At 31.8% G+C, this 60,948-nt stretch overlaps 2 protein-coding genes across 3 annotated transcripts; one reads left to right on the top strand and one right to left on the bottom strand.

Moving 5' to 3' along the window:
• Positions 1–316: 316 nt before the first annotated feature.
• Positions 317–34,603, bottom strand: LOC144837018 (patatin-like phospholipase domain-containing protein 7). Its single transcript, XM_078691990.1, has 29 exons — positions 34,525–34,603; positions 32,808–32,889; positions 32,532–32,617; positions 31,352–31,452; positions 30,504–30,656; positions 29,397–29,556; positions 28,843–28,923; positions 28,002–28,211; positions 27,306–27,480; positions 26,531–26,593; positions 25,965–26,101; positions 24,236–24,403; positions 23,794–23,871; positions 23,153–23,358; positions 22,665–22,796; positions 21,925–22,098; positions 21,150–21,295; positions 20,373–20,510; positions 19,275–19,338; positions 18,638–18,752; positions 17,793–18,160; positions 17,059–17,279; positions 16,535–16,657; positions 10,249–10,365; positions 8,626–8,774; positions 8,218–8,330; positions 6,541–6,694; positions 5,814–5,931; positions 317–2,990 (listed from the first exon to the last, which is right to left on the bottom strand). Exons 2-29 carry the CDS (start codon positions 32,845–32,847, stop codon positions 2,818–2,820), a joined length of 3,963 nt encoding a protein of 1,320 aa, XP_078548116.1. The 5' UTR covers positions 32,848–32,889; positions 34,525–34,603; the 3' UTR covers positions 317–2,817.
• A 7,457-nt stretch (positions 34,604–42,060) lies between these two features.
• On the top strand, positions 42,061–49,211 carry LOC144837036 (uncharacterized). 2 transcript variants are annotated; one of them, XM_078692019.1, is made up of 2 exons: positions 42,061–42,275; positions 48,435–49,211. In XM_078692019.1, exon 2 carries the CDS (start codon positions 48,435–48,437, stop codon positions 48,822–48,824), a length of 390 nt encoding a protein of 129 aa, XP_078548145.1. In that variant the 5' UTR covers positions 42,061–42,275; the 3' UTR covers positions 48,825–49,211. The 2 variants fall into 2 exon arrangements, with proteins under 2 accessions (XP_078548145.1, XP_078548144.1); XM_078692018.1 differs by lacking the exon at positions 42,061–42,275 and adding an exon at positions 45,912–45,999.
• Positions 49,212–60,948: the final 11,737 nt, after the last annotated feature.

Below are 60,948 nucleotides of genomic sequence, written 5' to 3'. Positions count from 1 at the left end.
GGTCTAGTATAGGCCAAGATAAATCATCCGTGATAGATGATAATAGCGTCGTTCAGTTTTAACAAACATTGTTTTTAAAATCAGTAATATTTCACCATCGTCGTTGGTGTAGACATTTGCAAATTTAAACTCGAAATGAAGCCCACCCAAGAGTTATAATATAAAAGAAGCCCATGGTTATGTTGTTTTTTCTCAGATGAACACATTCAATCAGGAACAGGTTGAATTCAATTAAATTCAATTCGTCAAAGTTCAACAATAATGCTACTTTTATTTTTTACCACAGGGAATAATAAACAAGAACAACATGGGAAACTTGCTCGATCGTTTATTTACGGATATGACGTCAATTATTATTTAAGAATAAGATAAAGTAAACATCTTATTAGTTACGTAAAATGACAAAAATAAAAGAAACACCCCAACATTGTATAGCCTACTTATTTGACACACTTTAAAAGAATAGTACGCAATAAACTATACTGAAACAATTTGCATTGATTTGCATAAAATAAAAACAATTTAGTAAAATTATACATTAATTTGATCAAATGGTGTTAATTTGTAAGTGTAAATCGGTAAAATAATAGGAACAATGTTTTGCATATTATAATGAATCATCACACGGTATTTTGATGGTTAAAACATGCAAGTACCATGTGCTTAGTGATAAAACTAATTATAATTCCTGAGAAATATGAACATGAATAATGAAGGATTTCTTAACTAAAATATATAACTACACAGTAGAAAACGCTTTGAAACACCCCTATTAAGGGGACATTTTCCAGTGAAATATATGTTTTAACACTACAGCCAACCCTTATTCAGGGGACACCCCTAGTAAGAAGACGCTTGGTTGGGGCCCAAAAGTTTTCCATTAATGGTTGTACTGTATAATATTAACAACATTGCATTCCAGTTAATGGTTGTACTGTATAATGTTAACAACATTGCATTCCAGTTACTACGGACCCACCACGGCAACCACAGTACAAAACACAAACTAACCCTTTCCGAATAGTGTTACATGCACATATATGTACACAGGGCCAGCGGCTAAACGTCCTTCCTGAAGGACAAGACAAAAGAGTAAAGCATATTCAGGAAGCAAAAATGCACATACTTGTTCAATTCATTATCATTGCTTCATATTTCCTAACTAGATATATTTATTATTTACACAATACACATAATTATACATGTCCAGTGAAATCTCTATGAGATAACTTTACCCTAAATTTACCTCCCTCAAGTTCCTTGTTATAACAAATATACATCCTATTTTTATTGAAGAAGAAGACAAGATAATTAAAACTATAACTGCAGCATCAAACTTATTATGGAAACATCACTAAAGTTAATTTATTTGTACATTATAAACAACACAGCGGAGTAAAAACAAAAACAATCCGATATTATTATTATGCCATGACAGTCAAAAATAATACAGATTAATGACTAAAATAACATTCGTATAAATTATAGTTTTTATAATATATATTTTTACATTACGTTATGATGTTCCCTGTATGAGATATTTAGGAAAACATTTCAAATGTATCAAGCTCCACTTTATCTTATTTTATATTATTATATTTTCTAAATGTGTACATATATAAAGCAGGCAGGCAGGTGAGCGAGTGCGATCACTCACCTAACGCATTCCTAAACTGCCCTTGAGGAGTGTGATTTACAACACACTTAAATTTGGTAAACTTCTACACACCAAAATACAAACGGCACACCTACAGCACCCCTGAATGTATTGAGAAGTGCAATTTGTAACACACTTACACTATTTAAAAAAAAGGCCTGCATATAGGGAGAGATCTATTACTTCTTTTGAGTCAGCGTGTAAAATTAAAAAAAAATAAATCTAGCTATGGTTTAGGCAGTTCCAGAATTGTTGAAAAATACTAAGATTTATTGCTTGCTTCTCAATATCACAGTATTTTATTAAAAAAAAAACTATCTTAAATAGTTTAAATGTTTTACTTATATCTTCATAACTACACCAATGTGTATAATAATAATAGAAATAGTAATTTGGCATAAAATATATTATTCTAACATAATAAATAATAAAAACAAATATAAGTACAAATAATCTAAAATTTGGCATCCAATTTATATCAGAATAGATAAAAAAAAAAATAAAGATTCATGTACAGTATCTGTTTCTTACTCATTCAGTCAATAACACAGGAATATGAATAATTACGAATTATTAATTATGAATTATTGAAATTAATCAATTAAGCTTGGGATAGAGTTTTGTCTTTTAATTCAACAGAAAAAGAACATTTCATCCTTGGAAATGAAAATTATATTATGAAAATGTAGTTGACAAATTCTGTAAATCGCTATGTAAAACATAACATAAGTCATTTTTTTTGTTGCGTTTGTTTAATCTGTACATAATTAGTTCTTTTAATTATTTTTAATTACTTTTGATTTACTTTCATTTAATGTTGTTTTGTTCATTCTTCTCCACCACCGATATATAAAGGTGTTATTGTCAAAGATTATTTATTGAGAGTAATTAGGCATTAATGCAAAGAGTACTCTAGCATTCCATATATGATTAGTTATGTGACATGGGAATACGACTATATATTGCATTAGTAGGACATTTTGCATTACCTAGCTATTTAACATGTGGATGTATATGATAAATAAGGTTTAGTAATGTTAAATGGGAATGGAAGAAAATCATGTGACGTAAGGACACCAATGCGGCTTGGATAGGTCATAGGTCATGTTGCCAAACACTCACTTGCATAGTTGTTCTTCATATCATATTAACATCAATGATCAATCGCTGGAAGTTGGCGTGGAGTTTAGTTTGTTGCGTGGCGCAAAGTTGCGCGTATTTGTGTCGGATTCCGAGTCCTCTACATCCACATCACTTTCATCATCGTAACTGACTTCATCTACGGTAGGCATTGAAACTGTTACTGGAAAATCTTGTCCCTCCATTTCAGCCTCTGTGAAGTAAACCATTGGTAAAATTAAATTTTGATTTGATTTCCATTTTTTTTTTTTTTTTTGTAATTCATTTGTTAATTTCTAATTGATAAAATCTTTATGGCATTATATAATAAATAATGTAATCTCTTTAGTTGATGAGCAATTCACTTATTTAAAAAATTATTTTAGATTAGTTTTTCAAGGACTATCTTTGGCATTTGTTTTGCTGATTAAGGCCATAACATCATCTGATGCCAATTCAAAATGTAAATGATATTTGATTGTTTGTAGCATTTAATCAACTGACTTTTTGTTCCAGAGTCATGCCTTTTTGTGATATTGTAAAATAAAATAATTGTAAACCATTATGCCTATAAAAATTAGAAATACAAGAACATAATTGGTCGATATATTGTGAAGGTTTAAGCGCATCACAAGTTGTAAATCTCTCAAATACAAATTAAAACAGAATTGTAACTCTCGGTGTATACAATTGAGAATTCTTATGTTAACATACTCAGTGAATATTGTAAGGTCAAATAATGCAATCATCAATTAGGGTTGTTCAGATCAATGAAGTTATGCTTCGTATCGCAAGAAATGTCATATTAAAATTAGTGTTGTAACAGCAAAGTGTTCAGATTTGCTTAACTTTCGATTTTCGTTTGAAAATGAAGTGTCACCGATTTGAGCGAACATCAGGGGCGGATTGCAATATAAAGACTTTGTCTTAGATCTAAGCCCTAAGCCCCTCGCGAAAGTCTTAGTTAAGCCTCTCAGCAAAGTCGATTGCAATATAGTGGTCTTAACTGAGACTTTATTAGTAAAGAATTTCAAACAATCAAACCAGCCTATAGTTACCGACAAATGAGGGCGCTATACCAACAAGTGCAAATAGAGTAATCTAACAATAAGGAGTAGCGACAACCTCCTCAGTAGGACATATTGAGGCCATTTTAATGCATGAATGGACACACTGCCTATTCAATAGCGTTAAGATTATGTAAATACTAGGAGATTTTAGCAAATAATTAAAAATATTGGCAACAAAATTGTATGTAATTTGATAGCAAATATTTAAAAAAAAAACTTTTAAATATGCTACTATATGTAGTCTTTTCTTGGTCAAAATAGTGTAGCGCTAGGCCGCGTATGGAGAATATGCGTACAGCTTGTTGGTGCAGTTGTGGACCGCTAATAGTAATTGATCGTCAGGTAGGTGTGGGCCTATATAGATTTTATGTCTTATAGTTCAATACCCCTTTTCTACACTAGTATCATAAAATCAATTCACAGCAGTATTTAAAGAAGTTAATTTCGCCATGATATTACTAGCTAGCCTAGGAGCGTTCGCTTAGAATCTAAGACCACGGCGCTGAAATTCTAAGGCTAAGACTTCTTATTGCAATGGTCTTAAATCTAAGACCATCGTTGCTAAGGGTTTCATCTTGGACTTGAGTCTAAGACGGCGGTTAAGACCTTTATTGCAATTCGCCCCTGGTATGCAGGAGCAAATTTGTTAACTTATGTGTTTCATGTGAAACTGTCCCTTAATAGGAGTGTCTACTGAATACATGTGTCCCAAAGGAGGGTTTTTACTATAAGGACAAATTAATAAATATATTGTCCCTCAAAAACATGAAAAATTACGATTAATAAAATCAGAATTTGTGTAAGCCGTTTTGCAGTTGTAATACAAACCTACAAAAATAATAATAATAATGAACTTTACTTCACCATAATGCCCAAAGTGGTGTATTTTTTAAGCTGATTTATTACAAATAGGTAGTTCTAATGTTTAATAAGTGATTTCTAAAATAAAATACTGGTTTAATTTAAAAATCTACAAGCAGTGTTGCCAGAAACATAGGCATTTTTATAAAAAAAAAAACATGGTATATTAGTAAAAACATTTTATTTTCTTTGATTATCTGATTATAAACCCATTACTCAAAACAATTCTTAAAGTTTTATATAATGCGAGTTGTGTTGTGAGAAAAAAAAACAATATTTTTAATGTCATTTTCTAGGTTATATCCTCTTGAAATTTGAATAAATTATCAGATCGTTGTGAACAGATTACTCCTCTCTTATTTTGAAGCTCCTCTTTTTTTTTTACTTCTTCTATTTGCCAACCTAAGCAGATCCCACATGCCCATCCATCACCACTTACCTCCCCAAAACCAAAAGTCAATGGTATACTCATGTAATTCTACATAACAAATATTAAAGCCCTGATGTGAAATGCATTTTTACCATTTTTAAATTTAAAAGTTTTTGATACCATTTCATTTAAAGTCAGCATGTAAAATATCACATTTTATATTAAATATTGGTTTTAATTGTTTTTACTGTGATTGTTGGATTCAGTAGTAATTATTAATTGATTATTATAGGATAATTATTTAATTTCCCTTAGTTATGCATAAAAACAGTTACTATGGTAACTAAAATTGAGATATTCTGTAGATTTTTCATACTATCTTATAAAAATTTTAATTTGTAGATTATTAACAGGCATGCCTTATTTGCATTTTCAAATTACCATTTCACAAAGTCATATTCGTAAGGACTTTCTTCTGTGATTATTTTTATTCATGAAAACCCCATATTTTATTTACAGTTGAATCTCCGTGAGCGACCACCTCCCATAAGCGGCCACCTCCCTTAACGGCCGCACTTTCAAAAGCCTGTTTGTTCTTCCTATCTAATTAGTGCATTTGGTACCTCCCGTAAGAAACATTTGAATAACTATTATGTGAAATTAAATTGGCATATTCAACAAAAAATTTAAAAAAAAAGAATTTTTAGGGGGACAATATATCTTTAAGAAGTCTCACCTGGTTCTGGTGTTGGGACTTCAAAGATTACTCGTCTGGCTGGTACTGGTTCAAGACGTGAAATCATGGCAGCAAGATCTGTGAATTGAGTAGGTATTTGTTTCTGCTTTGTCTGCATCTAATTAAAAAAAACAAAATAGGTTAGTTTTAATTTGAATACAAATGATAAATAACAAATCCAGTATAATGGTTTTGTTTCCTTTTGTCTGTGTCCCTGACACAAGCATTTGCTTTCTTGGTGACGCCACCATTATTTTGAAATAACTATTATTATGATGATGATGATGATTCTATCAGTATCATTATAATCTTCTCTGCAGAACTTAATTTTGAGTAGTCACACATGTGACTCCATACTTTCGGTACTCATTCATTTGTCCACAACCAGGGCCGAGATGGAACAGTACTCTGGGGTAAACCCTACTTGTCCAAAAGATGCACAGGCCAGACATGAGAAATAATCAAACCATGCCCTTAACAATTAAACAAATGTATTAATTTAGCAATTGAAAGAAGTAATATCAAGAAATTTGATCATTTTTAAAATCTTTTTTGTAGGTTTTTAGCTTAATAATTTTTAAATTAAAAAAAATAATATTTTCACTTTTTAACAACAATTGCAAAACAGAGATCAAATAAAAAAACATTTATATACACTACCTAACCTAAATGCATAAAAAATAAATGCGGTAAAAAATAAATAAATCAAATCAAAATAACAGGACACCTTATTGGAAACCACTTCTCGTTTCTCTACAGAATCTTCGCCAGTAAGTTCAGCTAAGAGTCCACTCTTACCCCAGCCAGACAACACAGTCTGTGCATGCTGATACCCTACATCTTTGATCTCCTCAAAACGATTGAAGTGAAGGGTCTTGAATCTGAAACAAAATAAAAATATTTGAAGCAAAAAAAAAACAAAAAATTGCAAAACAGTAGGACCTCTATTAAGGGACCCAACAAAGTTTTCCTGAATATAAGTTTGCTTAGTTTAGACACATTTTTAAAATCTCAACCAACTTTTTCATCCTTTAAATTTAATATTAAAAAGCATCTGGTCTCGGTTTATGTCAGGTAAGCATTCTGTTCTGATTTATTTTTTCTCTCTACTTCCTTTTGCTTCTATTGGAACCCATTTCCCCCCATCTGAATTATGACATGTTTAGCCACAGATAAAGGTATATGTAAACCACTTTATTGTTATTTTTTTTTCTATTTATTGAATTATTTTACAGTAATTTCATTGTAATGTTTTTTGTCTATTTTGTTAATGGTGGTCTCTGCTTAAAGTCTACTTCTAGAATTATTTTGACCACCATCCACATTTATAAAATACTTAATAATTTATAAAGATATGTATTACTTGTGGAAAATCAATAACAACAATAGTTGTAATATAAATAAATTGTATAATTAGGGTTCTAAAATGAAAAAAAATAAATGAAAAACTCATAAAGGGGAAATTGTTCTTTCTGTGTAAAATATTTTAAAATGAGATGGATAATAATGATCATGTATAATGAAAGTAAATATGTTATAACGAGGTTTCGAAACAAAAAGGTTATTTAGACCAAACGTATTTGTTTTAACTTTTTAAACTTCTTTTGTAAGTGTATTATAGAAAAATATAAGAAAATTAATGAAAAAAGGAGGTACTGTAATACGGAATTCAAAAATGTTACTGATGAAGGATGTTATGATTGTATGTAATGACATGAAAGATAATATGAATGTGAATAAAAGTGGTCTTTACGCCACAAAAGAGAAAAAAAACAACAATAGAAGTGGGCTGTAGTGTTAAATAAAACATTTTCACTTGTTTGATTCATATGAAACTGCCTTCTTAATTGTACCCTGGTCATGAGACAAACTATAGTGATTTCAATGCCTGGTTTTTGCATCACTGAGGGACACTTAAATCTCTATGTCCGATATTAAAAATGACTTTACATACAAAAAATAATAAACTATAACGCTATAATAATAGAAAAGAAAATCTTTCTTATTTTCATTATTGAATTTGTATTTTGATAGGACTGTGACTGTTTGCACAACACAAAAAAAATAATGATAATGGTTGTAGCTATAATAAGCACTGACAAGAAAATAATTTTATAGATCAGTGAAACACAAATGGAGTATATAATGATTTCGGAAGCAAAAAAGTACTATACAAGGTTGGGTGTTTGACCCTACACTATAAAACTAGTTGTGATGTGCCCAAATATGGTAGTGATATACCCAAATATGGTAGTGATATGACATCATCACATTTTTTTGTCATATAAAATTTGAGAGTGTAGACAGAGCTTAAGACATTGTGCCACACAACCGTACATAAAAGTATGTTAGAAATGAGCACAATGAGGTGTACATCTATTTAACTAGTACATTATATTTTTACCTATCTATTGGAGGTCTTATATATTCACACATATCATTCTTCATAAGTTCTTCTTTCTGTTTCATACATGATACATAAGCTAGTCTGCTTTGGATGTCACTCATGTCAGGGACCTAAAACGAGAAAATGAAATAAATAAAAAGCATTTATTGGTAGCTTCAACTCAGGGCACTAAATTATATTTATAAGTTTTTTTGTTCATTGCTTTTTATTATTGTCAATATTCATTATTTTGTTATTTTATATTAGCTTAAAATATGCATCCTCCATGTACATGGATATGTGGGTGGTTTATGTGAGCCAATGGAAGTCAAATCTACAGCAAATGTTACCACAATATGTTCACGAAAACCCTGCTCAAAATGATATTATTAACCAAAACCTTGGTGGTATTTTAGAGTGTCTTACTTTAATTGCCTCTGACCAAGGATTCCAACGTTTCCAGAGGAGCCACCAACCAGATAGTTCATCTCCGTAATTGGTGAGATTGGTCTCATCTACACTGCCGACATCTACGGCAATCACAGTCTGTGCACCCATCGCCTTCATAATGTCAGCTGAGACAAAAAAAAAGAAAGTTTTAATAAATGCAAAGACAGATACTGCAGTATTAACTAGTTTTTTTAAATGTTTAAATATTTTAGTCAATGTAAAAAAACATTTACCAGAGCCAATAGTGTCCAAGCAAAAAAATTACCGTGGTAATAAATACAATAAATTTAAAAAAAAAGAAGATAAATAAACTAAATAAAACAAATTAAAAAAATTGTTATTCTTATTATTTTAGTCGATGTAAAAAACATTTAACAGAGCCAATAGTGTCAAAGCAAAAAAATTACTGTAGTAATAAATAAAAAAAAAATTTTAAAAAATAGATAAACTAAATAAAACAAATAAAATAAATTGTTATTCTTATTATTTTAGTCGATGTAAAAAACATTTAACAGAGCCAATAGCGTCCAAATAAAAAATAGATAAATAAACTAAATAAAAGAAATAAATAAAAACCCTTTAAATACAATTATTATCAAATATAAGCACATTTTCCCCACAAGAGCATGACTGTATTTAAATACTGTGTATGCAGGGAAATTAGTGTAACATGTACAAATAAATTGTCCAATTGGAATATTAACCAAGTAGGCAATTGAATAGCACCTAGAATGTAAATAAAACAGCATAATTGCCTGTGAATTGCTACAGCATGGTTTTTATTAACCATTGACTTTATATATATGTTTAGCTTTTGTAGTCTCATGGAAATATGCTATAATGAACATTGAAAAGTCGTAAACTATAGTATTTCTACATATGGAAATGATCATCTGATGGTCATCATGCAGATTGTAAATGAAACAAATTAATTATTCATTTCAAATCATGTAGCAGTATTTTAATGGAATAAAAGCATGCTTAACAAGAATAGTCTGGTAGTTGAAAGGTTGAACCGGGAAAAAAATGGTACAAAGTAAATTTTTACATCATTGGAATTTTATGGAGAATAACATATCCAAAATCGACAAAAATCCAGCTTGGGGAAAATTTTTTAGACATATTTTTTATTTAGTCAATTTACTTAAACAGAATATAAATTTGAATTGTAGACAAATGTTTTTGTTACTGTCATGAAGTTTCTATTGGAACACAAACTATGGGATGGGGTAGAAACTAAATTCCAAATTTGAACTTTTGTATGACAGTCTGATCTCTAAGATAGAAACCAGTTTAGGTGACATGATGGATTAGAAATACATTATGATTGTCCACACACAACAGTGCAAAAAGGTAGAGTAGTGAATTTAAAAGCAAACATAAAAAGTAAATAGAGAGATAGGATTGAGGATATGCAGGAATAGCAAAGAATGTAAGCTTGGCTACAATAGAGAGGAGAAATCAACAATACAATACCCACATTTATATTATAACAAAGAGACTAAAATTAGTGCTGCAAAACATGCTTATACAATTGCACCAATGAAATTGAGGCGAAGATGTACGACCTGGTGACAGGAAGCGATCAATTGACCTCACCTGGTAGATTATTCACATAACCTCCGTCCAAAAGCAGATGACCGTCTTTTGGGTCACATAACGGTGGCAAGTAGCCAGATAGCGACATACTGGCCCGGACATACCTCCAGAGGGAGCCTGCAAACATAACGGTTGATTAGCATAAATAAAACACTTGGTATCTTATGCAAATTAGTCCTCACCTGGCAGATTATTACAATATGCACCGTCGACCAAAAGGTGGCCGTCACGGGGGTCACACAGTGGCGGCAGGTACACTGCCACCGACATGCTGGCTCGGACATAACGCCAAAGCGAGCCTGAAACAGAACAGGTGATAGGGTGTGAATGTTGTAATGCATGTTAGTGCATTGTGATAAAGAAGATAACAAAATTGACTTAAGTTCGAACACTTTGAAAAAAGGGATTTGGAATAATTTACAATAATATGTCTTGATTTTAACTTTCTGTGAGGTAAAGGTAACATTCGTAAGATAATGTATTATGTTTATTCTTTAATCATGGTATGATCAGATTATGTTGTTTATTACATATATAAATCGAAAGGCAAATTACTAAAAAAATGACAATTCTGTTCTCAATGGAGATACAAAAAAAAATCGAAAAAGCTAAATCAAAACGATAAAGTAAAAGAGCCAGAAAAGTTAGCAGAGCTTTCGGGCAACACTAGCCCTTCATTAGTGCAAGTGTACATATTATTATTACATATATATATATATATATCAGTCTCCACCCACTATTCAACACGCTGTTTCTATTGTTATATTTCTTTTATTCCTGTCCACCCAGGCAGCACTTGCCAACTCATATGCTATGACTTTATCCAAATTCCCTCACTTGCACTGATGAAGGGCTAGTGTTGCCCGAAAGCTCTGCTAACTTTTCTGGCTGTTTACTTAATCGTTTTGATTTAGCTTTTCGCTTTTTTATTTGTATCTCCATTGAGATCCAGCCACTGATACCCACAGCATTGTCATTTTTTTCAGTAATTTGCCTTTGGATTTATATATATATATATATATATAAACACAAGAGGCAAAGAACATTAATTCTAAACCGCCCGGTGATATACTGAAATTTAATTAATTAATTTGAAACGATAAAGATGAGGAAATCTGTGAGAATGAGAAAAAGTCGCCCCAACCGAGACTCGAATATATATTTTTTTTTTTCTTGATGATTGATGTCCTCTGTTTCATAACATTCAAACAAATGTTAGAATAATACAATAAAAATAGAATGAAAACAATTTAACAGATCTGCTTTATAAAATGTGTAATAATGCCAACATAAGCAAAGCAACAATGGAAGCTTGACATTGGCAAATTAACAAAATTGTAATTGTTTAACAAACATCATTACTAAACAGTGTTTTCTAAATAAAGTATTACGCTTCCGAAAAATGTCGTCACACTCAAGCAAAATTCTTAATTTTGGATTAAATTGACGTGTTAGTTGCTATGGTGACACAATAAATTCAAATACAAACAATAAAGATTAAACAAATATTGTTTCTGTAAGTATCTAGTATGTACTATCAGTATTAATGTATAATTTGAACTTAAAAGTTAAAAAAAACCCTGAAAACTGTCAACAAAGTGGATTATCAGAAAAGGACTTAAAGATGTATTGTCCCCCCACCAAAAAAAACATGAAAAATGAAGATTAATTAAATCAGACTTTTAATAGGTTATTTTGTAGTTTTAATAAAGTTAATCCCTTCTGTAAAAAAAAATGTTTTATCATAAATGACAAAATAAATGGTCAAATTCAACCAAAAACCCATTGGCTGGCAGCCAATTTGACAATTTTTTTGCTTATTCAAATTTGATTATTTTTTATTATTATTATTTTGTTCAAACTATATTATGTGTCATTAAAATGGCATATTAAAACAAAAAATAAATAAAAAATAATTTTATTTGATACACATAATACTATTTCATTCAATAGACGATATTATAATGTTTAGTTACAAGTATATCATGATGTTATCAGGTACTTGGAATACAAGTTAGCCGCATTTACCTGATTGAATATAGACCTAATATTCTACTGAGGAAATCACCTAACTAACAATTTAGATTTTAGACAAATTAAGCAAACATTTTTGCTTATACAATTATTGTATTGTATTTGTAAATTAAGAAAATTTAACATTTTTTATGCAAAAGTTAAGACGACTTTTTTTTTGCAGAAATCAAGTTTCAGATATTTCGCATATAGGTATGAGGGGCGATGTGTTCTAAATTTTCTTTTCCCTTTTCATTATCAACATACGAAGGGAATGGCGTACGAATAGTGACAATATTGTAATGTTTTAGTTCAAAATATGAGGACGTCATCAGTGGTACTTGAAATACAAGTAAGCCGTAGTTACCCGATTGAACCTCTTTGGGGCTCGTTTTATTGGTATTCAGTTTTATGTTATTTAATCTTACATCCAACTTGTGTACAAGTAAAATGAATACACTGAAATAGAAGCACTTCAATTTACTGCGTGATAGGCCTAATATCAGTCGAAAGTTGTGGATTTGGTTGTTCAAAAGGGTGCATTTATTTAACTCATCCAGAGAGAAGCATAGCTAAATACAAACTTAAATAAATCTTGTTCAAAAATGGAGTACAAATTTCGTTTCTAAACCAAATGTAAATGCAACATACGGTTCCAGTTCACCTTTACTTTGGACTTTATTACCTGTATTTAGTAAAGATTCCGCTTGTTCTTTAAATAGGCCGAAGCCTACTTTTATCTTCAAATTCACTTAAAATCATACTTTTTATTATATCATCACTTTTTTTTGCTAAAGCTTTCATATATAGTTTCGTTTTATCCATGTTTTGTGTTCGTAAAATAAATAACTGATATGAAATTTATCTTGTTCTTTATTGTGCAAAATTCTAATATAATTCTAGTTGTGTGTTAATGGTATGACTGAGTCACTAATCTTAAATACTAAGAACACAACATAAAAATGTATTTTACAATAAAATACGTGTACTGGTTTTGTGTATGTTGTACGGTATTGTATTATACTGTTTGACAATTTCTGAATTTACATCGTTTTAGAATGTATTTTTTTAGAAAATAATTATGTATTTAAAGATTGTAAAATGAGTCACACTATGAGCTACTTGCCGATTTGAAAGTTTGACAAACCATTTGACTCGACTCTGACATTAATGGTCCGTACGAAGGATGACTTTAACCCCAGTTTGATCTGAGCCTACATTACTGCGGATTATCGAACAGCATTTGAAATGACACTGTGTTTAATAGTACATGTCAATATTCAAATGTAATGATAAACTGTACAGGTACCGTACAGTTATAACAATTATGTAACATAACATGTACGCTATTTGAAAACAATAAACAACCCATTGAGGAAATTTGATTTGATTTAATCACTTTATTTCAGAATAAATATTCCATATATACTGTACAACAAAAAATAATAATAAAATCAAACTAAAATAGGATTTTTTCCCACTTAGTGTAGAAATAAATTAACAACTATAGATTTAAGACAAATTATGAATAAAGTATTTTGCTTTATATTTTACCTTATATCTCGATTTAGCCAAGATGTACTGTAGTACTTTTTCTGATTTATGGACATTATTTGTAAATGCAAATGATGAAAACAAATTAAGTTTTATATTAGGAGGAGAGTCTGTTCCTTTTTCTAATTAAATCATATAACTCATTTGATAAATTTTGTAAAAAATATTTAAGTTCTGCATGGAAGAAACGATCCTCTTTAAAGTACTCCCAATGATTAATTTATTGTATTGTTGCTTGTAAATACTGTAGTTTCTGGTTAATTTTGTTTTTGTTTGCTTAGTTTAGTTTAGTTATTCATGTCTTTTTATTTTTCTATAATGTTCTGCTTTGTTTGCTGGACCGCACCGCATATTGTGAGTGCCACTGATACAAAGGTGTATATGGTCAACAAATAAATAAATACAACCGATTCTCGATTCTATTTTTCTGTGCAGTGTGTAAATAAGACTTTTTAGTCGCGTAGACGCGACTCTATAGTTCACTATGTCGGTCGGTCTGTCTGTCGGTCTGTCGGTCTGTCTGTCGGTCTGTCTGTCGGTCCGGTATCACTATGCATTGTAGCACGCGACTTAATGGCTGTTGGCCTTGTTTGAAAAGGTTTTAATAGAAATTTCTATTAAAAAATCATGTTTATTGTATCTAAATTGCATCCAATGAAAAAATCGACTTTATTTGACATTACGTTAAAATATGTCTGAGAATAGAATAATGTCTCACTGCTAAGTTTTAACTTTAATCAAGTTGATACTTAGCCTCACTATCTTTAAAAACCTCCAAAACATCTAAATAAATAGCTTCGCTGAAAGGGCAACCTTGATTTTTATTATGAATTTCTAAAAAAAACCTTTTAACAAATAATATTTATTACTGGATCATTGTATCTAAATATCGATTTTATTACATTAAGGTTAAATATTTAATAATATGTCTTACTAATAGGTCTGGATTCATATTAAAGCTCCTTACGTGAGAACCGATCCAATTTATTTATTACTTGAAATTTATAATAATCAATAAGTCTGTCTGTATCTTTTATCATTGTTTCCTTGAAAATCATGTATCTTCACATTATAGCCTTACTGTATATGTCCAGTATAATAGGCAAATTCGGTAAGTACCATGATACTTATCACATGTGGCGCTTTTATTATGATGTTTAGTTAATACTGGCGTCACATGTGATGCATATGCTATACTAATATACAATAAATCATGGATGATTATACTACACTAATTCCACAATAAGTTATAACCTTTGAGTTGTTGTGATTTAACAAATTGAATTGAAAAGGACTTAAAGATGTATTGTCCCCCCACCAAAAAAAACATGAAAAATGAAGATTAATTAAATCAGACTTTTAATAGGTTATTTTGTAGTTTTAATAAAGTTAATCCCTTCTGTAAAAAAAAATGTTTTATCATAAATGACAAAATAAATGGTCAAATTCAACCAAAAACCCATTGGCTGGCAGCCAATTTGACAATTTTTTTGCTTATTCAAATTTGATTATTTTTTATTATTATTATTTTGTTCAAACTATATTATGTGTCATTAAAATGGCATATTAAAACAAAAAATAAATAAAAAATAATTTTTCATGGACACCCTTATTAAGGGGACACATGAAATGAGCAATATGTTTTAATACTAAGGCCTACCACGGCTACACTTTTTGTGGTCCCTTTTATAAGGGGACACATAATTGTTGTGGTCCATTTAATAAGGATTATACTGTATTTATGTCTAGTTATGCATGGTAATAGTAGTTCCTGTATAGGCCTACACTCAGAATCCCATTAATATTAACTATATTGAGGAACACCGTTAAAATGTGATCTGTCCCTCAATAGGGTGTCCCATAAATAGAGTTTAATACATATTTACAATAGCTCATTTTATGTGTCCCAATGCAAGGGTTGTATACTGTAATCACTTGACTTTGTCACATTGTAATTGTGTTTAATGTCACATGCCACCAGCCAAACAACAAAGCTACTGATTCTCCCTTATTGCAATCTGAATTATCATGAACGAAATTTTAAGCAAGTAAATCTGTCGATGGCTTTATAAAATATAGTTCTATTTTTAGTTTTTGTAGCACATTTTCTACATACAGACTCATAAAGTTAATAATGTTATTGTGCATTTCATAGATAAAACCAATTAGTTAGCTACAAATTTTCATTAATTTGTTGAAAAGATTTCACATGACCATTTAGTTACCATGGTGACAACATACATTAAACTGCAATGAAGATTGATCAAATATTGTTTCTAGAAGTATTTAGTAAGTCCCAATACAGCATAATTCAACCTTAAAAGTATTAATAATAATAGTAATAGCGAAAATTTATAAAGTACAACATGAAAAAAAAAACTTTTGAAATAGGTGAGATAGGAGAGATTTGAATTGAAAAGTTGGGATCAAATGTAATGGATGGAACAAGGAAGTTGGTTCCAGATCTCTAGAGGTGCTTGAGTAGAACCTCACTCCCCCTTAAGACACCTCTATTCAGCAGGTAACCTAATTAAGGATGCAATTTAACATGAAAAAAACAAGTGAAATATATGTTTCAACAATCACTGTTCAGGGGATATCCCAATTCAGAGGACAATTCATTGGGTCCTGAAGTAAACATTTTACTGTAAAGTGTAAGTTTAATGGTGAAGTTTTTCTATAAAAAAAGAGAATGAATAAAAAATGACTGACAACCCACCTGATGTATGTATTCTCATTTGTGAGACACTGATATCTGTTGTGATCGTAAAGTATGGAATCCACAAGTCTTCTATTTGTTTTTCTGCAAACACATCTTTGATAGTTCTATTAAATCCCCGTCCTAATAGAGAAAAAAACCACATTGATAATTATATATTTTGAGTAACAGATTCATTTTCCATTCATTCACTCAATTCAGCCAGTAAATACAATACAAAAAATACAATACAAAGATGAATTTCATCGTAGGCCAAGGACGCCAAAATTAAACTAACCAGCCTTTTCACATCTGCATAGATTGTTAAAACTTGTAACAACTTGAAACCAGGTTTGATCTCCTAGTTTACTACACATTTCCATACACGTAATCCTGAACCCTGAGAAATCTCGGGAGAAGAATGATCATCAAATGCTCATTTTGATGAAGCAGTTTAAAACCTGTCTCTTCTGCATTTTAAAATGTCATAATTTTAATAATCTTTCAATCCAGTTTTTCATGTCTGGAGCACAGATAAAACATACCTGAAAACATGGCTGTGAATGGATATGTAAGATCAGCCAATTGCTTCCAGAATGAGGTCATGACCTTTGACCAGTTCTTTGCTCTGACCTCCATCTTTTGCCAGCTGAGGTCCTCGCAGTACAATGCACCATTAAAAGCACCGATACTGACTCCTCCTACCATGTCAATTGGGATTCCATATTCTTGCAGACCTCGAATGATGCCAATTTGCGAGGCACCTCTGTAACAACGAAGCGACTTTGTTTTATAACATTGCAAAATATTATAACTAAATCATGCGCTAAAAGAATACCTTGAAAATCGTGTAATAAAACATAAAAATCAAGTAGAACCCCTGTTGTGACAGATTCTGAACCCCAAAAAAGTGTTCCCTGAGTAGGGATTGGCCATAGTGTTAAAACATATATTTCTCCTTGTCCATTTCACAGTGTCCCCTTAATAGGGGTGCTCCTTGAATAGGGGTGTCCTAAAAGAGTGGTTCTACTGTACTTTCAGTCCAAGAGCATTAGTTCATAAGCATAGGCACATTTTTTGTTACATGCTAATTTTTTCAGGAAAGATTCAGAGCTCCAACTTCATCTTGGATTTCTCGGAGAGCACAAGGAGGATTTTTTAAGAATTTTAGTATGATGTTTCAACGATAGTTCTGGACCTCTCATCTTGTTACGAAAAATTTGGGGTCAAACCCTAAATGGTCTTGCTCTCTATTTGCCAAATAATAAAACATACTTACTTAGCCCCACCCCCACCAAGCACCAATCCTATTGAGGTACCAGTTAGAAACCGTGCCACTCTTGAGAAATCTGAATGACGATCTGGTGGTTTTTGAAAAAGCTTGTCATAAGTTTCTCGCTGCTTTGCTGGGGACTTTTTTGAGAACATCCGCCTTGGACATCGGATGTGATGATGAGTAACGCACCAGCCGCGAGCATTAAGCCATTCAGCCGTTCTGGTTGGTGGCTTGTATCTTGAATCTTTTTCTCGGTGGAGCAACATCAGTTCTTTTTGAGCACGAACTGCAAGGTTTTCTAATTGTTCTTCCATCTCACTGATATCATTTGGATCTTTATCTGCTAATGCCACTATTAAAATGCAATCAGCCTAAACAATTTTTAAAAAAGACAGAAAGAATATAACACATTACCAATAGTACATATTTCACATTTTTAAAATATAATAAAGAAAAAAAAACAATGGAACATTAGAACATCAGCATATTAATATTATATTTTATATATTTCAAATAAAGAAAATTTAAATCATAACAAAAAAATACCATATACTAAATACACAATTCTAAAACATTCGTATTAAAACTTAACAAACAAAACAATGAGATGACTAATAAATAATTGGACAATATAAAAATTAGCAAATAAATTATTATTATATAAACAATTAAATAAATGCAAATCGTTCATTTATATTTGTTGCTATTTCCTTTCCCTTGTCTATAATGACATACAGCTATAATCAAACCACATAGGCTTATTTGTATTCTACAGACACAATAATATTATTTTAATTCTATTATAATAAAATATATAGGTCTAAGGAAGAATTTATATATTCTCTTACCTGACGAATGCACCTTTGTGTCCATGGAGTCATCTTATAATCAGCCTGATAGAGGACAATACGATGAAAGTCTTCCTGTAAACCTAACCAACTTGTTAACCGGAACTCATGTATACTGCAAATGTTGTGAAATAAAGTCTTAATTAAATATTAACACAATTATTTAAGGCTTAATAATACAGAAATCAGATGGGTAGAGTCTTTGAAAAAAATTAATTTAACCTCAATGTGTACATCTCAAAGGACACCTTTCATATGGAAGAAACTCTGGAGTAGAAACCCTACTTTGTGACACCCTAATAAAGGGACACTTTTCTGTAAAACGAATGACACAAGGGGAAATATATGATTGAACAATACCCCTACTCTGTGGTCATCCAAAAGGGGATAATTTTTTGGGTTCCAAAGTGTCCCTTAATTGGCGTTCTACTGTAATTAATGCTTTTAGCATCTCTTGTAAACAGTCATCCAAAAAGTTGTTGACAATGAATTCAATTACAGTATCAAAATTGAGAGGCATTTTTTTCATTGGAAAAATGATGAAATATCGGTTAAAGCTCAATAAACTCAAAGGCACTTAGTGTCAACTGTATACTCTTTCTTTGTTGTAATTAAGCGTTTATCAAAAAGATTTTACCTATCAAGAGCAGCACTGCCAAGTGTCTTTAATATATAGTCACTGGTTAATCGAAGACATGGACCTGCAAGTAATGATAATCGATCAATTTATTATATTATTCCAGATATTATCAAAATAATGAATGTCTATGAGTTGAAATGGAAGCATAATGTATAATATAATGCATAATGTATTTGAGGTGTTGTGTAGCGGTAGACGTTTACCAGTCCATCATCTCTCATAAAAATAGGTTTTCGTAACATCTTTTAGCACTGAATGCTTGTCAGTATACTGTACGAGAGTGATGTGACACTTTGTAATTGTTTTTTTAAGTTTTCGTTTATCTGTTTTTGTATATCTCAGAGCAAACATAATGTCTATGTATATTTTATATGCAAATGACAATAAATGAAAGTAATTTTCCACTGATAAATGAATGAATATTTGTATGCTTTCGGAAAATTGTTCTATTCAACAAAGCGAAAATAGAACATTCATGCTTTCAATGAATGAAAATATTCTCACCATTCAATGATTTCAAACCATTCATTATTTGTTTTAACACACCTATTTCTATAGTAAAACTATTCAATTAGGTCATTTTCATCTTGAAACTGATGTCAAATGCTAGGCCAAATCATCAAATGATCATCAGGCTGTTAGTCTACAATTACCATTAAACTTTTCGTTTTTATACATTTAGGCAAATTGCCAATGATAACCATAAGTGAATTCATTCACTATCCTTCTTAAAGATGGCAATCCCGTTCACAAGACAAACATATACACAAGATGCTCTACATAAACGAAGTCTTATTACAAGTCCTTGGAAGTGGAGTTCATCATCATTGAGTCACTTTAAGTCACTACTCAAAACTCACCTTTTCTGATTTTTTCTACAGCGCCATGAGCAATGAATGTTGGAATGGCGCTATATAAATCGAACGATTGATTGATTGATTGATTGAGTTGTAGTTTTGTCATTAGAAAAAATCCTGACATATGACAGGACTTAAACCCAGGACCCTTGGAGTGGTAGCCAAGCATCATAACCACCAGAACACAACTTCACTCCACTCCATAAATAATCGTCCATCAGTAACTGTATGTACTTACCTATTGCACAAAGAGAATGGCAGAGTTCTTGAGAAAAGTTTGACAATGGTACTTGGTCTGAGGCAGCTATTATTGCACACGTTGACAAGTTATCAACATTTGGGGGACTACCACGGACACCGACATTCTGGGAAATTGCTGAAGGAATATAATAAATAACATTGTGTATGTTAATCGGAATTGTAACACCAAATGACTGAAAAGTAAAAATAGATTTTAATAATATAATATTTATATTATTACATAATTACATTTCTGCAGTTTGACTCTGAAAATCTGTGGGTCATCCACAAAAATGTTAACATAACACAAAATGTGCTCATTTACAACATGACCAGTCAATTCTGGCTTATGTGTGTGTAGAAATATATAATATAGCAATAGACACAGATAAAAACATCAAACAAAATAACATGTTTTAATGTTAATAGTTGACTCAAGGTAAACAGTGGTCAATCAAATAACTATGCGTTGCAGCTAAAAGTTGCACAGTGATAACCAATTAAATGGTGTTCTAACACAATCTATTTTTACAACAATTTTTACTGTTTGAATGTTATTTTTTATTTTCCAGAAAAAACAGGCCTCTAAAAATGTTGATATTACTCAGAAATACAATTGAATATGAAAGCTATAACAGTCAGGGGGAAAACGGCAAAAGGTTTCCTACTTTCTAGGATTTTTATCAGATAATCTATATTGTTTTGACAACTCTTGTAACATGACCACAGTGCTGATTTTGCCATTTTCCCCCTAGCAATAAAATATATTGTTTACCTCTGAGTGGATTTGATACATTTTTTTCTTTGACCTGTCCAACAAGTTTCTGACCAAGTATCTCAATGAGTCTGGTGACAACCTGAGGGAACTTCCTCTTTATAAGAGTCAGCATACCAGATGGTAACATTGCCAGCTCAGTATCCCTAAAAAGACAATGCCAATAAACCTGTATTTCTTCACTTCGTGGTTCTCAACAGAATCCTGTCCCTTATATCAATCCTTTCCGTTTCTTGTTTCTTAAGCTCTTTCTACACTATCAAAAAAAGTGTGATGTGCCCAAATATGACATCATCATGTCCATAATAGGCACATCACATTTTTTATCATATAGAGTTTAATAGTGTAGATAGAGCTTTACTCAGTCAGGGTCGCCATTTAAATAAACCAGCACTTTTTTTTTATAATAGTAAAGATGTATTGTCCCGTTTAAAAAATAATTCTTACAAATTTTTTTTTTGAATATGCCATTTTAATAGTTATCCACTTTGATAAAAAATTTGAAAAAAAATGTTTTTACCTAAAAAAACTGTAATTTAAAGCAAAAAATAGTCAAATTGGCTGCCAGCCGATGGGGTTTTGGTTGAATTTAACCATTTATTTTGTCATTTTATAAGTAAAAACATTAATTTTTTTTCTACGGAAGTGATTAAATTATTAAAACAACAAAATAATCTATTCAAAGTCTGATTTTATTAATCTTTATTTTTCATGTTTTTGGGAGACAATACATCTTTAAATTGATTCTGACTGATTGAGATAATGTATACGTTACCTAATAGCATGTACTGTAGTGATTCTTTCTTTCTGTGTAAGAACTTCAATCATGCCAACCATCTCGCCACGACCAAATTCTCCTAGCAATTCTTTCTTACCATTTGGTAGTGTGATAACAGACCTCAAACGTCCATTCAATACAATGTATGTGCTATCACCCTCGTTACTTTGTCTGCACAAAATACAAGAAAACAAACAATAAGTCAACTCTGTCTAACCAGGAAAAAGTTTGCTGTTTTAGGATTGGGCAAAGTTCAAAAGAGTATGTCAACTTCAAATTTCTGTAACTAAATAGATTGGTACGTTATTTCACAATTTCTAAACTGAAGATATTTTGTTGTTTACAAAAACTACTATTCTATATCTGACTGAACCTTGTTTATTGAGGGAGATGAGACACAAAACACTGGTCAACAAATCTTGTTCAATGTAAAGATGACATCATTTCAACATATTTGTTCAAAATGTCAAAATTAATTGCCTTAAGCAACTGCACTGAAAACGTCATTCTATTTTTGACATATCTCCCACAATGCATCAGGACATAATTTCTAATGTGAGGTAAACAAATCTTGTTCAATGTAAAGATGACATAATTTAAGGATATTTGTTCAAAATGTCAAAATGGTTTCCCTTAAACAACTGCATTGAAAACGTTCTATTTTTGACATACCACCCACAATGTGTCAGGATATAATGAATACATTCTAATGTGAGAATTAACAATGTTTCACTGACCTATACAGGGCTTTACCGGCTTCTATCATCATCCAATCAAGAGCAAAGTCAGTCTGCCGAACAAATGATGAGAGCTTTCGAACCACAAAATGTCCAATCTTTAAAACAACTTCAGGTTTATTCCTCATAATACTGTAATAGAATATTTTTTGAATCAACGATAAAGTAATGCATGGCAAGTGATCCGAATAAAAGTGGAACAATTGTAGTGGAGGTGTAGCTTGCTGGTTAATGTGCTTGCCTTCAAATTCCAAGGTCCAGGGTTCAATCCTGACCTAGTGCCAGGGTTGTTCTTTCAACTCCACACCCTAAGCCTCAAACGAGATATGTATGATGTTTATAAACACAATAAATTATAAAATAGTTTATCCATCCTGTAATTGGCAAGTGTGTGCTTGCTGTTGGATACGTATGCAATAAAAACATGAAATAAATAATAAGTTTGTCCTCGCATTCTTAATACCAGGTTCAGTCAAGTCAAGTCATACCTGTAGAAACTGGTCTTGCTAATTACGACGACTCTAGAATAAATAAGTGCTTTGACAGTGAAGAAAGCAGGCTCTCCAGTAAGGACTGCTAACTCTCCAATGAATTCACCTGGATGCGCTTTAAATACACCCTTCTCCTCGGCACTGTCCACCGTCTTTTGCATCATGCCAAGTTTACCACTGACGATGAAAAATAAGCTGGCATCCTACACAAAAATTAATACATTATATTATCATTAAACATATTTGTCAATTTTCCCATTTAGAAATCCCATCAAATAAACATTTATTTTAAAAAGTTCACATAAAACATTATTTTTGTTGCATACAAAATGCAAATAATATGTTAAATACAGTTCCCACTTTTGGACACCTCTATTAGGAGGAACATTTTTGGGTCTTGAAGGTTCTACCTTTTTCGGGTCCTAATGTATGTGATCAAATTATAAAAATTAAAGATACAAAAAGCCAGAATGTAAAATCGATTCCAATTGCAACTTGTGTTCGGTAAGCCATTATGATAATTATTATTATTAACACACATTTGATGCATTTGCATGTATTGCAGACAAACGAAACATAGTACTCTCACCCAACCCGATTGAATATTCGAATGACATGTATTTAAACGGATGCATTACCTGATCACCTTCGTGGGTTAAAATACTACCAGCGTCAACATGAGCTAACTGCAGGTGTCCATCAAGATAGGCCTCATCCTGAAAATAAATAAACAAAAATTACAACAAATATTACACTATTATTTATGATTATTTAAATCTGTAGTCTATGGTCAAATTAAAAATATACTCTCTTGCATCACAAATTTCTGACTTACATAACAACATTCTGACTTACGTTACAAATTTCTGACTTACATAACCAAAATTTCTGACTTACATAACCAAAGTTCTGACTTAAATAACCAAAGTTCTGAATTAATCACATTCTAACATTCTAAATTGCATCACAAATTTCTAACTTTCATCACAAATTTCTGACTTACATAACTTTCTGACTTACACCACAAATTTCTGACTTACATTACATAGTTCTGTTATACTATACAATGTTGTGACTTACATCAAAACCAAATAGTTTTGTTAGATCAGTCTGTGCCAGAGCCAATATATCATCATCTGAATACATACTATCACCAGACTTGGTTCGAGACCTTGTAGTTGTTCCTAGCTCCTCACTTATCTGTGTTGCTAACTTTCTTGGTTTCTCTAATGGTTTCCCGTCAGCATCCTATAAAATCCAAAAACAAACATCATCATCTTTAAGCTCTATCTTCACTATCAAACTAGTGTGACAAAAAAAAATGTGATGTGCCCAGGACATGATGATGTCATATCACTACCATATTTAAGCATATCACTACCATATTTGGGCACATCAAATTTGTTTTGTCACATAAATTTTGATAGTGTAGACAAAGCTTAAAGATCTGTCTACACTATCAAACTAGTGTGACAAAAAAGTGTGATGTGCCTAAATATGGTAGTGGTATGCCCAAATATGACATCATCATGTCTATCATATATGGGCACATCACATTCTTTTGTCACATAAAGTTTGAGCTTTAGATTGTTTAAATAATTCAGTGAAATCCTTTCTTGCGGACACCCCTATTAAGGGGTTTGTAAAACAAACATTGAGAAGTATATCATTTAACACTCCTATTCAGGGTACACCCCTTTTTTGTGTCTGAAAGATGTCCATTTATTAACACGGGTTCTACTGTATTGTAAAGGTTTTAAATTTAAAGTTAAATTTTTCTGCTTTAAAAAAAAAATTTAATCAAAAATTAATCAACTGCAAAATATGTTATTAACATTCTGATCTCTATTAGTGAAGTTCATTGGAAAAAAACCCCAAATTTGTTAAATTCTTGTTGTTTATTAGGCAACACATTAAGTTTTCGCAAAGATATTTATCGACTAAATAAATCTAACTGGCTTTTACAAAAGTCATTCAATTCACATTTTTCAAAGTAATTTACTAATTCAAAACCAAAGTTGAGTTGATTGATTGTGTTCAAATAAAGTGATTAGAGCAACATGTCAAATAAACTATCTCACGCTCACTAATGTATATCACATTTGTAATTGTCTGTGAGGGATTTATTTTTAATTATTCAAACTAAATAAAATGGTCGTGATAATATCAAATGATTAAGCGTGGTCTAAATATTGAGGTATTATAAATTGGCTAGATTGGTAACTTCAATGTTATTGCAGTTCAAAAAGTGATTCACCGTGGAGAGGGTCCACAAAATTTGACTGCAGCAATCAGCAAATCAGATGCAGCCAGTCACGGTCACTACACAGTCACGCCCACTACACAGTCACGCACCACTACACCTGTCTTGAATGTATCAACGAGAGAGCGCATTCTTTTACGATCCTCGTACGTACAAATGTAAGACATTTATCAAGAGATTATCCAACTCATTGCTAATAACAATATAATTAATTCAATAAAAATTGTGATGTGCTTTAACAATGTTACATATAAGACATATTATGTGTTATATATATGAAGTATTGTAATATTGTAGGATTATACTTTCTACACTATTTTTGAAGAAATGTAAATCAACCATTTTGAAAGCCCTATCCCTGTGTTCATCACTTCGCTGTCGGTCTATCCTTACCCTAATATACCTCAATGGGTCTAAACCATTGCAGTAAGGATTTTTGACAACAGATATACTGCTGAAATTGAATTATGTCCAATAAACAGTTTTTAAACTTTGGTTTAATAATATTCTTCTAGTCTATGTTTTTTTATTACAAAATTGTCATACCTTGGGTACATCTTCAAGATTTAGTACCCTAGCCCTACCAGCCGCTGCTTCAAAATCTGACGGACTCATACTCATTCTATTGTGGCCAAGTTCAAAGGCAGTTGCTCTTCTGATCAATTTTGATGTGGAGACACCCTCTGTAAAATACAAAACACAAATAAACCAATGTAATTAAATCTGAGGGAATATAGAATTAAAGACTTATGAACACTCCAGTAAAGTTATTCTACACTCCGAAGTAATGCCCTTTTCCCATGAAAGTTGATAGTATCAACAAATTCTAGCTATAAACATAATGAGTACAGAAGGTATAGAAGTATATCAATTTTGATTATACAAAAAACAAGAATTGACCACCACACAGATGGGGACAAAATGTCATTAAGTTATTAGGGCGCTTTTGAATTGACCTAATGTTAAATCAATTCATGTATACAGGGACATCTTCCTTTTCCTTCCTTAACACTGTAAGGCGAATTCTATAACCAGACGACCACCATTAATGCATAGGTCCATGGTCCTAGGTTGTAGTAAATCAGAAATCTATTAATTATTTAAGAACTTACGGGATGATGTTCGTTTCACGCGACCTTCATTTTCACTATCTGAAGTTGTACTCATGTATCTTTCTGTTAAAAAAAAACCAAAAAAGATAACCATTATTTATATACTACAGAATACTAAACATACAAAACAAAATATATTGAATACCATGGAAAATAGATATATATATATACTTTTTTTCATCAATTGCTTATGTACAAAATTTGTTTTGTTTTCAACCAGAGATTAATGGTGAAAAACGAAAATGTGGAGATATTTGTATTCTCTTCACACCCTACTCTTTAGGGAAAACCTCCTTTATTAAACGCTTAAAGTACAGTTACATAACATTTGATTATTGACCAATAGATATGCCTAACATTCTTGTGATCATGTTTTACTTTTATGTACATTTTAATCACACAATTTGAATGAATATATATTTACTGAAACAATTTGGCCATTTTCATTATTCTTAACAATTTGAAAAAATTTACAATTTGGAAAAAAAAATTTCCTTTTCGATAGTTTTGACCTTAGAGTGAGTGTATTTGACCTTAGCATAAGTGTAGAAACATCCGATAAGGTTTAAATTGGATTGATTTAAAAATGTTTTTTTTACAAACATTTTTTTTTTCAACAGGTAATAGAATTAACGCATACTATTGTCCTATCATATGACACAATGATTTTTTAATAACTATTACCAATTCAGAATAAACAGCAAACTAACTATCACCAATACTAAAATACCTACTGGCCCCTTAATTTATGGAAAATACCCAATAATAAGTTTACCTCCTCCCTTAATGAGTAACTCTCGTATCTTCTCTTCATCGTGATAATCTATGACTCTTGTAACTTTTTCACTGCTACTGGAAGAGCTTGCTACTGATTGGTTGCTAATTTTCTTACTAGGGCTAACTTTTGGTGATAGTTGATGGATAGAAAGTTTTGGATCGCTTGTGTCTTCCTATATACAGAGTAAGATAATAAAACTCATTATTCACATACATTTCCATTGTTTAGTTTCTTTTTGTTTATTGGACAAAATACTACACTTTATCTTAATGTGCTACTTGATAAAAGGGTAACACTGGCTCTTAGCAGTAATGATTTAGTTTCCTTTTGTGTTTCCTTCCTGGTTCTTTGTGTTTGTGATGATATGGCAATAAAGAATAAGAATAAAAACATTCATAAAAAAAGATATGACTAGCTAATTTACAGTAAAGGAAGAAACCTATGCAGTCTCAACCACATTCCTAAGCAGAAAAAGCAAGGATTATATATCACCAGAAGTCAAATTGATAAATCCGACCTCTGGTCACAGAAGAGAAACAAAACAATACAAAGTTAGTTAAAATCAAAATCAAAAGGCATTTAATAAACAGGCAAACTGCCTTAAAATACTGACAGGTTTCAATTTTAATTATAACTCGAACGTTTGGAATCATACATGAATTATCTGACAAAGTTAGTTATTTTCAAATTTACCTTATTGATTAACTCGTGTGATAAACCTAGATAGTTATGAAGGGTCTGGAACGTTACTCTCTGAAGACGCACCATGATCATTTGAACGACTCGAACCATAGACTCAGGATATCGTTCAAAAACATTACTGAACGCAATGGCTGGAAGACGAAGGACCACGGTGTCTTCTGCAGCTCTTGCCGATACAGTTTTATAAGGTGCAAGATGACCCTAGTCAAATTTATAAATGAAAATAAATGTTTGAATTATTTTATTAAGCTCTATCTACACTATCAAACTTTATGTGACAAAAAAATGTGATGTGTCCATAAACGGGCATGAAGATGTCATATCACTACCATATTTAAGCATATCACTACAATATTTGGGCACATCATACTTTTTTGGTCAAACTAGTTTGATAGTGTAGACAGATTTATATGCATGTTGAAAGTAAAACAAAATTGAATCAATATCAGTGTACTGTATAAATGTAGTATTGCAACCCAAACAATGGAGAATTATTTTTTTTTAGTAATTTAATTGATATTTGAAATTTCCAGATGACTTTATTAATCGGAAAGTTTCTTATATATTCAAGTGTATACACCAATCAGTGTTCATTAGCATCTTGCGCAAATAAAATAAATCTATTTAGACATTTAAACAAGAAAATGTACCACCACATGAATGTGTGGGTGTAGAATTAATTGCATTGTAAATTTTTTTTAAACTGACCATAATAAATACACAACATTTGTTATTAAGACACCAATGAACTTGCTTTGATGTATACAAGATGAGTGGGTAACTATTTATAAAAGTGTCAACATATCTGACAGTCATAATTAATTGTACATACTGTTAAAACATCGAGTATACTGAGCAGGCTGTGAACACTGTCACCTGTTGTGACCTGTTTTACTTCAAACTCTTCACCGCTCTATATCAAGAGTAAAAACAAATTTAAACAACAATGAGGTTACTGTATGTTTTTGATTTAACTTATTAATCATATTACATTATACTGAATATGACTATGAGGTAAAAAATTTAAAGAAAATTAGGGGGGGGGGGGGGGGAGATTATACTGATACTAGGTTTATCGCAAATAGCGTGCACTATGCATGATGGGACAGAAATGGGGCACACACGTTTACAGGATTTGTTTACTGTTTGTTTGCCACCATGCATTGTGCAATGACGTTCCTCGTAATAACAGGTTATTTGCGATAAACCTTATGGATTATAAGTCTGAATTTAGCTTAAAATAAGGGTGTTAGGTAATTTTCATTGAAATTAATGATAGAGAAAGCCTACGATATGCACACATGAAACTATACATGAATTCCAATAGCAAACAGGATGATTAAACTACATTGAGGAAGCTTTGAATGAACAAAAAAAAGAACATACTGGCTCTGTGATGTATACTTTAAGTCGTCCACTCTGAACCACATAGATACTGTCATCACTCTGTCCCCTCCGGAATAAGGAAGCTCCGGCCGGAATAAACTTGGATTCAACTGACCGACATAACTCAAGAAATAAAGGTTTTTCAAAATGTCCAAATACTCTTTAAAGAAAAATCAAATAAATACATTACGGTACATTAATCTATCAGTATGAACACAAAATAAGCAAATTGTTGAAAAAATATATACAGTACATAAATTACATTGGCTAAAAGTGTAATATAAAATTGCTTCAAATGTGGTGTAAAATCTTCCCAGTACAATTCTAATGATTTTAATACCCCATGTGTGGATGTGCGCAATTAAATAGCAAACATTTTTTATAACAAATTTTGGCCACCATATTGGATCAAATTGGGTTAATTTGATACCTCATGTGTATGGATGCTTGCAATAGGACAAACTACAAAACACTAACAATACCACCTTCGAAGTTTAAATAACATAAAACAATAGAATTAGTATCAGTTACAATTATAGTGCAATTACAAATAGGTGGAATAAAGGCATAGATAATATTACTCGTCAAATTATTTAATGAGGTGATTTCTTACAAGGTTACAGGTAATTTTTGTATACTAAATTTGTGAAACAGCTTGAATTTCAGCAGGTATGGAATACCTGTTTCATTTTGTTGAGTACATTTAATGAGAAGTACAGTAGTATGGTCAATAAATCATTTCTCAAGAAACAAAAATGAAATGCCATAAAAACATTCTAAGACAGAAAGTATTTTTTTAATATTTTAAAGCTCCATTTGTTATAAAATCGTTTGTTATTTCACGCATCTGTACATACGGCAGGCGCATCAAAATGCCTGCGAAGGTTTCTTTTCTGGTATCTTTCCTAGTTAACTGTAACTTTATGGTTGTCAGAATTATTTAATTATCTTTAATTACAGATATGTACGATTTTAGTTTGTTTAAAAGTTTATGAGTGTGTGTATAACACTAAAAACAAATAATAATAATTCCCTGTTAAAAAATAAACAAAATGTAGTTTACTACATTAACTGCAGTAGAATAATTTTTTATCTTTTGACACATACCTTACACTTTTTAACATGTAAAGAACTTCATTAGGTATATGTAGTTCTGGTGGTAGTTGCATCTCTTGCCAGTCAGCCTCCAGGATAGCAGGCGGAGGTTCTTTAACCTGCAAGACTGGCTGGTTCTCACCAGTTTCGTGCAGCTTTAGTATACTAAAGAAAAGAAAGATTATGAAGAAAATAGATGAAGATAGACCAATGAATGATCAACTACAAGTACTGCATATAGAAGAGAACCCACTATCATCAAGGAGACACACACACTTCAAAATATATGCCCACCTAATAAAGCTCTGTTTACAATATCAAACTTTATGTGACAACAAAATGTGATGTCCCCATATATGAACATGTCATATCACTACCATATTTTGGCATATCACTACCATATTTTGGCATATCACTACCATATTTGGGCATATCACTATCATATTTGGGCACATCACCACCATATTTGGGCACATCACACTTTTTTTTGTCAAGTTTGATAGTGTAGACAGAGCTTAAGGGTTTCCCCTGAATAGGGGTTGGCCATAGTGTTAACATTTCCTCTCGTTTGATATATCCTCAAAAGGGGTGTCTCAAAGGAGGTGTTATACTCTTTACCCCTAGATTGAAGCAACTAATAAGATAATGTGCATTATTATTCTGTTTACCTGTACTCAAAATTAATAATCACATTTTAGAGTTTTTTTTAAGATATTTATTTTTGTAATGACCCATTGCGATAAGGCACCTACTTCTTTTAATTTTAATTTATCTTCTTGTTATTCAATAAACAGGTAGGTAAAGAATGTAAAGGTCTAAAAAGATAAATGTAAGTAATAAATCGTAACTTCACAGCTTACCTTTTAAGACCTCTGGCAAGGTTTATAATATCTCTTTTCTTTTTTAGTCTATTACGTGCAGACAGATCACCATAATGCACCGGCCCCGAAAACGACTTAACCTGCAGGCAAAACAAAACATTGATAAATAAAACCCTTTTCACACTGACACCATTTTGAAAAAAAAAAAAAAAAAAAAAAAAACACTTTGTTTTGGAATTAGTGTGTAAAGGAAAATTCTTTGAAATACAGAAGAATCTCTATTAAATTAAAATTATTATATTATATTATATTATTATAAAATAAATAAAATATCATAAAATATAATACAAAAAGGTTGATACAATACAATAGACGTTGGTTGTAGTGTTAAAACATATACTGCCTCTCATTTTGCATGAGCTATAGTCTTCGCCATTTCATTCAAGATTCATTAAATATCATTATCATTTATGTATTAGATATTTTATATACTATATTAGAAAACCAATTTCACTACTGCAACCTGGGGTCTTATTGTGTTTCCTTAAAATGCATTTCATCATTTCTCTTTATAACATTGTAAATACTGTACTATTTTTAATGTATGTGATTATGTGATGTGATGTATTAAACTCATACAAATTCATTATTTGAATACCATTGCATGACATTTGACATTAATGCAAAATCATTTAATTAGTGCATATTATATTAGCATATAAACGTCTCAAGAAAAATCGTTTGTCATGGAATTTTCTGAAACAACCTGGAATAATCTTGCTTGACTGTTTGTTGCAATTAATAAATAAACTGCTCCATTAGCAGCTGTAATGGAAAAGTTGCATTTAAACTGTGTCAAAGAATGCAAAAACATGCAAGCTATTAACAACACTACACCTGTCAATCTATGTGACTCATTTTACATATGAAAAATGCAGTAAAATGGGTCATAAGATCTAGGTACCATTATTATTAGAAATACACACTAAAATTAAGTCTTGTATTCTTTACTAGAGCTTATAGATTAATATGTGGACAATTTTAAAACAGTTAGAAGGTCATATACTATGACAGCAAAGAGGAAACTCAAGATTATTTGTAAGGCTTACATTAGCAAATAGACATTTTCGCCAAAAGGGTGTGTCTGTGATCAAATTTAACTTTGCTATAAAAATATGAAAATGTATAATAATGGATCATCATTTAAGAATATATTTACCTTTCGTAGCATTTTTCTTCCATAAAATAAGACTTTGTCTCTTTTTCTAAACCTTGGTTTTGGTACCGCTGCTGCTGCCTCTTTTTCTAAAAAGGTGTAAAAAAATAATTAATTCAACAAAAATAAATAATTAACTGTTCCTTTAAAAATACTTTCATAGAAATATTTACCCAAGGAAAACATATTGTAGAACCTCTCCTTAAGGGACACCTCAGAGAGACTATATTAAGGGGAGTGTTCCCTTGATAAGCATTCTATTTTACTGATATATATTACCCTTTTGTTTATTTTTCTCCATAGTGTTTAGTATATTCATGATGACAGTTATTCCAATGACCACAGTACTAATTATCGCAATCTGCAAGAACAATAATTGATATCTATAAAATGAACTGGTTTAACCCTTACCACATCCATAGCATCTACATTAAAGTTCATCGGTATTGCTGTCCAGGGCTAAAATCATGTCTAATTTAACCTTGTCAAATTGTATGACCCACTATACGACTCCCGGAGAGGTGCGTCATTTGTCCGATGTGCGTCATACCTTACTGTATAAATACCATGATGCACCCCTTTTGAAGAAAAATTACCATGTTGTTCACAATATGGTGGGTGGTAAAGTGATGAACATTGACACACCATTGTGTATTGATGTGACGTTACATTATGGTTTTTTGACGCACCCCTGGATCAATAATTATTTGTAAATGAGGCACCTCTCCCGGAGGTCATATAGTGGGTCATACAATTGAGTGTATTAACCTAGGTAGTAAATAGCTTACTATACATCTGGTACTGTGCTAGTTTAATTCGGTCAAATATCAGTAAAGTTGACTCAAATCTTGTTATCCCTGTAGGCTTAGGCCTAATAATCAATATTAATCATTTAAAATTAAGATATTTTTGATAATTCAGCACAGTTAATTTGATTTGATTTATTTGCATCTCATTAAAAAACATACTGTACCTGTACAGTCTACCTTCTAATTTACACACTTCTCATTTACAACCTTTCTATGTTACAAACGGTCCTCATGTACAGTATGTATTTTTAACTTTTGTTAAGTTACAATACAATGTAGTACAACAATATTAAAACAAATTAATTATATTTTAATACTTCAAGTATTGATGATATATTGTATTTGTAACCTCTCATAGAAACTTTCTCATTTACAAACTGCTTTCAGACTACAGGGTATGTAAATGATCAGGTCAACTAATTAAGATAATGGATTAGATAATGTATATACAACAATTAAAAAATAACAATTAGCTTAAAAAGACTAAATAGAAATGCAAGATTTATAGCCCATGAAACTCCTGATGAACATTTTCCAATATTAGGATATAAAAAAAAAAGAAATACAATCACAAGTAACAAACAAATAACAATCAAAAATAAAAACATGTAAATTTAAAATAATTAGATATTTTTAAAATTGTCATCTATACTAATCTGATCATCAGACAAATAGGCCTATCATATTGGTTATTATAATATTAGTAATACTTTATATTGGTATTTCATTTCATTTTATTTATTTGACCAACAAAACATAATATACAATGTACAAAGATGAATTGGTCAGGGACTGATAAAGTAATACGATTAACTGTAACTACAAGAGTCAGCAGTCCCACCATGATCTTAACTAAAATAAATATATAATTTTATAAACAAATAAAGTATGTGACAGGCTAGGCCACCCCTTTGTCTTAGACCAGGGAGATCTCCCTGCTTAGACTGGACATATCTGTACAGTATACTCTAGTGAGTGAAGGAGTAGGCCTCCTGTCATGTGGTATTGTTTTCCTTTAGGCTAAAGTTTAGCCTGCATGCAAGGTGTGCGCCCTCCTCTCTTCTCTGCTCTGTCTTTCTGCGGACGGGTAGGCCTAGAATTTAACCAAGCCTAGGATATCAATGCATTATTATATTATATACAATTTTAACGTATTGCACTCTAGAAAAAATATGTTACAAACATACCGAGATTCCTTTATTTTCAATGCAAAGAGACAGAACATTTGACAGTGTATTGACAACACTGTCAAATACGAGCACCAAAATTGTCCCGTCTGCCATTTTGAATGCACGTAGGGCGCCACCAATGGCATCATTTATCATCATCTTTGAAACTTATTTATAAAAATAAGATCTCTCTGGCCCGACTGATCTCTATATCAAAAACAATGATCTTTTTCCTGAAATTTAAAAAGCAAAGCGATACCAGTGCCAGTGCCGGAGTGGATTCACATTATTATTTATACATATTTTCAATTTTAAACCTCCACCTCCCCCACAAACTACTATTAACGACGACGTTATACTTTGCGAAGAATGGACGACAAAAAGTTCACTTGAAACAATGATAAACGATTGTAAGTCAACATTGTATCGTATTAAGTCTGCTTTATGGTTTATTAAAACGTGATTGATAGAAAAAGAGAAATCAAGACAGATTGTAATTAAAACAAAACATTCATCATTTTTGTTTACATTAAAAACCAAGATGATAAAAAAAAGCTAATACGAAACGATTTGTTGTTATTTAAAAAATAGGCTAGGTCACCTTAGTGAAATATACACTAGGCCTGGCTAGCCAGATTATCTTATAACGGTTTTGTTTGTCCTCTATCAATGATATTTATTAGACCTTTTTATACAGGAGAGGAGAAGGCTATTAACGTGTGTTTCTTTAAAACATTATTCAACTAGAAAATGTGACAGGCAACATGTCTACATTGTTGTGATTTACAAAAGAACAAATCTTTAGATTAGAGGTCGAACAAATGTACGGACTCAATAGACAGTACATTACGTATTCTGAATTGTATATGCTTTTAGGGTACAGCTTACGGTTTTTATATAATTTTCATAAATTGCTATTTATACATTATAAATCACTTTGTATTATTAATATATTAAATTCAATTGGATTAGGCTATACTGTGCTTGTAAGGTTGAGTAAATCCAAATTATTATCATACAGCTTTTAACACTACGATGTTCAGGCACATTAAAAATAACCCGACCTAGTTACCACCACTTGTCAATAAGGACAGGCAATACTATAACAATAACCTAATATACTATAAGTACTTATATCATGAACCATCTAAACTGTCAATAATTGACGTCACGCGTGACGCTGCAAAACATTTTTAACATCGGTATCTTTCTTTCATATTAATTATTTTGATCAAATGTTAATATTCTATGTATGGAGAAGAATAATTTTAAACTAATTCATCCACGATGTATGTTGTACTCGCGAGTAGGCCGACATATTGGCTATCGGTAACCTACAAAAATTCTTGATATCATATCTATACTGCTAATAATCAGGTATTTTACCCCAGAATTCCCCATCGTCTTCATATTCTGTAAATATAGCGAATTGATTACATCATTACACTAAAATAAACAAAATAAAAAACATTCATTGTCACAACTATACATAATTGGCACATTTATAACAGAATATCGCCTCTTCCACCCACAAAAAAGTTTACCGAAGCAAATACAAATGTTGTAAAAAAAAAGACACAATTTTACCTACATATACAGTACCTATATAAGTGTAGGCCTACCGACGTGACAATCGCATACACACCAGAAAAGTACAACTTTAGTGCCATAATAATCACATTGTTTTGGTATTTTGTTACATAATTATTTGAAAGTAAATATTAATGAATTTCGAACGGCATGTCATTATTTGTCAACCTCTAATATCAAATATCCTATAAAAGATATTGTGTGTAATGAAAACAATACTATGTTCAAATTATACGCTATACTAAAAGCCGTTAATGGTTGTGTAACAAACACGGACCGGTCAATTAATATGATCTTACATTTGTAGTTACTGAGCCAGTAATTACCTCATCTAGTATTGGCATTGGCTATTTTAGAATCAAACTACCATAGCCGCGTATAATTATAACATCATTGCGTATCATATCGTAAAGTACTTACCATACAATCTACCGCGTTTCTTACCGAAATAGTCTAGAATTGCGCACAATGGAATAACCAATGGCCGGTTTTGGATTAAATGACGTCTGCTGAAATTCGTTCAACTACATATTTAAACGCAAGTAAATGACTGTATTTCAAAACAGAACAAAACCCATTTCTGTTCGCATACCATAGGCTTGACTTTGATATTGTCATTAAGGTTGAGGGAAGTAGCTGAGAACTATAATATGAAAAAGGGAAAAGTAGGGAACAGTTTCATTCCAGGTATTACAAATCACCAGACACAAATGTTCTTCTATTGTAGATTAACAACACGTTTTCCCTGAAAAGTCTAATTTAGTTTATCAATAAGAGATATAGGCCTACTCTAAGCCATCAAAATGTTTGAAATAAATAACTTGAAAATGAGAAAATCTACGACAGTGAAAAAGAAAATCATCTAGTATTATTATGTCTTTATTATCATTGGTACTGTTGGCATTGTAATAGATTTAAAACGTTTTAATGTTTATGTAATTGATCAGTTGTTTTTGTGGGGCAAAGCAACGATAGGGAAGGAAGGATGAGGAGGATACCCACATTCATCTTCAATCAAGTGTGAAGAAGAACTGGAAACAAAACATGACAATGAACCATACCGAAACTAGACCAGTTGTGTTACTCTTTCAAATGATGGATATGATAACACATCCGGGCAGATTGTCTGTTGAAATGTAGATGTAAGAAGAGCACATCATTGGTTTAAAACTCAATCTATATATCAAATTTTTCATTTCAAAGATAATTAAGTTTGTGTATGTATTCATATCTCATGCTTTCTGCTTTTTCTGTAGGAATAAATATACTAACCATGTACTGTACAACGAGTTGAGTTTTTAAGCATCAGGAAATTCAAAAACTGTTTGCTTATGTTTGAAATATAGAAACATATCTATAGGCCTATATCTAACTTTGGAAATATTAAATAAAAAGTTATACTTTGTTTTCATTGTATCATTATAATATAAATATAGTATCTCAGTAACATCTCAGTTATCCTTGTGTACCAAGCATTTCCACCGATTCTGCAGTTGTTATATATACATCTTTAACTAACTATCGCTTAATTTAATATTGAGATACAATCGCAATGACTTGCGGTAGTCAATTAAGATGTATCTAGTGACAGCTGTAGAATCTGGTGGTCATTGCGTGTTACCAGCAATATAATTCAATTTGTTAAATCACAACAACTCAAAGGTTATAACTTATTGTGGAATTAGTGTAGTATAATCATCCATGATTTATTGTATATTAGTATAGCATATGCATCACATGTGACGCCAGTATTAACTAAACATCATAATAAAAGCGCCACATGTAATAAGTATGGTACTTACCGAATTTGCCTATTATACTGGACATATACAGTAAGGCCATAATGTGAAGATACATGATTTTCAAGGAAACAATGATAAAAGATACAGACAGACTTATTGATTATTATAAATTTCAAGTAATAAATAAATTGGATCGGTTCTCACGTAAGGAGCTTTAATATGAATCCAGACCTAATAGTAAGACATATTATTAAATATTTAACCTTAATGTAATAAAATCGATATTTAGATACAATGATCCAGTAATAAATATTATTTGTTAAAAGGTTTTTTTTAGAAATTCATAATAAAAATCAAGGTTGCCCTTTCAGCGAAGCTATTTATTTAGATGTTTTGGAGGTTTTTAAAGATAGTGAGGCTAAGTATCAACTTGATTAAAGTTAAAACTTAGCAGTGAGACATTATTCTATTCTCAGACATATTTTAACGTAATGTCAAATAAAGTCGATTTTTTCATTGGATGCAATTTAGATACAATAAACATGATTTTTTAATAGAAATTTCTATTAAAACCTTTTCAAACAAGGCCAACAGCCATTAAGTCGCGTGCTACAATGCATAGTGATACCGGACCGACAGACAGACCGACAGACCGACAGACAGACCGACAGACCGACAGACCGACAGACAGACCGACCGACATAGTGAACTATAGAGTCGCGTCTACGCGACTAAAAAGTCTTATTTACACACTGCACAGAAAAATAGAATCGAGAAAAGACATGAATAACTAAACTAAACTAAGCAAACAAAAACAAAATTAACCAGAAACTACAGTATTTACAAGCAACAATACAATAAATTAATCATTGGGAGTACTTTAAAGAGGATCGTTTCTTCCATGCAGAACTTAAATATTTTTTACAAAATTTATCAAATGAGTTATATGATTTAATTAGAAAAAGGAACAGACTCTCCTCCTAATATAAAACTTAATTTGTTTTCATCATTTGCATTTACAAATAATGTCCATAAATCAGAAAAAGTACTACAGTACATCTTGGCTAAATCGAGATATAAGGTAAAATATAAAGCAAAATACTTTATTCATAATTTGTCTTAAATCTATAGTTGTTAATTTATTTCTACACTAAGTGGGAAAAAATCCTATTTTAGTTTGATTTTATTATTATTTTTTGTTGTACAGTATATATGGAATATTTATTCTGAAATAAAGTGATTAAATCAAATCAAATTTCCTCAATGGGTTGTTTATATATTGTTTTCAAATAGCGTACATGTTATTTTACATAATTGTTATAACTGTACGGTACCTGTACAGTTTATCATTACATTTGAATATTGACATGTACTATTAAACACAGTGTCATTTCAAATGCTGTTCGATAATCCGCAGTAATGTAGGCTCAGATCAAACTGGGGTTAAAATCATCCTTCGTACGGACCATTAATGTCAGAGTCGAGTCAAATGGTTTGTCAAACTTTCAAATCGGCAAGTAGCTCATAGTGTGACTCATTTTACAATCTTTAAATACATAATTATTTTCTAAAAAAATACATTCTAAAACGATGTAAATTCAGAAATTGTCAAACAGTATAATACAATACCGTACAACATACACAAAACCAGTACACGTATTTTATTGTAAAATACATTTTTATGTTGTGTTCTTAGTATTTAAGATTAGTGACTCAGTCATACCATTAACACACAACTAGAATTATATTAGAATTTTGCACAATAAAGAACAAGATAAATTTCATATCAGTTATTTATTTTACGAACACAAAACATGGATAAAACGAAACTATATATGAAAGCTTTAGCAAAAAAAAGTGATGATATAATAAAAAGTATGATTTTAAGTGAATTTGAAGATAAAAGTAGGCTTCGGCCTATTTAAAGAACAAGCGGAATCTTTACTAAATACAGGTAATAAAGTCCAAAGTAAAGGTGAACTGGAACCGTATGTTGCATTTACATTTGGTTTAGAAACGAAATTTGTACTCCATTTTTGAACAAGATTTATTTAAGTTTGTATTTAGCTATGCTTCTCTCTGGATGAGTTAAATAAATGCACCCTTTTGAACAACCAAATCCACAACTTTCGACTGATATTAGGCCTATCACGCAGTAAATTGAAGTGCTTCTATTTCAGTGTATTCATTTTACTTGTACACAAGTTGGATGTAAGATTAAATAACATAAAACTGAATACCAATAAAACGAGCCCCAAAGAGGTTCAATCGGGTAACTACGGCTTACTTGTATTTCAAGTACCACTGATGACGTCCTCATATTTTGAACTAAAACATTACAATATTGTCACTATTCGTACGCCATTCCCTTCGTATGTTGATAATGAAAAGGGAAAAGAAAATTTAGAACACATCGCCCCTCATACCTATATGCGAAATATCTGAAACTTGATTTCTGCAAAAAAAAAGTCGTCTTAACTTTTGCATAAAAAATGTTAAATTTTCTTAATTTACAAATACAATACAATAATTGTATAAGCAAAAATGTTTGCTTAATTTGTCTAAAATCTAAATTGTTAGTTTAGGTGATTTCCTCAGTAGAATATTAGGTCTATATTCAATCAGGTAAATGCGGCTAACTTGTATTCCAAGTACCTGATAACATCATGATATACTTGTAACTAAACATTATAATATCGTCTATTGAATGAAATAGTATTATGTGTATCAAATAAAATTCGTATCAATTTCACAAGATAAAAAGGTAATTTTAAATTGATATATTAAATAATAATCGTAAGACAATCACAATTATGATCATTCTTAGATATTTTGGTTATTATAATCAAATAATTACTACATTTAGTAACTAACTTATACACGACAGAATAAATTTGCATCAAAGCGGTTCTGTTTATCATGGAGGAAAGAAGCCTTTGGATAAATTCATTAGATCATGTGATATTGGTCATCTTTGAGATATCGGAAGCCAATATTAACGAGCTTCATTCGATCAATAAGTGTGTTGTTTACATTGTGATGTAAGTTAGCCTACAAAGGTCTACCGCCATGCTCAGAGTAACACGACAGAATTTTAACCATTGGTGGCGCGGCTAGTACGTATGCCGCGCGGTGACAAAAGAACTTCAATCATTGGCTAATTACGCGTGACATTGCGATATGCCAAGCGATGACGACATTTTTAAAAGGTTTATACAAGTATCCGGGAGGTTCAATTAGCAAAGGTATAATTACTTCTCGAGCAGGCTTTATTAAGGTTTCACATAGAAGACCGGATTAAAGGATTTCTCCACGTGTTATTGTTAATTCGCAAATATAATAATTAATGTAGAGAAGGATAATTAGCTAAAATAACCATGTAAATAATGACGTCAAAACAGTTCTCTTCAGTTAGAATTTATCCATTCAATAATATCGTGTTAGTAATACGAATGATCATTGTTATGCGAGTGTTACGTTTTTTGTTATGTTACCAGTATATTAAGTAATACATAATCAAAATTGATTCTTCAATACAAACAATATTGATATTTATCAATAATGGTAATAACAGTACCACCGTAATATTCATGTACTGTATACATAGAAATTAAATCGAGATTAGTTATTTTCTTTTTATTTATTATGCACTCACCTTGAAAAAAAAACACAAGTAAATCCAAGAAACATTCTACTTCGCATCTCATAATAATTGTGTATGTTTAAGGAAATTTGAGGTGATATTGCTAGTTTATGGTAATCATGTTTGGTCACTTTTGGAGAATTAAACTATCATTAACATTAAATCAATGTTACATTATACCTTTTAGCAGAGTATCTACATTATTTTTAGATTGAAATCATAGTATAATTACCATAATTATGCTTTATTTGGTAAAATTGTAAAACTATTATTTCAAATTAATCATTTCTGACCAGATCGCGTATTTTACTCTACGAGTAATCTAGAGATTTCAAAGGAAAGTCGTCGATAATTAGGCACCGTATTAATTGTCGTAGATTTCTCCTAATGGAACAATTCGCATTATCCAACCACTAACTCCAAATCAACACATTGTTTTTCTTCTCAGACTACAAGTTAAATAGTCCAATAAGCCTTGTTTGATAAAATAGAGATTTGATTTGCGTAAGCAGGCTTGAAACAGTTTCATCGCCTCGATGTATCTTAATTACCGGTGATGTGGCAGTTGGTTGGACATGCTAAGTTCTGGGCTGTACCGTCCGTCATTTTGTAATCTTGAGACACATAAAGGAGGGGTGAATGCATTCATAGACGGTTTATTGATTTATAAATACAAGGCAATCTCAGTTATCTTAGTATTCTCCTCTTTGCTCAACTCATAGTATATAGATTTTTTTTATGTTATAACTGAGGGAAGTTATTTACTATCATTCAACGTCGTCGGGTGATAAAACGTAAGTTCATTCTAAATCATAAATGTTTGTCGTATGTATAACTGTTTCTTTTGCAGGTTATGTACATATATTGATATTATTATCACACTTACGCAACTTTGCATAAGTTGGCCATTATCGAGAATTTAATAATGATGTAGTGTGCTTTGTTTGTAGGCCTACTGTATAAGCAGAGAGCAAACTGTATAACGCAAAAAATATATATATATATATATTATCAGAAATGTTACGAAACGGTGAGGAAACAATGAATTAAATAAACAATAATATTATAATAAAGGATTACCATATTCAATAAAACTTATACATTCATGTTTCGGTAATTGTGAATGGTATATTGTTACTGGTGACGGTAGGAGAAATAACGAAATAATACGTCTGCACTATGTTTTCTTTAGCAATGCATTATATTGATTAAGTTTATTAGTAGGTAAAATTCTAATTCGTAAACATATTTTGATGATATCTTAAATAATAGGATGATCGATTTAATGAATATGATTGCAATAATAATATACAAATTTAACTAATCAAATATCTAAGATAAGTTTTAAATGATGTATAACAATTAATGCTTTATTTTTACCTTACATATTTAACAAAGTATTTCTGTGTTTGAATGATTTACAATTTGTAAAGTTAGAGAATAATGATTACAATAATAATATAAAAATATAACTAATCAAATATCCAATATAAGTTTTACATAATTGATAAAAATTAATGCTTTATTTTTACCTTACATATTTTGCGAAGTATTTCGGTGTTTGAATGATTTAAAATTTGTAGATTTAGAGAATAATAAAAATAAAATCAGACACGTATAAACATGAGCAACTGCATCACAAACAAAATAAACTATGGTATAAACTAAATCAGATAAATTTTTCTTTACGATTACGAAATGTTAATTCGAACATTGAATTGAATGTTGATATGCTCTCTCTTATATTCTTCATTAACAAGATGTCTTTAACCAATTGAAAATCGCTATTGGTTAATAGGGTCTACTAAATGGCTACTTGAAACTACTAAAATTCACATTAATACATTGAATTGTTGTTTTTCCTTAATAACATACGCACATTGATTTAAACAACATTATTTATACAGTAGTACAGTAGTGGACACAACTGCGATCAACGATATTACATTTTTTTCCCATAAGATGCTTTTTTTTAAAGGAATGACTAAGTATAAGTATATTTTGTGTGTGTCCCACTTTATTCTCATTTTTATACAGTATAATGTTTGCATGAGCATGGATAGTATAAATAATGTCTAACTAAACTCAGCAATTTGCATTATTCCCATTCAAACTTTCTCAACCAGCAAGTAAATAATAAATCTGTACTTTGCCTTCTATCTTTTGATTTCGTATTCAATTTTATAATTTTTGTTTGGAAATCCGTTGGCGTTGACACTGTTGAATAGGCCAGGCTACTTTGAACTGTTTATTCAACCACACAATGTGTTGCATTGAGTTTGATAATATAACCAATAGTAGTGGAGCTGTAGCTTGGTGGTTAAGGTGTTTACCTATCAATCCCAGGATTGCGACTCATTCATTACTCATAATACTGTAATAGAAGATATTTTGAATCAAAGATAAAGTAATGCATGACAAGTGATATGAAATAAACCAATCAAATGGCTTGATGTGTTTTTAAAAACTTGATGAAATAGAAGTGGAAGAATTGTAGTGGAGCTGTAGCTTGGTGATTAATGTGGTTGCCTTCCAATTCCAAGGTCCATGGTTCAATCCTGACGTAGTGCCAGGATTGCGACTCTTTCAACTCCACCCACTAAGCCTCAAATGAGACTTAGATTATAAGCACGCACGATAAATTACAAAATAGTGTATCCATCCTGTAGTTGGCGAGTTTGTGCTCGCTGTTGGATGCGTATGAAATAATAAAAAAACAAATAGTGAATGATCTTTAAAAATTCATGCCAAGAGGAAACCATGCGTCAAAAATCCGAAAAACAATATTTATGTCTCATGTAATTGTTGTAAACCATGTCATATAATACAAAATCTACGTTGCTGCCTTTACCTTTACAGTAAGTTGGGTCACCGCAAACGACCGTCATTAACTACCCCACGCAACGCCCTAGGCATTGGGAATATAAAAGGTATATGCCTACATCCAGTGCAATACACTTTAACAAGACAGTGGGAGACTATTAAGTAAACACTGTCTGTAGACGATCTAGGTGCAGAACTAGGAAGATCTCTTGGCACGTCAGTCTAAATCAAATAAAATGTCCATCTACTTTACACGCATATTAAAATAATATATGCTTCATTCGTTCTGTTTGGTCTGGTTTTATCAAAATATTATAGAATATATATTCATGATCTAAAATTAAAAAATCTTGTATATTGTTTTACATTATTAATAGCGGTACTTTTTAGTTGGCAACTATACAGTTACTTAAAGCGCAAAATAAGTGTTCGCTTATCTAAGCTATGGTCAAGTTTAAAAACTTATGTCAGTACACTAATAGGCCTATGGCAGACTCAAGCGAAATCAGACATAAGTTGGAATTTTCAAAATTCAGATTTTCACATTCTGAAACTGCATAATCCACGATTTAAAATAGTGACAAAACATCCTAATATCATGTTTTTTTTCAGATAAATTTTGGTTGTTACAATCACTGTTTTGAGAAAAATGCATTTAAAGTTAAATAAAAGGAGGAAAAACAGGGCGTTTAAGTTTACGCTTTAGTAAAGGTGTATTTTAATTGTTGTATTTCAATGAAACTTCGAACCTTCGTTCATTAACCCATTGAACACTTTCAATTTAAGCATAAAACAGGTTTTATGGAAATCAGACACAATTTACACCATTTTCCAACAGACGACACAACATTGTTTCCCAGTGTATAGCGTGCACGCCTTATGCTAAGATCAGAAAACTGGATCAGAAAATAGTCTACTGTCTGTACAATATTATTATAGCGTTAGTAGTAAAAATGTTAATTATTTTTTTAATGATTGTGACTAAAAACGGATGTAAGGCTAATCAAGCAATACTATCACATGCGCATCAACCTGACTGCAATTTACTATGCAAACGGTGTCAAAAAGGGGGGACGATCGTCTCGGTGATCGATTTTAAAACATGTCGCAATCTTTAAGTCTTGTCTGCACTATCAAACTTTATCTGACAACAAAATGTGATGTGCCCATATATGGACATGGTGATGTCATATCACTACCATATTTAAGCATATCACTACTATATTTGGGCACCATCACACTTTTTTTGTCAAATTAGTTTGATAGTGTAGACAGAGTTTTAGGAGAGATCAATGATGACAAGATCTAAGGCGACATTACTTTCCGTTGATTCAGAAAATAATACGTAACAATAGACACAATATTTAGAGTTTAAGAGAAGGCTAAAGCAATCATATTTCTCAGTCATGGAGTAATGTGTAGTGACATCACGCATCAGTTACCTCATTAGATTACTAATTTCCAATTATAACACCTGTAACCATTGTCTTCAAAAAAGTTCGCCTATGTAAGATCAGACTCAGGATTTTCTTAATTAGTACTTTGAATATGGTCAAAGGTAACGTCATTAATTGACGCCGAAACGTCACAAATAGCGTAGTGTTAGTGAATCGAGATCATTCAGGAAAGAAAGAGCAACCAAAAAACAGTTCAACAATCGGGGCTTGATTTAATAAACAAGAGTTGGAAATAGTTGTAAGTATAATTTTAGACTATAAGATTTACTGTATGGTTTTTGGTTTTTGTTATGGACGTGGGGATATGGAGCGCAACAGCATTTCTGGGGAAATTTGTCAACTCTGACCCTACTCAACATTCACAACCATTGTTTTGTTTAGTTTTATATTCAGTTGTATTACTAAAGGATTAAATATCTATACCAATAATTTCTAGAAATGTTGTATGTATTACTTGGTTGTATTCTTTACTTATCTCACTTATCCGAAAGTTCTACATTCTTTTCTGACTGTTTTACTTAAACTATCGTTTTGATTATTTTAGCGTTTGCTTATTTTATTTGTATCTACATCGAGATCCCGCCACTAATACGCATTGTCACTTTTTAGTAATTTGCTTTTTTATTTATACTTTCTTAAAAGATACGTATAATTTATTTTACTGTAATTAAAATTGAATGATATTTAATATGAATACATTTTATTTACTATAAGTAACATTGCAAATTATTAGTTTGCTACGTAAGCTACACTTGCTATTTTGTAGGGCCTTATCTACATTTACATAACATTTGCATTTACGTATTGTATGCCTATTCTGGGACTTCCGCTTATATCTAAAAGTGGAAAACCGTACTCAATAAAATCTTCCAGTTATTCTAGTTATTGGCAATATTCAATGTGTGGAGTTTAGCGGAATATCCTTGATGTTCCATACATCGAATAAATCAAAAGCAAACTAGTTAGATGTATGCTTACTCAGAGAAGTAATTAACGAATAAGCTTCAAAGGACAAAAAACAATGGTCTTATGCATAATTTAGATCTGTGACGCACATAAACTTAAATTATATCGTATATTATGTCATTATGAAGGTAGTTGACCCAAACCCATTGCCTGTGTAGTCTCTATGACGAATACATTTAATTTTTAAAGAAAAATAAGAAATTATCTTGAAATTAGTTAAATACGACATCAAGTAATTTGAAATCTAAAAATGAGTGACGTTACACTCTTCCCTGATTGGAACAACAAACAGTTTTCTTAATCAATGACCACATTGAATGGAAAAACGTATGGGAAAAATGAAGTTCGATGAAATTGAGATTAATCTCAAACAACTTTAAACTAATGCTAAATGATAAATTGTGTCAATACAAAAAATAATTAAATCAGCGCTATCCAAACTTTGTGGGTTTAAAAGGTATTACACATACTGATGTGTTTCTATCTTGTAAATGTGTAAACAGGTGTAAAGAAATATTGTTTGACAAGCTAAATTATTTGCGAATAATATTATACTGATACTGATATTATTTTATTGTCCAGAGTAATATAAATGGAAATTCGTTTGAAATTGGCATGAAATATATAAAAAAAAAGTATACCATACAAATTCAGATATTTAATTTATAAAGATGAATTTGACAGATATACATTATATATTTAGCCATACACGCAATACTGATGAATTTATAACTTTAGTGTACACTCACAAGATGGCGTTATACAGTTCTGTCATTCATTTTATCTCATTATAAAAATGTACAACAAATCAGATATACAGTAGTGATTACTATTTATCAATATCACTACGATAATATTTTAATTTAAATCTTATTTACTACCATATACTTTTTAATCCTCAGGATGAAAAGTTTATGGTATAGTAAGCGTCTCATTCTATAAATTGGTGAATTACCTATAAATTGAATGTGCATTAAGTTGTTCAACTTAATGGACAAGTTAGTTATTTATCATTTCTGACACTGTCATGGCAGATATTATTCTAATAATGAAGACATATAAGAAGCTAAATAGTAATCCCGTGTTAAGTGTGTTAGTTAATGTTCAATTTCGATTGTTATGCAACATTTTCATTGTTTTTGACAAAATGACATCTGTGAGCAATAGCAACGATTATGTTCTCTTTCTGTAAATCCAACACGTCTCTAACAATTACCAAGTAAAAAGACAAACATTTAAATCTGTTATTATTCAATGACTGAAATTGATTAGACCTACTAAAGGCCATTTATCCAGCCATAATTTATATAACAAAATGATTTACTGTGCTTGATAAAACCATGGAGTAATAAAGCAGGAATTGTGTGAAAACAAAGTTTAGCACGATTCTATTTTGAGAACTGAGATGGCGTGGTACAATTCTCTTGGACCACGCTGCTTTCACGTCTCCAATAATCATTGCAAGTCTCTGTGTATCAACAAATACTCCATGATAAAACCGTAATTTAAAGGAAACAGTTAACCGAAAGCCCACCACCATTACATTGTTTGGAATGTGGGATTTGGTAAAAAAATGAATAACTTGATTAAAAACTACACACAATCGCCTACTGAAGTTTGATTTTACACATCTTTATTTTGTAATACATCTTTAAGGTTTCAAAGATTTTTTTTGTACTTACAGTATTTTTCGTTTTATTTATTCAGATGTCAAGAAATATGGTACCCGTACCTGTGTCATTATTAGGAATGAAGGGGATTCTTGTATTTGGAGTCACACTGTGTATTCTTGCAACCGTTTTACCTAGCAAAGGTGACAATCGCTTTCAAGAGAATGTGGCCGAAGAGCAAGACAACAACAGACGATTATCGGATGGCACAACAGACGAAAACGATCCAATATACACGCTTTTACAGAGGCTTTTAAGCGCCAAAAGAAAACATGCGCCAACTAAAAGAGCGGGACTTTGTCCGGATCCTACCAAATGCGTCGGATGGAAAAGAAGTATGGCTACATACCCGGGAAAACATTACTCCTCTGGATTGAGGATATACAGCTCAGACTATAACCCAGATCAACAACAGCCTTGGTACTAAAGAAAAGAAAGACTTGATTATTTTAATAATTTGTTTTCTTTGAAGTCCACCGACAGAAGCTATTGATATTTAATAATGATATTATACCACGATGCTTATGAAAATTAAGTCGCTCCTTTTAATTACTAATGACATTTGATTAAATTATTGATTTACTTAATTTTGCTTGATTAGCACAATATTAACTTTTTCCTGAAATACACTGATGAAATTTCTGATGAAGGTGAAATGTAGAGAGGACTAAGGCTAATTTTAAACTGTATCAACACTTTATGTATCCCTTTATAAAAACATTAATTAATTCATAATAATTCATACAAACTGTTGAGTGACGCTTTTAGAAAAAAGTTTAATTTCCATTTAAATTTGTAAATAATAAGCTTTCAATTTTTACAGTTAACAATAGGTTTATGTTACAACAATTCAGATTTTATGTTCATATTAAAATATTTGTTCAGCAAATTAATATCGATATTGTAAATTATTACTAATAATTGTATTATTATTATTATTATATGTTAATTATCTTGAAACTTTTTAAAATATATACCGCCCTCTCAAAATTAGATTTTCTGCTATCCGTTAGAGGGCGATTTAGAAGTTTACCTATACATATAAAATCTGAATATAATGAAGTTTACCATTTTTTCCTCACTGAACTCTAACTTACTTTAAATCTATCTCGGTAGCAAAGACGGACCAAAGTCTAAAGGAGCTTTATCCCAAGCCATAGAACTGAACTTATTACGACAAAACGGTGGTATTCTTGATTCAGACAATTATAAATGTAACTCAAAATTGCTACTTACTACTTATATATAATTCTTTGATATTTTTCTACCGAATAAATTACTCACAGTCGACAAATGAACAAGAAAAATACCATTTCGGGCGCGTAATTGTCAAAGACGCCCTCATTATTGCTATAAATTCTATTGGTAGGTAGCTTAAAAAAAAGTCTGTAGACTGCCGAATATCATTTGCCTATCATTTAACGAGCTCTGTACAGTACCCACGATTATATTTTATAAATATCACTTAGAAGTACGATATTTATTCTCGTTTTAAGTCATCAGCAAGGGGAAGACGACACGGTAACCTGAATAACTAGAAGCACAAACTTAAGTCGCCATTTCCAAATGGGAAATGTACCATGATTATCAGATTAATTATTGGGTCAAAAAGCATTAAACATCAACGGCCCCGGGAGAGTAAAGGATTTATTTGGCTACAACCATTGAGCGATCCTATTGAGACTGTCAATGCGTTAATTGTTGTGCAGTATTATTTGATGTAAACGGAAGCTGTGTTTGAAATACAAACTCTTCAGTCAAACAAGTGAAAAAAAAACGGCATTTGCTGTAAAAATGTATGTAAGAACAGAAAAAAGGAGAGTCTTTTGTTATTATGTTACATTAATCTAATTAGACTGATTAATTCTGAAAATCATGATTTTGTCATTCATTAGGAATTTTAAAATAAAGATAACACAATAATATAAAATAAGTTTTAAAATTATTATCCTGATTTCTTCTTTTTATATAGTGTAGGACTAGTAACTATAATGTTACACTTTAGCCGATTCGTTCTCATCCTAATTAAAACCAACGTCTTTCCCTAAAGAAATAAAATATACAGTCTTCTTTACAAGCCGACTTAATAGAAGATCGATTATTATTATCATAAAAAACACAATTTTCAGGGACTCCTTTTTTTCAAAACCTGGAACACATAGGCCTTAATACACCTGATCCAGAACACATGTTTACATTCATATGCTAATTTACACACATGAATGCCAAACTGGAAGAGGAGGTCTCGCCATGGTGGTGGAGACGAGAGAAATTTCACTCGTCCCTGTGTTTAGTTAGTAACAACAAGATAAGCTATTAAGGTAAGGTATATTGATTTTATATATTATATTTACCTGGCGTCTGTGTTTTGTAAATAGTAAATGAAATCATAGTGTTTATGAGCCAAGCTTTTAAAATTTTCCTTCAGAATACTAGTTCGTAGTAGTGTCTACGGAAGTTCTAATAGTGCGCCACCTATCACAGAAAGGCATGTGACATTGCACAGTTATGTGTACGTTTTCTACCATGGTATGAATTCTAAAATTACTCATCAACACGCTTAGATGTCATGTTTTTTAAAGCTGCAAAGTGATTGTGACGAATGTAATTTTTGACATTGATTATGTCATCATTCCGGATGATGACATAAAAATAATGTCGAAATATTAAATCCTGGCGTTAGTTACTAACATATTTTTACACGGCCGAGTTCAATGGATCCTACTCCTTGCATTAGGTTCTCAATATTTCTTCTCATAACTTTCCCTGCCACTTTGTCGGGAAGAAGTTGCTTTCATTGTGGTTTATGTTTTTTTTTTGCATGATGCGTGCTTGCGGGACTTAAAAGCATTGGTTTATCTTATATTTAATATTACAAAATATTGCAGCAAGCAAAAATAAATGAAAAACATGATTGAACCATACTGAACAATTAGGTAGCAAAATGTGTGATGTAAATAGATTTTGAAATCTACTATAAACGTCAGCACAGAATTACGTAATTATTTTGGTAGGCCTATTTTAAGCTGCAACACTGCACCGGTAACTTTTAAAAGCCTTCTGCGTCGTTTTAACATCATAACACTATTGACAAGCTGTATCCAAAAATATCAATTCATCCTACGAATTAAAAACATAACAACACATTAATCCCTTCAGAACTCATGGGTGTTAAACATCATTAGTATAACGCCTGGGACTGTGATACAGTAATTATGAAATGCAAGGACACGTAAAAGAACGGAATGAAATATGATTTCTTATGATGATGATGTAATAATAATTGCTTTGTTACACTATGTACATTATCAAAGGATGTGGCATGTAGTACACACTGCTGCCCAGGCGTAAGTTAGGCTAGCCTCACGCCGTACGTGTGAACATTGCTGGGTATCATGAAATAAAAATCAGTAGTGTAGACCGTATGTGAGGCATTGTCAAAGACCATAATCTAACCATTACACATTTGATGTGTATCCATAATTTACTACTGGACAAATTAGCCATTGGATCAGAAACATGGACTATATGGGTGCTAAAACCCATATCCGTGAGTTGGTGGCGAGTCGGATTGTTTATGTTTTTGCGTATTTCATTTCATTTCATCTTTTATTTCGGAAAAAAAAGAATACAAAGAGTACAAAATTCTCCATAGCTCAAGAACAAATAAATTATTAAAGCACCAGGGAGATGTAAGCCTATACCAGGCATATATACGTCTCAAACTAAGTCAAGTGTCCTATTGATCCATCCATTAATGTTTTGTATTTCTGTTGTTTATGTGGCTGTGGATGCTCGACTATCTATCCACGGTTAATAAAACCGTCACAAAATTGTATAATGATGAACGGTTTCTACGTAAAGAATTGTTTTACACAATATAGAACAGATAATGCAGCACCGCGTTACATTAGTCTCATCGGCACAGTTTATTGCCGAGATGTAACCCATTCGCGTAAATCAAAATCCTGCTCAGAGTGGACGCGCACTCAGCGTGGGCCAATTTGTCGAGGAGAATTGATTTGATGGATTAAAATGACGGATACGTTGATGTCGTCATTCGCGTGGAGAACCAGTGTATTACTCACCTTCCAAAGCACTATTAATGACCTTTATTCTTATGTGCACGGAATACGTTTACATAGGTTGGATGTATTTATAAAGTTCGAATTTGTGAAAGCTATTAACCCATATACATCTCTCTCACGCAAACAAAATGAACCAGTACCTATAATGGGTAGCTGTCTTTGAGTTGACTGTAATTCGCCCGGGAGATGCCAGCATTATAATAATTGCAATTTTAGTTAATTGACACACATATATAAAGTATCTAAGTATTGCTTTGTGTCTATGCTGTAGGCCTTATTATGTATATACATACAATCATGTTGTAATTATTGAACAAAAATTATTGTTTGCTAAGTTTCCGTTTCATATGCTATCAATTTCATATTCAGGACATTCTTAAATACCGCCACCAATCTAAAGCAATAACGTAATAACAAGTTGTAAAACAAACGATTGTAACATAATAGAAAAAATATATTCTAGGCAATGGTTAAGCTCAATAATTACTTATCTATAATCATTACGGCATTATACTGTTAATGAAAATGTGTATTGCCCTCTTTGTATAAGCCGTATAGTAGGCCTAGTGTTAAAACATACATTCCCCAGGGTTTCATTTACAGGATAAAGTCTTTTTATTAAATGTATACCCTGAAAATGAGTTCGAATCCAACACTGGTCGCTTTGCGTGTCCTTTAGTCAAAACCCTTTAGGTACTAGTCTGGGTTCCAGACGAAGTTTTGACTTAATATTAGTAAAAAGATAAATATTTTGGCACATATGGCGTTTCATACGCTCGAAACAAGCCCGATTTCAGGTTCAGACAAACATCGAACTAACTACAGACTTGGGGCAAGTGTATTTGGGTACCTGCGTCGAAGGTGCATTATGAGAGTGTTGTATATAGGCCTAATGTTTCCATTCGTGTTTGATTCAAAACTGACCGGGGTAAAAATTGGCTTTTTATTATAAGAGTTATAAGAGTGACGAATTATTATTAAATTGGGTGTCCAAAGAAGGGTTCTATTGTAGACCTAATAACAAACACTTTAGAAACTATTATACAACCTACAATAATGCTGAAATAATGTATCAAGATACGGATACCACTACCTATTATGATTAAAGTTTCCTTAACATCCTATGATGATATGCCCAAGGAGTTGTGTTGTAGCCGCAAACAACGATGAAATAGTGACGATCTAACGATATAACCATTTTTAAAAGCTGTTTTTTAGTTTCATTCCAAAATTGTTTATATCTCTACCAAGCTACCTTCTTTGTTTTCTACTCTTATTCAGACTCCACCCTGTCACCTTTTGTTGTATTTCGTTTATTCTTGTCCACCCAGGCAGCACTTGCCATTTCTTATACTATGACGTTATCCAAATTCCTTCACTTGCACTGATGAAGGGCTAGTGTTGCCCGAAAGCTCTGCTAACTTTTCTGGCTGTTTTACTTTATCGTTTTGATTTAGCTTTTCGCTTTTTTTTGTATCTCCATTGAGATCCAACCACTGATACCCACAGCATTGTCATTTTTTCAGTAATTTGCCTTTGGATTTATATAATCATATAATTTAATAACGTTGTTTTAGAGTTGACTGTCAATTAACCAGCCCTTAATTTAAGACCTCTTCATTTAGATTAAATTATTCGATCAACTATCCAAAGTGTGTCAATACACCGTACACGAAAATAAAATGCTTTGATAAATCAATATAACTAAGACAATCTGGAATACGCCAACACTAACAATAATAAGAATACGTTGTGTTGAACTTTAGAAACAGTTGTTTTACGATTATGATTGTTCTGTATTACCTAATAATAATACTAATGATAATCATACTATTATAGATTAAACTTAATTCCTGGAAACACCAATCTAGAAGTAATGTAGACATCATGTAGACACTTTTTGTAATGTTTTTGTTTTGAGTTCGTGTTTTGTCCGTTGGACATTGTGCTCCGCCAACAGAGCAAACAGAATTTCTATGTTTTTTTCTTAAAACAAATAACAATAAATGATACTTGACTTGATGATGCTTTATGCAACATCGCTAAACTTTGATTTGTCAGTTGCTTTTCTGGTGTTAAGTTAATATTATATAACCTTGTTTAATGTGTTAGGTTGTTATAATAATTAATCCACCAGCTTTTAATTTGCAACGACCTAGAACGTATGCAAATTATGCGTTACGTCACTGCTATATACAAATTCTCGTCCATCCCAACTGATTTCGAAGTTTTATTTTCTCGAAACGTGTTGTACATCCCGAAACGGTTCAAACGCGCATGTTGTGTGATAATATAATCCAATGTGGTCAATGGACAATAGAATCGACCAAATTTGGTCCGACGACTTTCCAAACTTAACTATCTGGAAAAAAAAACATTATCACAAAATCGGGAACAAAATGTTGTTATTTAACTTACGAAGTATATGTATTATTATACGGAATTCTTCTTTTTCTTTTTCTTCCTCTTCCTCTTCCACTTCCTCTTCTTTTTCTCTTTCTTCTTCTTTTTCTTCCTTTTCTTCTTCCTTTTCTTCTTTTTCTTCTTCTTCTTTTTCTTCTTCTTTTTCTTCTTTTTCTTCTTTTTCTTTTTCCTCTTCTTTTCCTCTTCTTTTCCTCTTCTTTTTCTTCTGAGCATTTGTTTACACAGCACATAGGCCAGCGGCCCGAATTACATTACAAAAATTAATTATATCTTTTTTTAAATGCACAAAAAAATAATCTAGACATATTTTCAATTAAACTAATATTTCTGGAAGCCATTAAAATAATGAACTTACTTTCAGAAGGGAAATTATAAAACGTAAGTAATAACTCTGACGTAACTCATTATAGAACGGACAAATTACGGGTATTGTATACAATAATTCGCCACTACTCGTCCGATGGCAAAGACTTCCAGAACTGTCTATTTGGAAAGTCTTAATAAACTGTGTAGTTGTAGCCATATCGTCTGATTCAACCCTTTAATATTTTTATCTATTGATTAATTTGAAATACGTATGGCAATTTTTTGCAAACAAATATTTTACATAAACAATAAACAAAACATAATAAAAATGATTTAGTACCTAATTAAAAGCAAACTCGTATCGCCTAGTATCATTTCTCATTTTTTTAAATACTAATTTATATCCCCCAATTATTGTGGGTGTATGTTTATTGTGCGCCATCGATAGATAAATAAAAACACACCTGTCTTAAAGACAATACGTGGAATAACGCAAACAAATTTATATGTGACCACGCAACATTGCATAATAACTTAACATTTTGCTGTTTATCTTATGAACAATGGCCAATTAATGCAACGGTTAACTACCACAACGTCACTGTCTAGTAATCACAGCTGCAGGTTGGCTATGGCTTCAAATAAAATGAAACTATTACCAAAAATCCCAGACTGTTATGCCGATTTTATTGTATTTTGTCTAAAGTAGAAACTGTCTCTGTCAATGTCTCCCCATTTCGATGTTAGTAAGTCTATAATAGGGATTTCCCATAGGGGCGCCGTTCCATAATCCGAGCTTATTAAATCTGTCCAAAATGAGGGCTGTCTCTCTCTCTCTCTCCAGTGCATGGATGCATGATGGAACTATTTCAATATGGCGTGACATCCTCCCATCATAAAAGTGTACCGGGCGATACCGGGCACCATGTACCACCAGACCCTACCGGGCGAAGATTGGTATGACCAAATATAAGGTCTTCGTTTATTCCATGATACTGACTTTTCCGTTGAGGGCGCCGATGTATTATATGGCCTGTTAAAGCTGTCCAAAATAGAAGCTGTCTGCTTGTAATCTTGTTCTTCCTGTAAATGATTTTAACCAAATACATTAATGGATTAATTAATAATAGGGACTGTCTCTCCAGCTTTCTTTTGTCAAAATACGCGTTTTACAATATCATTTTCATAATAGTCTTTAGTTTTAAATTTACACATAAAACTTCCGCTTTTTACAGTAAAAGGCAAAACAATGTTATAAGCAGTTTGAAATATTCAATTATTTGCGAAGAATGATATTGCAGAATAAGTCGTTAAGTTCATTAGGTAGTCTATAAAGATCGTAAAAAGCTTTCACTAATGCATCACTTACTTATTTTGATCTACGTTGGATTACAATAGCAAATAAAATCATAGAGAATTAACTTTCATGTTTGGAGATAGCATCAATTGTTAATAATGTGTTTCTTATAATGCGTTTTGGATTCGTTTCGCCGATTGATGCACTGAGAAAAGAAATTAGATTAGTTACTGATGGAAGTAAGAAAACATGGGCAAACAAAAAAATCGATCAATTTAAAATTGGATTAGTTACATATTGATGAATGAAAAATGAAAACATGAGTAAAAAAAATCGATTAATTGGGTGTAGAGTGCATTGTAAGGCCCAAGGCTGAAATTACCAATGTATGTTTGAGAAATTACATTAAAAAAACACACACACACACGACGTTAATATCATAATTATTCGAGCAAAAAAAAAATATTGGGAGTAGCTATGGGTATTTTATTTTTTATTGTAATGATATATCAACATTGGCAACAACACTGATAACCTGCTTGTTTTTCGTCAGCGTCAGAACAGTGGTGCTACATGACTTTTTGTTATAATGTTATAAGATAGGAAGGTCCTGCGGCACCACTTTTTTAAAGGGCCTATTTCACGATGCTCGTACTGCTTTACCGTTGACGAAACCAAAGAACTTATAACACAAGAATCTCCTGTTCTTCAATTTGCATTCAAAACACAGTATCGGAAGTACAGGGTTAAAAGGTCAAACTGGGCGACGCCATTTCACAGCATGGAGAAGCGCCCCCTCCAAACTAGGAAGTCAATTACTCTACCCCCATAGAGTATTAGCAGATCCCCTCTATGGTTTTGACTTTCTAATTTGATGCGGGCGCCCTACTCCTCAGTCAATTACTCGACCCCCCTAGAGTATTAGCAGATCCCCTCTATGATTTTGACTTTCTAATTTGATGCGGGCGCCCTACTCCATGGCTCACAATGGCGCCACCCATAGCTCTATTCTATCCCACAATGCCTTTCGAAATTGTTACGCGCTTCGGACGAACAGGAGATTCTTGTGTTATAAGTTCTTTGACGAAACATAAATGGCGTTGTTATTAATATTGTTTTTAAGGTTTGAATTTCATAATAAACAATAAACATGTTTTGCACGGAATTACCCTTTAATCAACGAATTAGATCTATCTATTGTTTGATGATTAATCATACAATAAGACCAGAGTGCAATAATTACATAAAAAAGCAACGATTTATGTTTTTAAAGAATTATAATGCAATTTATTTTTAAAATGATACAAGACATGTTCATACTAGTTTATATATATCCGTTCACGCGATCGTTTTGTAGGGTTTATAGCCATTGTTCTTGTTGATAAACAAATTACACCTGCCTTAGACAAGACAAGCCTTGTGTAAAACAATTAGCTTGAAAGGAAATGTAAAAATATTCATATTTAAAGGATGTGGCATTATATTCCCTTAAATACCTAATGTTATGTCTTGTAAATGAGGATGCTCTGCGTGTACTCGCTACAATGAAAAATCCAGCTGATATTAGTAAAAACAGCTGTCGGAATCGGCCGTTAAACCCACAGCGTATCCGATAATTATGACAATATTCGATCAGGTGTAATTCCGAAAGTCAGATTCAGATAGAGATTTTATAGGTCCTCGTGGACAATCATATCAATCTTTTCTCGCTCAAATACAAATTAATAGTAAATTATAAATATAACAAAAAGTGGTTAAATAATCTAAGTAATATTTTGTATTAGCCAAGGGCAATAGGTTAAGAAATAATATAATAAATAAATGGGGACCCGGGGGAATGGCTGGACTTTTGTCACTTTAAATAGTTAATAAGCGTGGTTCCCACTAGCGACGCAACGTAACGCAACGCTACGACGTATTGACGCAAAGTGCTGTATTGCGTAATCACAAGTGGGAACCGACGATGCAACAGTGCTGGAAACATCGCAGGTTTGATTGCACGCAGGCGGGAGCAAATACAATTATTGGAAGGGCATTTTCTTACGTTGCGTAGATTGCGTTACGTTGCGTCGCTAGTGAGAACTAAGCTTTAGGCTACAAACGGCACGTTTATGTTTCTTACTGTGATGATTTAATACTTGGTGGTTTTAGAAAGATTACAATGTAACCAAAATGTTCACCGAAATGAGGCGTAGCTAGAAATAGTATAGGCCTATCAGTTGTAGACCGGGTGGCCCCTTTGAATCGTGTATGCCTGGATTTCCTTCCGACAACGGATGATAAGAGAATAGAGCCTTGCACCTGTGTGTAAGACAGCAGCGGCGTTTAAATATGGGTCATTTCAAATGCAAAGTGCAACATTCTACTTTTAGGCGCCAATATGAAGCTTGAGGTTGGTTATGAAATAATTGAAATGTACAGTTAGGCCTATTTATAACACTTCATTAGATTCGAACACCACGTATTTCCGATTATTGAACCGACTAGTTTCCTAGCCCCCTTGTCTACGCTGTGGGTTCACGAATCGCTCGTTTCCGACGATGTTCTATCGAAAATTGTGCTTTTATACTTTGATAATGTAGCCAACTCTAAATATGGTAAAAATGACGGCGGTCCATACCAGGTATAATACACTGTAAAATAGATTTTACATAATTGAATTTAATCTCCATTTCTGCGGGAACTTAAGCATGAAGTATGTGATTTTGTCCTTGTTTGACCTTTAAAGTTATCCACGGACAGTAATGCGCAATAACATGACAGATTTTGATGACAATCATTTCATTATTGAGTATTTATGTTCAACATTTTATGGCTTCAATTTACATTATTTATTAGCGTTATTAATGTCTGCGCATGCATTTAAAGGGCAGACATTTCTTTTATTGTATTTTCATTGTTTGACGTCGTTTGTTGTGATGTTAAGATTTGGTTGATAACGCAACGCAATGCTGAAACCAGATCCCCGGGGGCTGGGGGTTGAGGTACGTTAGTTATCACGTCGAGACACGGTCGTAAAACTCTCAACATTCGGTATTCTCTGTATGGTCTCATAAGATTAAAACTACGGTATTCAGCGTGGTAGATCGCTATTGCTACCCGTACATTATTTGTGTATTTGTCCACAAAGCCAACGTGTTTTAAACCGTAGCTTCGTCCTAGTTTTCAAGCTATTATTTAATTAATTGAGTCCCTGGAAAATGTGTTCGGTTCCTCTGGGAATCCGAATCATGTAATGATGCGTTTGACTACATTGAAATTGTAATGGAATACCGATTCCACTATAGAGGGCGCCACATAAATACACGCAGGTAAACACGGGACTCGTTCAATCTGAATTGCGTTTAACTTTATTGAATCACACCGCACCGACCTGGTGACTAATGTAAAAATATATAAAAAATGTCAATAAAAGTGAAGTACAATATCATATCAAAATACAACTCCAAACTAGTTGCGGTACAACTCATAACATGTGAAACAAAGATATTCAAATCATCCTTAATACATGAAAGGTAGTTGCAGTAAAGCTGGCAATTAACAATTTAATAATAATTAACGTATAACCGAAGTAATCATGAACTCATCGTAAATTGCATGTTACACTATGCTCAGAATATCTCAGGAGTTACACCAATTCATAATAGCATCACACATGAATGAATAGTTAAAGCCATTTAAAACAGTTACAATCATCATTCTCAGAAATCATGTGTAATCAGCACTGATACTAAATCACATAAATCGTAATATTTTTTAACCTTATATAAACTGTTGATAAAACCATACTGTATTATAATGCTTACTTAAATTATGGCGCAATACTGATCATTAGCAGCAATCACTAATCAAATTCTATTGTTATCGTCTTCACAAATACAATACTCTGTAAATAAATGGTCAACATAATATGAACCCATATGAACAATATAAATCAATCGCAATAATAATACTTGTCATTATTTAATACTGCCTTTCGTTATTATTGAGCATGTTTATTCCTAGGCCTAGCCCAGACAGGCTGTACATACGTTAGGCCGTAAGAAACATTGCATGCTAGCTGACGGAGCCCTATTCAGCTGGTATCATGAAGTTTAGGTCAACAAGTATAATTCTTAAAATACATATTATACAATAATCCTATTATACATGATGGCATCATAACATATCAATTAACTTTATGTAACATAATATCATGAAATATAATAATTCAAAGTAAAGAACATACCCTAAAACACACTGTCATAGGTTCGCGAGTAGTTGCACATCTTGCACGGTTCAAATCTAACCAGCTACTAATTTTAAACATACGCAGAAAAACAAGCAAAAAGACGTCAACACTAGAGGGCAATAAAAGAGTGAACATATATAATGAATTAAATTACACTCCCCCCTGTAAATCCACAACACCTGGATTTACACACCAATAGTTTTTG

This window comes from Antedon bifida, chromosome 3, assembly GCF_963402885.1.
Source record: "Antedon bifida chromosome 3, ecAntBifi1.1, whole genome shotgun sequence".
Taxonomy (NCBI): domain Eukaryota; kingdom Metazoa; phylum Echinodermata; class Crinoidea; order Comatulida; family Antedonidae; genus Antedon; species Antedon bifida.
Note: the sequence above shows the minus strand (reverse complement) of the source record. Positions and strands in the feature narration are given on the sequence as shown.

What these genes read in the sequence shown, in the direction of transcription:
- LOC144837018 (XM_078691990.1), bottom strand. Translation starts at nt 32,847, where the DNA reads ATGAATATACTAAACACTATGGAGAAAAATAAACAAAAGG. An exon ending in GGAGAAAAATAAACAAAAGG is followed by an intron (nt 32,618 to 32,807) that starts GTAATATATATC and finishes ACACCTTTTTAG; the next exon opens with AAAAAGAGGCAGCAGCAGCG. An exon ending in ATTCACAGCCATGTTTTCAG is followed by an intron (nt 16,658 to 17,058) that starts GTATGTTTTATC and finishes TTTCTCTATTAG; the next exon opens with GACGGGGATTTAATAGAACT.
- LOC144837036 (XM_078692019.1), top strand. Translation starts at nt 48,435, where the DNA reads ATGTCAAGAAATATGGTACCCGTACCTGTGTCATTATTAGGAATGAAG.